Source organism: Hypomesus nipponensis, chromosome 12, assembly GCF_054491055.1.
Source record: "Hypomesus nipponensis isolate SF chromosome 12, ASM5449105v1, whole genome shotgun sequence".
Taxonomy (NCBI): Eukaryota; Metazoa; Chordata; class Actinopteri; order Osmeriformes; family Osmeridae; genus Hypomesus; species Hypomesus nipponensis.
The window spans coordinates 11,238,818-11,299,765 of record NC_140372.1 but is presented as its reverse complement, the minus strand read 5'-3'; the positions used below and the strand labels follow the sequence as shown (position 1 = coordinate 11,299,765).

The 60,948-nt window shown below is 48.0% G+C and overlaps 4 protein-coding genes across 8 annotated transcripts; all 4 read right to left on the bottom strand.

The window, feature by feature from the left end:
* Positions 1-425: 425 nt before the first annotated feature.
* Positions 426-4,347, bottom strand: cyyr1 (cysteine/tyrosine-rich 1). The gene is made up of 4 exons (XM_084668362.1): positions 3,906-4,347; positions 1,958-2,057; positions 880-1,040; positions 426-559 (listed from the first exon to the last, which is right to left on the bottom strand). The coding sequence occupies exons 1-4, from the start codon at positions 3,979-3,981 to the stop codon at positions 426-428; spliced, it is 471 nt and encodes a 156-aa protein (XP_084524488.1). The 5' UTR covers positions 3,982-4,347.
* Positions 4,348-6,564: 2,217 nt separating this feature from the next.
* On the bottom strand, positions 6,565-11,992 carry adamts1 (ADAM metallopeptidase with thrombospondin type 1 motif, 1). Its single transcript, XM_084668270.1, has 8 exons — positions 10,983-11,992; positions 9,754-10,094; positions 9,498-9,630; positions 8,908-9,365; positions 8,596-8,782; positions 8,229-8,407; positions 7,805-7,980; positions 6,565-7,693 (listed from the first exon to the last, which is right to left on the bottom strand). Exons 1-8 carry the CDS (start codon positions 11,602-11,604, stop codon positions 6,961-6,963), a joined length of 2,829 nt encoding a protein of 942 aa, XP_084524396.1. The 5' UTR covers positions 11,605-11,992; the 3' UTR covers positions 6,565-6,960.
* A 2,095-nt stretch (positions 11,993-14,087) lies between these two features.
* adamts5 (ADAM metallopeptidase with thrombospondin type 1 motif, 5 (aggrecanase-2)) lies at positions 14,088-26,235 on the bottom strand. The gene is given in 9 exon segments (XM_084668351.1): positions 14,088-15,965; positions 15,968-16,320; positions 16,441-16,616; positions 16,937-17,112; positions 17,258-17,441; positions 18,804-19,087; positions 19,735-19,902; positions 20,084-20,216; positions 24,918-26,235. Coding segments are annotated over 9 exon segments (2,907 nt in total). The 5' UTR covers positions 26,028-26,235; the 3' UTR covers positions 14,088-15,642.
* A 3,444-nt stretch (positions 26,236-29,679) lies between these two features.
* Positions 29,680-39,009, bottom strand: LOC146261078 (sodium- and chloride-dependent GABA transporter 2-like). Of its 5 annotated transcripts, none has more exons than XM_084667439.1 (16): positions 38,879-39,009; positions 38,526-38,622; positions 37,433-37,677; positions 37,193-37,327; positions 35,777-35,917; positions 35,259-35,349; positions 35,015-35,147; positions 34,654-34,788; positions 34,087-34,190; positions 33,706-33,830; positions 33,337-33,449; positions 33,087-33,224; positions 32,871-32,973; positions 31,582-31,682; positions 30,780-30,950; positions 29,680-30,537 (listed from the first exon to the last, which is right to left on the bottom strand). In XM_084667439.1, exons 3-16 carry the CDS (start codon positions 37,644-37,646, stop codon positions 30,409-30,411), a joined length of 1,833 nt encoding a protein of 610 aa, XP_084523565.1. In that variant the 5' UTR covers positions 37,647-37,677; positions 38,526-38,622; positions 38,879-39,009; the 3' UTR covers positions 29,680-30,408. The 5 variants fall into 5 exon arrangements, 4 of the variants coding, with proteins under 4 accessions (XP_084523565.1, XP_084523567.1, XP_084523564.1 ...); XM_084667441.1 differs by having other exon boundaries at positions 38,874-39,001; XR_014724707.1 differs by lacking the exons at positions 38,526-38,622; positions 38,879-39,009 and having other exon boundaries at positions 29,680-30,014; positions 30,115-30,537; positions 37,433-37,985.
* Between the last annotated feature and the right edge of the window lie 21,939 nt (positions 39,010-60,948).

The window sequence follows — 60,948 nt, the reverse complement described above, 5'->3', positions numbered from 1 at the left end:
AATAAACCATCACACACTTTCCCCTCAGTCTAAATGAAACCTAAACAGGGCTAGGGTGCTGGGCCTGATGGATGGCCCGCCAACAGGCATCTCTACCAGAGAGAACATGTTAAAGAAGGTCCACCCCCCAGAGAGGGTACTTAGCATGCGCCACACACGCGCATAACAGTTCATCCCCAGGGGCCACTGCCCCTAAGACACCAATCAACCCACACCCCCGCATGGATTGGATGATGGAGTGGTCCAGTCTTTGTGAATATGTGACACAGGCAAATCCAAACGGGTTCATTGCAGCTTTGAGGGGGGGCGGGGGGGCTCGTTTGAATGTGCGATGCTCCTGTGTTGTCCACTCTGTAGCCATGTGACAGCCATGCCGCTTGGGGGGGGGGGAGGGGGGGTTCCCTGGCGGTCATGTAGGTCTGGCCTCACTTGCGGTTGGGGATGGAACCTGGGTAGGGAGGGGGCGGGGAGTAGTTGTCCGTCCTGGGTGGGTTCGGGGTGTATGGAGGGGGGCGCAGAGCCGAGGCGTACATCTCATAGTTGTAGGGAGGTGGGGGACCTGGAGGGAAGCAGAGGGACAGAATGGATTGGGAAGGGGGGGGGGGGTAAATGATGCATTATAATAATTGTTATTTACTTAAACAACACACAGTACAGCTATCTGTGACTGAGAAAATAAACTAACAGAGGCCCTGCCACACCTAATCTGCTTAAGCACAAATCTAGCAGCCTCCAGTGTATCTGGTGTCAGAGGTGGCTTTAGGTAGAGCTACATTGCCATCTAGTGGCTACAAGGCGGAACAGCAGGCCGTGGTGAGCGCATTGGGAGACATGGACTGGACAGACTGGCGGTGGAGGCAGAGGGGGTGGCAGTCTTACCCGGGTAACCCTGGGTTACTGTGTTGACACAGGAGGTGCTGAACACGCCCACGCGTGCTCCTCGTCCGTTCTTCACGCACATGCACACGCACAGAAAGAAGGCCGCCACCGCCCCCATCAGGAACACGACGCCAAACACGATCCCAGAGATCGCCGTGCCCCTGGAACACACACACACGCGCGCACACACACCAATACAAATGTGAGCTCGGCATTCACGGATAAATGCTTTAGCTTCGAACCCACAGAACCCGGTGGTCTGTCGACAATAGAGGAAGGTTATTCAGACGCAGGTACACGCGGGTGAGGTGCTTTCAAAAGACACCTGACAAAACATGTCTGTGCAGCTGCAAGGAAGACTGAATGACCAATTATATGACTCAGCCTTTTCCTGTTTGTATATATAAAGGCCCAATAGCAAGACATACACCATAAAGGGGAAAGAAAAGAAAACAGGTACATAAACACATACAAACATACTCTTATTCCTGAGAGTCTTTACCAATGTTTCCACATATATGATTGATATCTGACTGAGCTACACCTGGGACTTGTGAGCGTCATTATAGTACACTCATTGACCCCCCCCCCCACCTTCCCAATCAATTGTCTCCCTCTGCTTCCCTCCAGGTCTCCCACCTCCCTACAACTATGAGATGTACCCCTTGGCTCTACGCCCCCCTCCATACACCCCCAACCCACCGTATTAGTGTGTGTGTGTGTGTGTGTACTTTCACTCAAATCCATGTAGCAATGAAATGCATTCTTCATTCACACCATAAATGAGTATGCAAAATACATAGAAGACTATGTGTGTGAGGGATCAATTCTTCCAAGGTTAAACTGTTTACAATAGCAACAGCCCCAGTGCTATGGTATGCTTCCCCACTCAATGCCTGAATGGAGAGAAGAGATAGTGCTGCAGCTGTCCCGTCAGTAGAGGTCAGGGGTCAGGGTCTCCACAGGGGCCACGCGGGGGGCCGGAGAGGGCAGGTGTGCGCAGTATACCATGCACTTCTGTTGGGGCCAGCTCAGTGTGTGTCAGTGTGTGTGTGTGTGTGTGTGTGTGTAGACTTACGAGAGGACGTCTCCCACATAGGCGTAGTATGAGCAGCAGAAAGGAGGGGTGCCATCACAACAGTACTCTACACAGCCGTCACACTGTGCCTCACCACTTCCTGCAATTCACACACACACATTTACATTTAGTCATTTAGCAGACGCTCTTATCCAGAGCGACTTACAGTAAGTACAGGGACATTCCCCCTGAGGCAAGTAGGGTGAAGTGCCTTGCCCAAGGACACAACGTCAGTTGGCACAGGGGGGAATCGATCCGGCAACCTTCTGATTACTAGCCCGACTCCTTCCACGGCTACCAGACCCTACACAACTTTTATTACTGTGGCATTTTCATGTCATTACCTCACTAATAATAGTGCCAACCTCTTTGTAAGAGACCTTTATCTATTTTTGAGCTGTAATTCAAAGAGCACCCATCAACACATTTGAATTTGAAAATGTCAAGTGTAATAAAAGCCTTTATAGAGTTACTTTAAAGTACCCGGAGGCATTTGGAACCATTCACAAAACCAAACCCATGTTCCCAGCCTATTATCCATTAAACATTTAAAATAATACAGTCTTAAAAAAGAATGATTGACAACTTAAAAGTGCAAAGAATGCATTTGTTTCGAATTTAATATATACTTTTCTGTAACTCTTTAACCCAAATTTCTTCAAACAAAACTAAGGATCAGTCAATCCACTAGCATTATCTGTCATGCATGTAGGCACAGTCTACACTCTGACAATAACCCTGTCCAAAACAGTTCAAATATTTGATATGGCAGACCCAAATCTCTAGATGTGTGTGGTTGACCATCATGCCTGGATTGTAAGATATCCTTGATCGCTGACTAAACCATTCTGTGTGCACTCGACTAGTCTGAACCCGTACAAGCCTGAGCAAAGCTTCCCTTTGTAGGCTGTGGTCATGGGTAGTGTGTGTGTGAGTCAGAGAGAGAGAGTCAAAGAGAGGCAAAACAGGAGCCGTGAAGAACACTGAAAATACTTGAAGGGTCTTTCAGCCCATGTGAATGGGTTTGTACGCACTTGCAATGACAGACAAAACTGTTACATGACGTGTGTGTGTTTCAGAAACTTCCCAGATCTCCACATGGACTGTGCCAGCACATGTAAGCACCTTCAACCCCCACATCCCAGTCCAGACACATATCTGCTTTCTCTCAACGGAATAGTGCTACTAACGACCATCTAGTGATGGATATAATAAACGGACAGCTATGGGGACAAGAAGCAGGGCACACTTTTAAAATATAAATAAACGATTCGGGGGTTTTCTAAATGAAGAAATACATAGATTCCTCTGATCTTCGTTCAGTACACATTCTCGAAATGGACATATCTGCAAGCTACGTGGGTGGTCCCTTGAGGTCTTGCGCTGCTACCTCCAGGTCCTGTCTCTCGACACGCCGGGGACAATGCCACTAGTTGTCCTACCACCTTGGAAGACTCGGCAAGCTCGCCCCACCCCCACTACAGTTCACGGGCCACGTAAATGGAAAACAATGCAGTAAAGACTTACGTGCATGTGTCTGTGTTGCCGATAATTTGATAACTGAGTGTCGCTGTTAATATACAGCTGATGTGCGTTTTTGATGCGCTTAGGGGCCAGTATCGGCCATTAAGAACTCACCAGCATTATTTGTCTTTCTTATGACTGAATCCCCCCCATACACACGCATCACAAATCCGCAGGCATACGAACTTCCATGTATTACTGTTTAGAATAGATACCATTTCAGAGGCTCTCCAGCCTATTTAGCAGTAGGTTTTAATGCATTAAGTTGGCGTTTTCACACTTAATAAAATATGTGGTAGGTAGGCTAGTTCCTTTCATTCGGAGTCAACTTGGAAATAATTAATGAGAACAATGACGCACAGTTAAAGACATTGGGACCATGCTGACAAAACGTAGTTCTTGACGACTTGAAAACTAAGCTTACCGGTGCACAGGCAGAGTATCAGGGAGTCTCTCAAAAATGTCCAGCCAGCCATACTCCTCTTCCCGGGGCCAGCCATCGCCTTTGCGACTAGTTTTTGGATACCCGGCTTCGTTTTATCACCGGGCAGTGAGCTACTCACATTTAAAGTTCTTCATGTGTGATGTACCGTTAAACTGTTGTTATGACGGCAAAAGCACACTATCGGACAACCTAAAGTCGGTAATTTCCAAAGTTTCACTCGGTAGGAAAAAGAGAGAAGAAAAGCGCCTCAAACCCAAAGACCGTCCCTATTCGTTACTTCTGAAATCCTTCCCTCCCGCAAATACCTTGCATTTGGTTTTCGCTACGCGTGTAATTGAGCTCGCTTTCCTGAGTTCCTTCCCTCTCGACTTATTAAACCGTCCCCACAACTACCCTTCTCCCGTGGCCACTATTTTTGCTCTCCCTGTTGCCTTTGGAGCTGGAGGTATGGACTGCAAGCGAGAGCGGAGTTCGAGTCTCCTCGACAAGCACGGTGCCACCGCCCACGCTATCACGACCACTGGAGATGAGAGGCCGAAGCTCTCAAGACACAATAGACCCAAGTAGACCTCACGATTAGGCCGCCAATTAGGATACCCATGAAAAGACAGACCTGTAGCTTATTTGTTACCTACTCGAAATGACCCAGATCATAAATGCGTCTTATTTTTGCCATTGTTATTTGTCTAATAGAGCAGAAGACCCAGGACTTGACCCATGTACTTGCTGTACATGTTCCAGATGCATGCTCTTCAGTGTTCACAGAACAACATCTATTATTTGGGCTGCTTTTTATAATATAGGCAACATTGAAATAACTTATTTCAAAATCCACTGTTCTCATCACAGTGCATAGGTAAAAGGTAATAATTCTTATTCTGGCAGCTACTCAAATTACACAAATTATGAGCATAAAAACGAGATGTATAATTTGCCAGTGGTGAGGTATTTACAAAGTGAGTCGATCTTTTGCCCAAGGCCTTTGCGATAGGCTTTGATAGGGCGGAAAAATATTAGCAGTTCTGGGAGATTTGTAATGGAAGTACCAACCAAACGAAAACTAGAATAAATGTCAATCTTTATTTTAGCCTGTGACATGGTAGTGCAGCGGCGGTGTGGGTTACTTAATAGATAAGCACATCTACAGAGGGGTGCATTCTTTGAAAAAGGTACTTTTTAATCAAGTAATCAAGTTCACCTTCATTATAAACTAATGGGCATTAAACGTTTAATAGAGATGCCACCCACACAGTCCTGAAACCCAAGAGATGATTGCATCCGTATGTTTAGGCGTAAGCGTGTGGCTGTTGGTTGGCCTGCCCCCCCCCCCCAAAAAAAAAAAAAAAAGAAAAAGAAAAAAAGCACGCAGGGCCTTCAAGGGTATTTGAGAGGCTTTCAGAAAAGGAGAAATGAACTTAACAATGTTAAGCTTGCTGCTTATCTGTCAGTGCAACCAATTTGGACATGAGACAGCCATGGTATATAGATTTGAAGACACATTGTGTGGTTTCCCAAATGGGAGCGAATACAACTGTCTTCTATACCCTCTCACAGCTATGGTGATGACGTCCTTTGTGTCTGATGGAAGTGCTTCCAGGGACCTCCATAATGCTGCCACCTAGTGAATAAGTGATGCAAGTTCATTTGATTTTAAAATGCCTTTATTTGGGAAGGATTGCCATTATTTGGCAGATGTAACCATGTAAATATTATTTGTAAGTCTGTGGATTCATATGTGTGTGTGTGTAGGTGTGTGTATTCATTGTGTGTGTATAACTGGTGTACCAAGACACATCACTCTGGAGACATTGCACAGGTCAATGCGATATTTTATTCATGAACCTAGGGACCATATATATAATACTGTATAAATACTCTATAGAATCTACATCCTTCTGTTATTTCAATAATAATAACAAATAAAAATACAATAATATTAAAAAGCCACATGATTATATTTAACAGGCTGTACAAAAATAAATAATGTTCTGGATATTCTGTACAAAAAAAGGAACTCATTAGAAAAACATACCTTCTCAGAAGGCAGGAGAGACTTACTTATGAAGTAGAAGCAGGAGAGAAGTCTCACTATATCTCCACTATATCTCCACCCGCACACACCCAGCATACTTGTCCCTTACACACAAACCCTCTCACACTTCTTTGGTCAATTGACATATTCCCTCACATCGGGTGTTTATACAGGGGCATGATGACAAGAATTTAGCATGTGTGGCTCAAAAAAGGCAAGAATGTTTGAGTAGCAGCGCAAGCCATTATAAGGATGCCGGGTGGTGTGACGTGAACCGATTTGATATGGGATCAGGGAGTTCCATTTGAGCTCAATGTGTGGCTGTAAGGCCATCCATTCATTCCAATCTCCTACATCTCAATCACCAAAACAATTTCATACAACTACATCATCTCCATACGACCTCCTCTCCTCTCAAAACGTCTGTCCAGTCCAGCTAGGACAAACAGCACACACACACACACATACACAAATAATACACTCAGACATAAACAACACACAAGCATGACATTAGCATGTAAAGCAGCATGCTTTTAGACAAAAAAGAAAGAAGTGTCAGTCTATTCTTTCTCCACCTCAGTTATTCCAACTGGGGAGGGAGGGTGGGGGTGTGGGTGGGAGGGAGGGAGGGGGGCACAGTAGGCCAGTGTTGTGCCCCCCCGGGTGCCAGGGTAGGCAGCTGCAACAAGTCTGTGGAGTTGTTGGTTGTGAGGTGGAAGAGCCAAGGCGGACCGAAATAGTTGGTCTGTCCTCTAGGTGGCGGGAGGGAAGGAAGGAGCATCTCTTGGCAGTCTCATTGTGGAGGCATCAGAACCCCAAGGGACCTGCGCAGGACGTAAACATTCTCCCGATAGGCCTGTCGGTCTGTTCAGACCGGCCGCTGCAGAACGGGTCGGCAGCGAGGGACGACGGGAGTCCTGACTTCTTGATAGCTGGGCTTCAGGTGACGGCGAGGAGGGAGGAGGGGGTTGTGAACATGAGTCCCAGCGGTTCCTTCCCGTTTTAGCAGGCTCCCTGGTTGCACAAGTCCAGCAGGGGCCGCGGCCTGTCTTTGGGGTCGCAGCTCTCGTGCGTCAACGTACGACCGTCCGGACCCACGCAGCGCAGCGGGCGCTTGCGGAAGCCGCGACCGCAGCTCTTGGAGCAGGCCGACCACTCGCCCGGCAGCCAGTGAGGGCAGGGGTTGTGGCTGCAGGGGCGAGAGGGCAGGGGCCGGAGCTCCTCGGGACACTCCCCCGAGGAGCGGCCCTTGGGGTCCAGACAGAGCACCTCCCTCTGCTGGCTCCCACCCCCGCAGCTCTGCGAGCAAGGCCCCCACTCCCTCAGGGTCCACTCCGCCCCCACCAGCTCGCGGATGGCGTTGATGGAGTGGCGACGGCCGCCGTTGGTGGGCGAGGCGGGGGCCGGCCGGGGGGCAAAGTAGCTGTATTTGACGCGCGGTCGCGGGGAGTCGCCCACCGACAGCACCTGGATGGTGATTGGCTCGGGCAGTGGCGCGAAGCTCCGCAGGCGCTCCAGCGTGGTGGCCGAGCCGCTGTAGCGCAGGAGCGCCCCCCGCAGGGCGATGTCCGTCTCCAGCGTGGTCAGCTTGTAGTCGCCGTTCAGCAGGTACGTGCCGTCTTGGCGACGCACGGCCAGGTAGCTGTTGTCGTGGCGACCGCCACCGGGGGCGCGTTGCTTCACGTCTAGGTGGGTGGCGCCGGCGGGTATGGTGACAACATCCTGGTAACCAGGCCTGAGGAGATACAAACACTGGAGGGTCAAACTTCTGACAGGAAGTGCGTAGAGTAGGCGGAGTTTATAACCGTGTGTGAGTGGCGGTGAAGGACATAGATGAAGTTCTCACCTGGAGCGCTCCAGAGAACCGGACACCTTCTTGCAGGTGGAGCCGTCCCCTCCACACACACCGCACTTGTCAAAGCGCCGGCTGGAGCCGATGACGCGGTCGCAGCCAGCCTTAACGCACTGGCCCTGCACACACACCGAGGTGGAGTCGGGACTGCAGGGTGTGCCATCGGCCACCTGGGGGCAGAAGAGAGACATGTTCAGAATGTTAATGTCTAACCCAGTTTGAATAGTGAGCGTCTGTTACATCTGCTAACCCTTCCGATCAGCAGCTATTGGGAGAGGGATGAGGTGTCGAGTGAATCAAATTCTGTCTAGGCTTTCAAGTGCCATTCCATTACAGACGATCACGGTTCTGCTCAGTATTGAGACGCCGTGGATGACATTCTCTATCCTGCTGTACTCGGACCTGATCTGAGTCTCACCTTAGGTTTCAGGATGAAGAAGTAGCCTGTGCCCTTGGCCCGGCACATCAGCTTGCAGCGGTCTTTAGGAGAGACACCAGCATATTTGGGCACCCACTCCACCCCGTCTCCGGAACCAAACGACACCTGGGATGAGATGTCGTTGTGGGCCAGACACTGCTCCTCACGGAACGACAGGCCTGCACGGAGAACAAGATAAAGAGAGGTATAAGTTCATGTCGGCTAGTGTGTTAGCATTGGCTAGGCTAGGAGGCAAAACTGCCTGGATAAAAAACGATAAACAACAATTGTTCATGTCATGAATGTATTATAGAAACTGTCTTTGTGTGTGCATTGATGCTCATGTTTCTCAGTTGTTTGTTCTTACCGGTGCTGTCTGGGCAGATCTCTGTGTTGCAAGAGCGGTACTGGATCCTCTTGCCTTCGCAGTATTTGCCGCCATTTTTGGGCAGAGGGTTGTCACAGTCCCTGAAGGAGTACTGCACCCCCCCACCGCAGGTCCTGGAACAGTCTCCCCACGTACCCCACACACCCCAACCTCCGTTCACTGGCGTCTGAAACCCAACAGAACAGAAAGGTCACACACAAGCTAGCTAGGACCTAGCATCGTTCATTAGCTCCAACCAAAACAAACACTTCCCCAAACCAAGGGTGCAAGCGTTGCTTGCATGGTACCCACCTGATGGCGTGCCGCCTGGCTCTTGGTCAGACACTGGCCCGCTAGGCAGAAGCTCTCGTGGCCGCATGGCGTCCCGTCAGCCCAGGGGAAGTTCTTGGTCTGACACACCAGCAGCCCGTTGGAGGTGGTGACCGTGCACCAGAGGGCCGAGCACGTGGTGCTCAGATCCGGGCAGTGCTGCGACTCCTCGCCGAAGGTGAGACGGCACTGGCGGTCGGCATCGTAGACCGTGCCCGGTAGCGCCTGGGGTAGCACCTGGGGCTTGTGGGGCTTGTCCAACAGGCACTGGCCGTGGCCATTGTCCAGGAAGGAGGTGACCATGAGGGCGGAGCATGGGGACCAGGGCTGCTGCTGGTCCAGGTTGGACAGGGTGGACGCCATCATGTGGGAGCCCCAGTGGTCGCCGTTGACGCTGGCACACTGCTTGGCGTCGTCATGGGGCATGTTGAACACATGGCCTAGAGAGAGAGAGAGAGAGAGAGAGGGATGGGAAGAGATTCGTCGGTTAGGTGGAGATTCATACGAGAGGTGGAGAGAAGAGAAGGTGGTTTTTGAGTCCAGAAGGCCGGGGGTAGGGTAGGTTTTCTTACCCAGCTCATGGGCCACGGTGAACGCCGCCTGAAGGCCGTCGTCCTCGATGATGGAACAGCTCCTGTCCGGGTCACACACCGTGCCGACGTCTGCCATGCCCAGAGTGTCACAGGAGTGGGCGCCACACAGATCCTGCAAGAGGCGGTGAAACACGGTCACAAAACTGGCAACCTATACCCCCAACAGACAGACATCTACGGAGTTGATGGCGAGGCGGGACAAGCGGGCGGTGCCGGTGTGGAGTGTCGGACTCACCGTTCTGGTGAAGAGCACGGCCGTGTCGTAGTGCTCCGGGTGGCGGTCGCTGGGCGGGTTGTGCTGCCGCTGCCACTGGCAGAAGTTCCTGAGGGTGAGGGCGGCGTTGGAGGACACCTGGGGTCCGTGCTCCTCCTCGTACACCACCAGCAGCTTCACCACGGCCAGGCTGATGGAGTTGTGGATGGTGGGGTGGCGGTAGAGGCGCGAGGCCACCGCCATGATGGTCAGCAGGTAGGGCTTGAGGCCTGCGCCGTGGAACTCCGCCATGGACTGGTCGGCCACCAGCATGATCTCCAGGAAGCGAGGTGTCGACACGAAACGCCTGGACCTATGGTGGGCTGGGGATAAGAAGAGGGAGATAGGTCAGTATAATTGACATGGTGGAAATGGTTTTGAAGGTCCTTATATTTGGGAGACTGCTCAAATGTATTATCTGTTTTTACTATCTCAATTTCGATGGACTATGCCATTTGGATTGTAACAGTCCATACCACTGAGGGACTGAAAACGATTATTTCCGCTTCTTGTTGGGTTGATTTCGTATTGTATGGTATTGAAGGCAAGGTGGACTGTGTAGAATCAAACGGAGAGGAATTACAGCTCTGTGGGAAGCTTGAGCTCTCCGGAAGTGCCTGGAGCTGCTCGAGCTGCAGTGACTCAGCGTCACACCACCCCGGCCCCACCTACTAAAGACATTCCTAAATTGACCTTTTCTAGAGGAAACTTATGCGAGAGTGGAAAAAAATCCTTCTTATGAAAATGTCTGCCGGCGGTGGTGGCCCGTACAGCGTTCAGTAGGTATCAGGGGGAGAGTTTTACACGTCTCACTAGCCCCGGCCCCGACCAGTACCTCCCTCTTTCGGTCACTCCCCTACTTTCCTCAGCACCTCTCTCCCCCTTCTCCTCCCAGCCCGCCGTACTGTCAGTTCAGAGCCAATTCTCCGTTAACCCTCGCAACGCACCAATGCGCTCGCATTATACAACTAAACTGCTAAAGAACTTTTAACTCATCATGCCTCAAAGATCTCCCCAGGGCATTCTTCAAGACCCTCCGCATTTGATTCATTCGCTTATGACAATGCAAAACAGATATTTACAGTGTTTGGGATCAAATATAGCCTACCCTTTCTAAAAGGCCAGCAAATTGACGTTTGAGATGAGTTTAAACCAAAACTTTGAGCAAGTAGGTAAGGTTTAGTAGCAGGTTCCCCCCAGTTGAGACATACCTTTCTCTTCTGAGGTAGTGGAATCGGGTTTGACTTTCTTCTCGAGGTTCTCTGGCACCCTGTCTTCGTCCTCGTTGACCCCACACTTCGTGCTACCTTCCTCGGCTAAAGATGCCCTGCCCCTCCGGCGGATGGTGTGGAGGTCCTCTTCGGCGGAGAGCGCGTCGCTGAAGTTTTGGGGCTGGATGAAATATTCTTCCCCTTCAAGGTAGAATCCGCCTCTTAGTCCCTGGCACAGGTTAAGTGCAGCGGCAGAATGCGCATCTCCGTTGACTGTACCCGAATAGAAGCACCGAGACTCGGCGGCGTTGTCAGATTCCTGCTGGGTCTCCAGCTCAGGGCTACCCACTACATGGAACACAAACCCCGGGGCGAGGAAGGTCTGGTCCGGCTCAAGCTCCAAAACCATCTGTTTGCCAAATACGTCCAATCGGTAGACCCGCATCTCCGACACTTTTTCTCGTTCTTCTACAGAAAAAGTCCGCCACTGGTCGGTTTTGCCCTCTTGCCCGACTGGGTCGAGTCTAACCGGTATCACTGTGCTTTCTTCCCATGCGCTGTCCGCCGTGCTTACGCACAGAACGGCAATAAAACCAAACGAAACGCACAAAAAGGACATCATATTCCTGTCAGATCCTCAAAAGTTGAAAAGAATATTCAAGTGTCTGCGTGGACGCAAGTAAAATCCGTGCACACTCCCCTCTAAAATCCGTGCACGCAATTTATAGGTACCTCCTGGAAGAATAGACAAAAATTACGCGCAAAGTCTAAAAAGAAAGAAATCCAGTGCAATGCCCATTTAAACGTGCCTGTATATTTTGCCGTGGTACAGTATGTTGCAGTACTAGCCTACTTAATTCTTTATCTTCAAGTATTACAATTTCAGCAGTGATTAAATTCCAAATCCCCCGAGCGTAAGTGAGTCTTTCTGGATCTCTGGAATACTCAATATTTGTTAGTTTCTTAGGTGACTTCAGGGCAGGTTTTTTCTGCTGTCCCGTCAAGTATGCTCTGCTCTTGCCTTGCATTCAGACAGACCCCGGCTCTCTATATATGCTCCTCTTCGGGACCACCCCTTTCCTGAAGAAGCTTTGATCTGTTAGAGGCAAAATCTCGTGCGCAACAAAACGCAGCAGTTGGAGACTTGCCATTATAATCAATCATTGGGAGTAGTAGGCTTCTGGCAGAGAAAACTTTTCTCTTTTAGTAGGCGGGACTTAAATCTTCGTTCTCCTCCATCTCCCTCAAATCTCAATTTACAATAGGCTTATATATACTGTACGAACGTAACCACCTTATAAACTTAGGTTGCTCATTTGTAATGTAGTGATATCATGGCTTATGTGGTGACTGAGAGTGGAGACGGAGAATGGCAGGTCAGACATGGCAACCATGGGCTCCAAGGGTTCGAAAACTATCCGCATCTTGTCATTGCGCCGTGGCGGCTTTCCGTAGCTCTAAATGGGGAAACGGAGCGAATAGAGGCCGGTGGGTTCTTAAGGTGGAACTGCCACTGAACCAAACTCCCTCTCTATACAAACCAATGGGTCCGCAGCAGCTCTCTCCCCTTTCTCTCCCCCTCCCCTCGTTGTCCATTTCCTACACCGTGCATCAACTCTCTGTTCAGCTCCGTGACCCTGGATATTCCCAGGACAATCATTCCCGGATTACACGGCATTTAATGGTGACAGTCACGTCATTTGTGAAAAGTTTGAATATTGGTCCGTGACACCCTCATAAAAATAATTAAAACAACAGTTTTATGGTATGGTCTTGTGAATGTTTAAAAAAAAAACTATAAGTATAGAGAGAAGCGGTAGTAGCCTATTTAGTTTGGGAACACCATGGCATTTCTCAGGGATTATGTGTAAAATCAATGGTTTAGAGATAAAGATCTAAAGACGCGGAACAAGTACGAGGTGGTCTTTCTAGAACTCTACTCAGAATTCGTTGTACTAGACTTTTGTTATTGTTTCACTATAAAGCCAACTTTAAACCAATGTCATGCCTTGATAAACGTGTGACACAAACATCGGGGTTAATAAATCGTGTTTTCTGCACACATTAATTTCATTTCAAAGTCATGAGTAGGCCTACGTCTGGGTGGACCACCTTAAAGTGCAACAGGTCGTAGAAACTTAACAGTTTTGAGAACGTGTTGTCCAGCAGATGTCAGCCACGAGCCACGGAAAGGATTCCATACAACTGTTGCGTTTGCGTTCTGGGTTTAGGTTGCTTTGGGATATACCTGGCCAACAAAGCCAGTAGATGGCGTTACAACATCAAATTTGAGCTATGTAGGCTATTTGACCTGAGTTACTTGACCGTATTTTGTGAGACAGTTGCTTTGAGAGCGGCCTCTGTTTACATAAGTCGCAGAGCTACACATAATGTGAATTAATGTTTGGTCGTGTGCAATTTTGATAAAAGATGATTTAGAAACATCAAATGTTTCTGGACATTTTAGACTGATAATTAACTGTGCTATATGCATTGTGGTCTTTGATTGGCGGGAGATATATTATAACAATTTAATGGATGATTATACAATTGGTAGTAGAATCATGATCATGGTCTTTATAATCATCATCACCATCATCACTTTCATCATAATCATCATAGTCATCACCGTTATATATGTCACTTACATGTATTTCTGTGACTGATGTATTTAGCATATTAAAGAGATCAGGTGGTGGCAAAATTCAAAACTGTTACTGAGTTGCTGTGATGAAGTGGATGACCTAATGATTGGATGAATACACTCCATCTTAGACCTACTGGTTGCTTCTCTGGCTCCACCTGCTGATGGGGATGTCTGACCACAGATGTTCTTCCAGTGTGGGTAATTGCCCCTGCATGGACTTGACCTGTTCATCTTCAGTCTTCACTATTCTAGATGGGACTATGATCGAGAAAGGGTATTCATCCATTGTTACATTTCCCAGATCAGGAACCTGCAACTCTGCTTTGTGTTCTGATATGCAAACGTAGGCTTTCTTTAAATTCAAGATAGATGTGCTAGTCAAAGGTGAGCAAGAGCGGATTTAAATGAGTCAAATCATTGTAAACTTCAACAACCAAGGAATGAGTTGGACACAGACATTTTAAATATATAGATTTTATGTACATATATTCATGTAGATTACTAAAAAACACTATTTTCTTAAAAAGGAATGATTCTGCACAGTCATATTCCTAGTTAAATAGTAATTATGATACAAAATTACCATAATAATAAATAAACTCATCACAAGTTTCCTTTTCACATACCAGTTGTACAAACAATAAATTACAAGTTCAGTGCTGTGTTTCTGTCGTTCAGCGAAAGGGGCTTTTCCCAAGACAGGAGTCAGACAGTGATGTTTACAGACTCATCTAGTATCCTGTGGACTATTAGGACCGTGTATTGTGTGTGGGCTGTGAATGATTGTGCGCTCTTTAATTCCATTTGATTGTGAATATATGTAGTATATCAGGTGTTTTATGCTATATATGTATTTAAAAAATGAAACAGTCCCAAGCTACTTGGACCTGTGTCTACATTATGTATCTGATGTGTGTGTGTGTGTGTGTGTGTGTCTTTTTAAGGGTGAAATGCTACGAGGTATGTTTATGTGGTCAGATGTCCTCTTGCTGTTTGACTATTGGTTTCTCTAGGAATCTTTTGAAAGGGTGATACAGTAGAGAGAGAGAGCGAGAGAGAGAAAAAGACAGAGAGTGAGAGCTGTATCTGGACAGGTATGTCTGGTCTAGTTTCCCTCTTGCTGCTTTTGCGAGTATCCAGGGCACACATTGTCATACTAGCGAGGATAAGCGTTGTTCCTAAACAGACAAACTGACACACAGACAATATAGAGGCTAAGAAACACAGTGACCAAATGGTGACCACCCCCTCGTACCCAGATACTGATACAACTGGATCTGAGGCCAGAGACCCATCAGGATACAGAAGACAAAAACACTATTGGTTCACACCGCATGTAAGGTATAGTCATACACACACACACACACCCACACACACACACACACACACACACGCACACACAACCACACACATACTACTATCAAGTGTCAAGCTTAGCCCCAAACATGTAATCCTATGTCACTGTCCTGGTTAGGCTCAGGACAGTGAGCTCTGTAGTTTCTGTTGTCCATGGTCATCCATGCCTGGCAGTTTGAGAGGAGCAGTCAGTCTCTAAGAGACCTCTGTTGAGTCCCTGTGTCTCTCTCTCTCTGTCCCTGCTCTGACATCATAGCACCGTCCCTGTTCTATCGGTTGAGTGGCAGTACGGTCCAATCCCTGGTCTCCAGTCGTGGCTGTGCTCCCTGTCCACTTCCTGGTCTGTAGATGAATTGACTAATTGAATGCGGTGGAGATAGGAGAGGGCGGAGGGGCAGAGGGGGCTGGGTGGGGTTCAGAGAGCTGGATGAGAGGAGTCCATGTTCAGGAGTTCACCACACACAAGCCAGGCTGTCACAATGAACCACAAAACATGGAACAGAGACACACAAAACATGAAGTGGAAACACACATACAAACTCAAGGTTTATTGGAAGTTGGGAGGGGGGGGGAGGTTGTTGTCTGTGGCTGGTGCCAGGCTCCATATGTCTGTGTGTGCCTGCCGCCTCACCCACACTTTCCGGGGTCCTCGTCACCTCAGCACTTTTTCACCAGGCAGTGTTTGAAGGCGGAGGGGCGTGCGCCTAGCGTGCAGCCCTTGGCCAGCTTTCCCTGTGGGTCCTTACACTGCACCGTGCGGCTCTGCCAGCCCGTGTCACAAGTCCTGGAGCAGCTCATCCAGGGGCCCGTCACCCACTGAGGCCCCGGGCCCGGTGTGGAGGGCCCGGGGCCCGTGGGGCTCACACCCAGCAGGGCACTGGTGGATCTGAGCGCGGCGGTCGTGGTGCTGCTGCTGCTCCTTGGGATGGTCGACACGGTGGCGCTGGTAACTTGGGCCGCGGAGCGGGCGGGCGCCGGCGGGGGGGGGCAGGGGGTGTCCGGCGGGGCATGAAGAAGCTGTAACGTATGTCCAAGGGCTTCTTGGCGTCGGTGGCCAGGATCTGGACCACCAGGGCCTCGCGGAGGGCCCCGGGGCCCATGCTGTGGAGCCACTCGTCCCTCTGGCTCCAGCCGCTGTAGTTGAGGACGGAGCCGTTGAGGGGGATGATAGTCTCGGAGGTGGAGATCATGAACTTGCCGTTGAGGAGGTAGTCTGCCCCGGGTTTGCGCAGGGCCAGGTATGCAGTGTAGCGCTGCTGGTCCTTGGCTTTGTGCTGGCGGACCTTGATGTGGGTGGAACCGGCCGGGATCTTCACCACGTCCGTGTAGCCCTTACTGCAGGGGAGGGAGATGGATGGACAGAGAGAGAAAGAGAGAGGTCATGTCGTTGACCTTCGCGCACAGCTACCTCAAAAGATAACGTCAAACGGTTCCGTCCCGTATGAATCGACCCACCTTTTCTTGGTGAAGTTTCCCACCACCCGGACGCAGCCCAGGCTGTCCCCTCCACAGATGCCGCACTTGTCGAACTGCAGCTTGGAGCCGATGATGCCGTCGCAGCCCGTGCGCACACACTTCCCCTTCACGCACACCGAGCTGCTGGACGGACGGCACTCCGTCCCGTCTGTCACCTGGGGGGGGGGGGGGGGGGGGGCAAATGTCACAAACACGTGTTCAAATGTCGTCACGGACGTCGTCGTCATTCGGGTCATCACTGTCCTCACTGTCATCGTGGTCATCGTTATCGTCGTTGTCGTCGTGGTTGCCCTCGCTATCATCGTCATTCTTGTTGTCATTATCATCAGTATCGTATCCATCAGTATCGCCCTTGTTGTCATTATCATCAGTACCGTATCCGTCATTATCACCATTGTTTTCATTATTATCATCACAGTATCATATTCATCATCATCATCATCGTCAGCATCATCATCATCATCGTCATTCTCACCCTCTGAGAGAACACCACGTAGTAGCCGGTGCCCTTGGCGCGGCAGGTCAGCTTGCACACGTCTTTGGGCAGCACCCCCGCGTACTTGGGACTCCACTCCACGAAGGTCTTCACCCCCTTAGGGTCTGTCTGGGGGCCGTTCCGTACCTCGCACTGCTCCTGACGGAAACTCTTAGCTGCAGGACAGTTCCACAATGATTTTCGGGTTCGGTTTGGGATTAACAGTTGTCGTTCTGCGAATGTGTTGTCAGAGTGTTGTCGCGTGTGTGTGTTTGCGTGTGTGTGTGGGAGCCGGTCCGGTCTGTCAGAAGCAGGACTCACCAGAGACAGGGCAGGGCGTGACGCTGCAGGACTTGTAGATGGCCCTCTTGCCGGTGCAGTAGCGCCCGTTGTTCCTGGGCGGGGGGTTGTTACACAGACGCTGGGCAAACTGCACCCCCCCTCCACAGGACCTCGAGCATGCGCCCCACGACCCCCAAGAACTCCAGCTGCCGTGGTTCGACGCCTGAGGGGCGAGAGGAGCAAAGGAAGGGAGGGAAGATGAAAGAGAGGAAGATATGAGGGCGTGGGGAGAGATCAGAGGGGAGAGGTGGATGAAAAGAGGGGGACGAGTGGGGAGAGGGGGGAGAGAGAAAGGGGGGAAGATAAGGGAGGGCTATTAAAGTTACTTTTCGAGCATGTTAGATGTCGGTTTGGCGGTCTGCCAAGCCACGTGAACGAAGGGAGAAATCAAACAGGGGGGAAATTGACTATGGCCTGGGGAGGGCGGCAGCAGCACTGTGACAACCATCAAAGTCATACGGGTCGTGTTCAGAGGCACATGAGCCTGCTCAGATAGGGAATCCCCTGCAGGCAGCTAGCTGCTAAAGCTAATTCACGTGCTAGCTGCTGATGTTAGCTCACGTTGTAGCCCAGAGCACAGGGAGTCATAGCAGGATACACTGGCCAGGACGAACATCAGTATGCCTAAACAAGTTTTAAACAGTTTTAGTCATCCTTAGAGGCTATTTTTGTTTCTGTCGACAGAGATTCAATTGTTAATCATATGATCCTTCATTAAAGTGTTAATAATAAAAATATAAGACTTTCACACAAAGTTGGTGATAAAAACCCCAAATTAAGTGGAGACAGAGATAAATAGGCTGAATCTGCTGGACGTTGACTTCTGCCAAGAGAAGACTGCTTTACTTTATTATGTCATGTGACACACACACACACACGCGCCACACACACACAGTGACAACATTCTTCTCTCTGTCTGACAAACACAGGTCGTTGAAAACCCGCCAAACCAAAAATAAATCTAGACACACATCATTTCATCAACACATTAACTCTAAATTGAATTCAGCTCAGTTCAGTCAAGGCCAGCAAACCACAACATGAATCAATTCAGTCATGTTACTAAATAAATCCAGAGATTCATTCTCTCTCTTTCTCTCTCTTTCTCTCTCTTTCTCTCTCTTTCTCTCTCTTTCTCTCTCTTTCTCTCACTTTCTCTCTCTCTCTCTCACTTTCTCTCTCTCTCTCTTTCTCTCTCTCTTTCTCTCTGTCTCTGTCTCTCTCTCTCTCTCTCTCTCTCTCTGTCTCTCTCTCTGTCTCTCTCTCTGTCTCTCTCTCTCTCTCAGTCTCTCTCTGTCTCTCTGTCTCTCTCTCTGTCTCTCTCTCAGTCTCTTTCTCTGTCTCTCTCTCTCTGTCTCTCTGACATTGTAGATTCCGGAGGTGTGGACAGAACACTAAAAAGTACTCCCATTGTTTCCAGACAGAAAACATTCTTCCCTGTTCACCCATTCCTTTCCTCCACCTCGGTTTGACCATCTCCATCCACGTCTCCTTACATCCATCTCCCCCCCCCCCCCGAGCTTACCGAATAGTGTTTCTTGCGGGTCTTGTCCACACACTTGCCCTGGAGGCAGATGCGGCCCTTGCCACAAGGGGTGCCCTCCACGGCTGGCAGCTTCTTGGTCAGGCACACCATCTGGCCCTGCCGGATCACGGCGCACCACAGGCGGGCACACACATCCATACCCGGGCACACCGTGTACTCCGGGCCGAAGGCCAGGCGACACTGACGCACGGCGTCGTAGCTCTGGCCCGGCAGCTCCTCCGGGCCCAGCAGAGGCTGGCGAGGAGAGTCCAGTAGACACTCGGCTACGGAGGAGGGAACGAAGGAATGGATGGAGAGAGAGGGAGGGTGGGTGAGTATGGAAGGGTCAGATGAAAGAGAGAGAGAGAGTGAAAGAAAAAGAAAAAAGAAAGAGAGTGGAAGTATGGAAGGGTCAGAGGATTGAGAGAGAGAGAGCGACGGAAAGAAAAGGGGGAATGATGGAGAGATGAAGACAGAAGAGGGATGAGAAGACAGAAGACAGAGATCATCTGTTATTTTCACAGACCAGAGAATATTGTTTACCCTGATAGACAGTGTTGGGTGCTGTCTGGTAGAGTCGTTTATCACGCTCTGTCAGCCTACATTCTCAGTCTGTCACTTAGGTGACAGAGACACAACACTGACAGCTAGCATGGACTTCTGCCAGCGCTACAAAATCAAACCAGTATTCTTCAGTGGATGAAGAAACAGTCATGATGTTAGCAGTCACAGGTAACTTATACACCCTAGATATATGAGGTCTCATTTAAGACTGATATCTACAGTATACTGAACTCGAAAACACTTCACAACAAATCACTCAACCACTCAACATCTCCCCCTCCCCCCTCCACCTTCCAAGCACTCCAAACCACGCCCTCCTCTTCCCTCCTCCTGCAGCCCTCCTTCCATCCCCCTCCTCCCTGCGTACCGTTGCCGTCGTCGAAGAAGTCGGTGATGGTGGAGGACGTGCAGCGGCTCCAGGGCTTGGACGCGTCGATGGACGTCAAGATGGACGACATGAGGCGCTTGTCTCCGCTGGCGCCGAAGCGCTCCTCGCAGAACTTGGAGTCGTCATGGGAGAGGCCCAGCAAGTGACCTGGGGACGGAGGGACAAGCTATGAAGGTGTGTGTCTGAGTGTGTGTGTGTTTGAGAGGTGTTTGTTTTGTGTGGTAAAGTTCAAATGCGTGTATGGCCAGTGTGCAAGCTTGTCTGTATGCGTGTAGGAAGAAAGCGGGAGCATTTGTGTGCGCGAGCGAGGTGTAGGATGTGTGCCCACCGATCTCGTGTGCCACGGTGAAGGCAGCGTGGAGGCCGTCATCCTCTATGACAGCACAGCTCCTCTCTGGGGAGCAGATGGTGCCAACATCCGCCATGCCCAGTGTGTCACACGAGTGGTGCCCACATAGGTCCTGCGGAGGTGTATTCAAACATGAGTTACTTGGGAGGGGGGAGGGCAGGACACACACAAACACGCGTGCACACACCACACACATACAAACACACAAAGCATTCTTTGGCATTCACAAATGTCTTCTCCTCTCATTTCCTCGAATATGCTTTCTCTCTCTCTCTGTCTCTCTCTCTGTCTCGCTCTCTATCTCTCTCTCTGTCTCTCTCTGTCTCTCTCTGTCTCTCTCTCTATGTCTCTCTCTCTGTCTTGCTCACTTTCTATCTCTCTCTCCCCCTCCCCCGTTTTGTCAGGGTTACAGAGGGTTGTGTGTATTGATCCATGCGCCAACTCCCACACAGATCTATACACATGGGCCCCTGGGGGCCCCAACTGGCCGGCTCCACACAGGAATCAATCAGTCAATCACAGGCTGTGTCTCTGCGGGATCACACACACACACACACAAGTGCCCGCTTGGTCTCATACACACGCACATGTGCACACTTAGTCTCCAATACACACACCCTGGGGACAGGATGAATCCTCATGTTAAGTGGTGCTGACAGGCCCGCTGGGCTGTGTGTGTGTCTCTCTTGGGTGTGTGTGAGTCTCTCTGGGGTGTGTGTGAGTCTCTCTGGACTGTGTGTTTTCACTCGTCCCAGTCGGAACACTCTAGGAACAAACCCGTCTCTGTTCTGGGCCTCAAACCCATGACCCAATAGGAGGGAAACCTCTTGCACACTAGACAGCAGAGGAGAGGAAGCCCAGTGCAGGCCAGTTAGTGTGGGGCTGACACCATCAAGACAAAGAGAAAGGCAAATACCAAACTGTCAAATGATTTTTTGGCTGGGTGCATTGTAGAGCCCCTGCTAGTTTCTGCTTGTGCCAATGATGGAGTGAAAAGGCTTCAGGCATTCGGAAACCCTTAACCAAACCACGCACGCCTGGTTGGGTGTTCTTCTCTGTAGGTTTTCATTAGTTGGCTCTTTCCCCCTGTGTCTCACTCTATTCCTGCACCTCTCACTCTTTCAAAGGGGTTGGTCAACGTGTGGTCTCTCCCTCTTCCCTCTCCCTCTCCCTCTCCCTCTCCCTCTCCCTCTCCCTCTCCCTCTCCCTCTCCCTCTCCCTCTCCCTCTCCCTCTCCCTCTCAGCTGGACAGACTTGTTTTCATTCTGAGACCTTTCACAGATGTATGAAAGGGGGAGCCAGAGAGGATGGGAGGGAGGGAGAGAGATGAAGGGATGGCAGGAGGGAGGGAGAAGGAAAGAGAAATAAGTTATGGAATCAGACACCGGGGGAGAGATGGAGGAAATGAAAGGAGTGGAGGAAAGAATGGAGGGAACAGGGAGGTCTAGACATATTGGGAGGAACAACATGAGAACAGGTGGCGAAGTATCTAGGTCAGGGGACGATCAGAGGTGCAGACTGTGTGTGTGTGCGTCTTAGTTTGGGTCAAACATGGGAACACACCTTCAATGAGTAAGAAAAACATGCTGCCACTCTGAGTAAAGTCAAGTGTCAATCACACACTCATACACGTATATACACACACCACACACACAAACACACACACAAACACACACACACTCTCCACATCCCCCTTTGGGAGGTAACCTCTGTGGTTTGACCTCATACAATAATGGAAAACAGCGAGACAGACTCCACACAACAAGCTGCCAATCAAAAGACAGGGTAACTAGATATCAGCCAATGGCGAGCCTGTGTGACATGATTGACAGGTCCACACAGCTAAGAGTGACTCGTGGTCAGGTTGATTCAGTAACTCTACAATGTGTAAACCTCCTGACATCCATGGCAATGACACATTCACAGCCTACACTCAAATCTGCAGACACCCAAACATTCACACGTGAATACTGTCACACGATGTACAGTCACTCTTGTCTTGTGAGCGAGTGAACTTTTGGCGATGGCCAATCACATGCTGTTGCCGAGCAGCAGTGGTAGGTTAGGGGCTGTTTCCAGCCTGTTCCTTGGGCCTCATTGGCCGAAAGTTACATCCGAGAGATATCTGCAGGCTGTCAATGTAGTGGGATGAAATATAGAATGTGTGAAAAGCAGAGGTCTGTCATAACAAACAGAGACAGCCGGAAGAGAGAGGGTAAGGTATTGCACGCACGCACACACACACACACATTTACCACACACGGCAGACAAACAAGAAGACCTAAAACACACATCTCTCTCTCACATACACGCTCTCCTAACAAACATGAGAGCGAGGCAAAGGAGAGGAGCACAGAGACGAGCACGGTAAAGCACATCGGGCACAATCCCGTCTCCCCAAAACACTCTCGCACTCACGTGTTGGCCCCTCCTCCTGTGCCTACACCCCCGACAGTGTCGACGAAGCCCACGAGATGAGGTCTACAGACAAGACGCTTGTTGTAGAGGACAGTGTTCCTTTCGGTCCGAATACTTCAATACAGGAAGAACCTTGTTAGGTACGTTTCACGCCTTTGACCTTGCTAAGTGGAGTTAATGGACTTGTTCCAAACACTCTAACCGAGGGTATAAAGTTATTGACCTCAAAGCCAGCTCATGAGAGACAGGCACTCCCCACAAAATTGCAATTTTGTCCCGGATTTAGAGTAGCCCCGGCGAGGGTTCATCTTTCAGGGAATCGGTTATCTGCGTATTCCATTTAAGAAGCTTTCTCAGTTTGGCTTTGTGAAGGAAAACAAAACTGCCGGTTCTTGATATCCTAATAAAAACTGGGATCATTTGGTTGCCTTCCCTCCGGCGTTCTGTCTGTGTGTGCCATCACCCCACTCCCCCCTCCCCCCCCCCCCCCTCTCTCTCTCTCTCTCTCTCTCTCTCTCTCTCTCTCTCTCTCTCTCTCTCTCTCTGACAGAGGAGAACTCTCTCTCTACAGTAACGCTTTGTCCGCAACACAGAGAGCACCCATGCGTCCGGGCACTCCTGTGACGTAACATCTAATGATCACACACACACACACACACACACTCCCACGCACACACCAACATACGACCATGGGCTCAATGTAGCCGTTGTTCTGCCCCGGTGTGGTATGCACAGAGCCTGGTGACAGCGGCGTACGGGTCATCTCATCCAGGGCCCGGGGGTGTCGGAGATGCCCGCTTAATTGGACCCGACCACAAAGAACCGAGGTCCCCTGAAACTCTGTTGCCCTCTCCCCTCTCAAACAATGGCCGGTCTGACTCTGTGGGAGAAAGTGGCCCACAATGGTCCGCCCGTTCGTTCATGTTGACGGGTCTGGATGAGCGTTCACAAGGCGCTTGTTTTCTGGATGGTACAGGGCAGGACGCTATGGGAGGGGACCTGTGTCATGTCAATGATGGAAGAGACGGGGGAGCTGATAGGAGGGCCTGGCTCCGCACTCCCCGTTCCACCCTGGGGGTGAGGACGGTGGGGGGTTGGGATCGTCGCCGACCTCTCTCCTACCTGGCTGGATACGCTCCATAACGCACTCCGTGGGTGCGGTGAACACTGCGTCACGCCCCCCGGTGGTGCAACTTTGCCGTGCGGGCCGCTGCCAAACTGTGCCCGACCTTACCCCCGCAGGTGGGAAGGAAGGGTCGAGGCTGCCAAGAAGAGGCTCGGCCCGTGGTGAGTTACCGAGACGTTGGCGCGGTTACCGAGACTTTGGCACGGAGGAGCTGTGCCAGTCGGGGTCCTCTGCCCGCCTCAGGCATGCATGAGCGGTGCTAAGCTGACACGCTCGATGCTGAGATGTCAGCAATGCAAGAAGTTTGCCACTCCCACCCACCTACAAACAAGGAATGCCCCCCCCCCACACACACACATACACCAACCTCCGCCTAACCCTGGTATGATGTTGGCCTAATCTCCTTTAAGACAAGACCTTGCATGACTTTCACCCGCTGCAACCCAAGGCAAGACATCTGACACGTCGACCAAGGCTAACCGCCAAAAAAACCACACCAGAGGGAGTGGAGAATGCACGAGGCTTTGTTGCTGCAGTTGTGGCTTTCTGGACGAGGGAAGGGACAAGGCAGGCTGGATGAGTGTGGTCTAGGTAAACCGAGAGCTTTTCACAGGGTGGAGATATTTGTTTTTATGACAGCTCCATCCCAGCTGACATAGGCTGGAAAAGTCATTCGGCAAAAATGTGGAGGAGAGAGGGATAGGGGCGGGGAGGGAAAAGTTCTGGCTCCCTGTACGGCTTCTGGTTGAGAAAATATTCTAAACCAGCAGCTGATTTCGACTACATCCTGCGACCCTGAGAGGAATGTGCGTGCACGGCGCCGGCGCGAGAGAGATCACATTGACTCCAGACTTGGTTGTCAAGGGACTGGGAGGGGGGAGCGAGATAGAGGAGGCTGCCCAGAAAAACACAAGCTCGGGAAATACTGTTTTATGCGTGTTAGGGACACGCGCAAGTATCCACACAAACACAGACGGAGTTTTAGAGGCAGAGAGAAAGATCGAGAGAACGAGAGACAAAAAAGCACAAGGCAACCTCACGGTTTCGAAATTTAAATTGCGCACTTGCACTGGAAAACATCTAATAACCAGGCTCAAACCTGCTCTAAAGAACTAATTATGAACACTGATGTCATACTTGGCATAACACCACAGCGTTATGCACTCATGTCCGGTGCGTGGGAGAAACGGACCCGGTTCCCCCGTGAGTGAGTCTAACAGGTGAGAGATGGAAGGGAACAGAGCTCCGGTCATGGCGTTGTTTGTTTACCTGCCTGGTGAAGAGGATGGCGGCATCGTGGTGCTGCTGGTGGTCGTCATCGAGTGAGTTTTGCTGATTTTGCCACTTGCAGAAGCTCTTGAGCGTGGCGGCCGCGTTCTTGGACACCTCCAGCCCCTTCTCTTTCTCTGTTACCGTGGCCACCTTCACCACGGTAAGCCGGATAGGGTTTTCGATGCTGGCGTGACCGTACAGCTTAGAGGCGATGGAGGCCAATGTTAGTAGATAGTGATGCAGGTCCTTGCCATATTTCTTGGCCATGGATTCGTCCGCGACGAGGAGGAGTTCCACATGTCTGGCGCGGGACACTGACCTCTTGCGCCGGTTACCTAAATTTGGTGTAGCCGGTTTGGCAAACCGCGTCCACCATTTCCGTCCTTGGGCTAAGTTGTGGGCTTCACCTACCATGGCGAGGCCGCTGCGGTCCCGTTTTCCTTTCCCCCGGCCCTTACGTCGCCGTTTCCCAGAAGCATCCCTGTGTTCGCGCCCTTCCCGCGTCCCGCAGCTTTCGCGCACTGGCATGGCTTCAAAGCTGAAGCTCTCCTTCGTGAATAAGTGGAGCGCGCTGTCTGCGTCCTTGTCCTCCATCACACGCACGTCATTTTCATGTCCCTTCGCTCTGATGAGTGGTGTGATGGTGTAACGATCATGTTTTACTGCAAAAAAGCCCTCCAGACCCCCACCACAGAGGCTAAAGACGGCCAGGGATTCGGGGTTGGAGTCCACAGTCCCACGGTAAACACATTCCCGATGTAGAGGCACAGAAGCCTCACCGTCCCCCATCAGTGCTATCACATATTTAGGATTAAAGTGATGCGATAAGACTGACTCATCTCTCTCCATGTCCAATTGAAATCGTCTTCCGTCCATATACACAAGGTAACCAACTTTTCCACCCCCATGGTAAATCCGGTCAATTGTTCGCACTTCACCCTCTTTCCGTCGGGCAGGTGTGAGAAGCGAGTCGTTTGCAGGTGGACCGAGGGCTCCAAAAGAAAAGAGACCGGTGGCAAGTACAGCATTGGCTACGTTCAACTCCAGAACGCACAGAAAAAGAATCCGGACCCCCATCATGACCACAGTGAAAAAGAAGCGGGTCATCTTTAACCCAACACGAGTCGTGCACTGTCAAGCATTTATATTCCGACTAAAACAACCATGGGAAGATAGAGCGAGTTATGAAAACTTTGAGAACAGGTCCTGTTTGACAGCGCATCGTCTCGGCGTCCACACCAAAGTATTAAACCCCACCGGAAAATGCAAGATCTGGAGAAGATAAAGAGCGAGAATTGCAGACAAGAGAACACTATAGGCTAGAGCACTGAGCTGAACTTGGAGAACAAAACACAAAGTTTCCTCTTAATAGCACCAGAGAGAAAAAGTCCGGCCCCTTTGCGCTCACTCGCCACTCCACCCCCTACTCTCTCTCTCTCTCTCTCTCTCTCTCTCTCTCTCTCTCTCTCTCCCTCTCCCTCTCTCTAACTCTCTCTCTTTCTCTTACACTGCGGTCTCTCGTGTCTGCCGAAATCAAAGCCAATAAGTCAAGTGAAGAGATTAGGTTTCCTAATCTCTTCGCCCACTCAACTGAAGTCCATGGTCCTATCCCGGCGCCGAGACGCAAAGAGAAGAGGTAACTTGAGAGGAAACCAGAATTTATCCACTACTTCATCCTACAAAGCTTCTTGGAACCGTCTGTGTTTTGACAGCAAGTGAAGAGGATGCTGTGGCCGCGCGTGCATGCAGCCCGTGAGTGTGTGCGCGCGCACACGGGCTATTCAGTGACATAAAAATACGCTCCTGTTTTGGTGAGACAGAGACGGAAAAAAAGTGTACGGCTCTATTGATACCCAGCGCCATGCAATAGTCCCCGCAGCTACTTGGTTCACAGAAAACCGACCATTGAGTGCCAGAGCTTGGCATTCACTCGGCACTGTGGGACTATTGCAGGTCATGTCATTCAACCGTGACATAATGATCCCAGCCACCACAACATCAACAACAACAAGCACTCACACAGACTCTGCTATATGGCTCGAGTAAGAATCATCCCGACATTTAAATAACGGTTCTATTAAACACGTGTCGCTTATTTTAAGTTGGATAGAAGTTGGATTCAATTATTTAAGACCGAACTATAAAGTGCCCAGAGAGTGTCTGTCTGCAGAGTTCTACAATTGTGGAGAAATTGATAATTTATAGCATTTCCAGAATAGAGCTCACAGTTTCTTGACTGTATGTGAGTGCCAGTGCGGGGGAAAGAAAAAGGGTATGTCACATAACCAGGCATGTTACAGGAAAGGGAGAGGACTGCGGCGCTGGAGGTGTGGGGACAGGTTAAGGGCTGCATCTATGGAAGATGAAGGGGGGGGAACAAGACTCTAGGGCTGCTGTCACTTTTCCCCATTTTTCATGGAAGCGCGCGAGCGCCAGGAAAAGTTATTCTCGTGTTTTAATGGGAGGAAACAGACATGCCAGGCTGACCCCCCCCCCCCCCTCTGTCCCAGCTTCCCCCACCTCCCTCGTCTGTCGTGCCATCTGGGTATTTCATAGCGCATCGATTCCTTCGCGTCCTCGCGATGGGTTTGTTTGCTGATGCTGACTCACTGATGTAAACAACCTCCTGGGGCCCATCAACTGCCAAGAGTCAGCGACGGGCACATAGACGAGCGAGAAACCTCCTCCCCAACTCAGACTCAACGACACACGTAGCATTTGGAGGCAGAGTGGATCCACCTCCACGACGGTGCGGTGCTCGGGACTAATCCAGCTCTACGTGACAGTTTATGTGGCGCACTACGCTGGGAGAGGAAGAGCGGGCAGGACACCGTGTGCCCACAATCATAAGCCTCTTCTCCAACCTCGCGCCCGAAATGGTTTGAGCCACACGCCCGATGCCGACTCCTCCCGTCACACCAAGAATGGAGCGGCCCATTCCGAGAGTGGCCGTTTTGCAGAGCGGGGAAGCACGCTCTCGCTTGTCACCTCGTTGGAAAACAAAGCGTGCAGCTCGAATGGGTAGGTCAATGGCACACACACTTGTTGAGGTAAACCTCTGGGGAGTATATCCGGTAACCAGGCCAAGTGAAGTCCAAAACAACCAGGGTTTTGCAACAGAGGTAGGAGCTCTACCCTGCCCCCCCCCCCCCCCCCCCACCCCTGCACTTCTTTCTCTCACCAAACCGTCAGCTCTTAACTCAGCGAGACACCTCCACTCCACAGCAGCCTGCTCAGTCCACATACAGTATGTTCCGGCAATACGCTGTGCTCTGTGTGCGAGCGGTGTGTGAAATTGACAGTATCTCTGTATGTGTGGACGCACAGTATGTGTGTTTATACAGCGTGTGTGTGTGTTTTGGAGGAAGGGGGGGGGGGGGCGGTGCAGGGGTACTATAGCTGACCCTGGTGTGCAGGGTGTGTGTTCTGGACAGCGTGATGTGAGAGGCTCCAGGATCGAGGCTGTGGAGAGACACTGGTGTTGGGTTCAGTCTGAGGGGAAGCACCGGTGATGAGTGGAACGACCATGGTGGGAGCAGTTAGGAGACACTTACCGCGTGTGTGTGTGTGAGTACAGAAGGGTAATGGTAGGGAGGTTATGCGCTTGTGTCTTGTTCAAAAAATGAAATACATTGATGCACTAGGATAGAAAGACAGAGCCCTCAGAAAGGATACTAGATCAACAGAAATGCCCCCGTACTGTATACTAGAAGTTAGATCATCGGTATTTACAGAAGTAAGCGCAGATTGAAGATGTGGGATAAAGTGCAATGAGATGTAGGTGGGATTTAGAGAACATTCACAAACATGCACGCAAGAATATGAGCATACACACGGACACACACAAGCTCTGGCACATATCCCCCAATGTTTATCTCCCTCCCTCCCTCCCGCTCTCTCGCACACACACAAACACACAACCATTGGATCATCTATAATCCTGATCATCTGAAACAGAAGTATGCCAGGGAACCATATGGGTAAAAACCACCACCCCCTCAACCAACACACACACACACACACACACACACACACACACACACACACACACACACACACACACACACACACACACAAAGCTATGCACAAATGCACAGGGGAAGGTCCCACGTGCAGTCCCATAGTAAGCACGACGGGCGTGCGAAGCCACGTGCTGCTAACCCAACCCAGATCCACGCTCGCTGGCCTCGGGAAACCAATACAGCCAATTGACACAGGAGCCTTTTATATAACCAGTTGGCTAAGTGGTGGTGTCAGTATTGCCCCCCAGCGCTCTCCTCATCTCCGTGACTCACTCTTGTACTGTCTCACGCTGTCCCGTTCTCTCCCTCTCTCCTCAACGTCGCTCTCCCCCTCATGCATAATGAACCACTAACAACCGCAAGGGTGAAAAGCGATCTTTGGATGATACCAGGGAAATCATATGGATGACAATAACGTTTGTTTGTATGGATGGCGGGTTTGGGAACACCCCGTGCAGAACGATCCCCTCCCCCCCGCCGGTCTGCCTGGTGTTTTGTTTTGTCGCCGGTGCACCCTTGTCACCGGTTGCTGCGGTACCCAGCTGCAGACAAGCCCAGGCCAGAGTCTGCTCCCCTGGGTCAAAGGTTACCTACCGACGCCACTGCAACAGGGCTCTCTGTGGGGAACAGGCACATACACACCCACAGTACACACACACACACACACACATATGGTGCGTGTGTTATACTTACACACACACACTGTGTATGATATATGGAAATGCTTAAAGTCAAACTTTGTAGAATTGGATTGAGATGTTTATGAGAAAGTTGAAAAAGGAACATGTTCAAATCTTTACACACCATAATGCTTTGTAAACAGAAACGACTGTAGTCACTTGTCATGAGCCAGTTGATGTCATACTGTATGAATACACACAATTGAAAACATGTGCACAACAGTCTTACATGTACACCCAAGTCAGCATGGCAATGACGAATTCACTTAGATTTATAACTTTTCTTATGTGTTCAATTGTTGCTTCTCTCCCTCTATAAAAAAAACAAGGCAGTCCTTAAAAGAAGAGCACATAATATCTCGGATTCTCCATTCAAGTTCAGTGCCATTTACCTCAAGTAGAAGAGAAAAAAAACATCAGGGGTTAGAAAATACCATTAAAACATACTGTCTGCTGCTATCATTGTCCTGCCTGCATCCCTCGATTCCTCACCTCCCTCCTCATCCCTTCTTCTCTACGGCATTTAGCAGTCCTCTAGTGCTTCAGAACTACAGTTGGAATAGACCCGTGCAGGTATTTAGTGCCAGAGAGCTTGTATGAAGACCATCCCAGTCAAGACCTCCATATCGCCCATCCAGGGATGCCCTGCCCTGAGATCTCCCTGGAAACAACCCCTGAACACCCCCGATGCTGATCCACCGCTCCCATCTGATTGGTGGGTGGCAGCCAGGAGACGGGATCATTGGCTAATCCCCGGCCGGGGGGGGGGGGGGGCGTTGACGGCCTCTAGATGACATCTGGGATTGGCTCCTTGGGTTTGTGTGCGGTGAGCGCGATGCTGGGGTCGAAGGGGAAGGGGAGGTTCCTGTGGGCCAGGGGGGAGTCTTCAGCTGGCTGGCACAGGTGCTTGATGCGCTGCAGGCCCATGGAGAGGTTAAGGTTAGGGTTGAACCACCTGAAGGACAGCAGCTGATGTTGGTTTGCTTTAGGTGGGGCCGAGCGCACAAGATAGGGTACTAGCATCCTCGGAAACATTCGGTTACCCCGATCATGCGGAAAGCGGAGGAAAACAAGGCCACACCCAATCACTCTTCTGAATATACAGCCTCAGACTCCCAGAATGAGAGCGAGGGGGCGGTACTGGTGGGGGCACTGACCTGAGCCAGTGTGCCGGGGGTGGTGGCCAGGGCGTAGAGAGCCCAGAGGGGCAGCAGGGACACGGAGGAGAAGGTGAGGAGCCAGCCCAGCCCTGTGGCCCAGCCGGGGGCGACCAGACCCCTCCCCAGGGTGAGGGGGGACCAGCGCACCAGGGAGAACACAAACGTCCCCTAAAGGCAGCCGGAGAGAGAGAGAGGGTGAGGAAGAGAGAGGGTGAGGAAGAGAGAGTGAGGAAGAGAGAGGGTGAGGAAGAGAGAGTGAGGAAGAGAGAGGGTGAGGAAGAGAGAGTGAGAAAGAGAGAGGATGAGGAAGAGAGGGTGAGGAAGAAAGGGTGAGGAAGAGAGGGTGAGGAAGAGAGAGGGTGAGGAAGAGAGAGAGAGTACGGAAGAGAGCCATAGCGAGTGAGGAAGAGAGAGAGAGAGAGAGAGAGAGAGAGAGAGAGAGAGAGAGAGAGAGAGAGAGAGAGAGAGAGAGAGAGAGAGAGAGAGAGAGAGAGAGAGAGAGAGAGAGAGAGAGAGAGAGAGAGAGAGAGAGAGAAAAAAACAAGAGCACCAAAGAGAGAGCGGGATCAAGCGTGAGTGAGATTGCGAGGGAGACAGGGGGAGTTAACACCAAGTATAACCAACACATATGACATGGGTGTTCTCCTTAGCCTAAACTGCCCTCCGCTGCATACCACATCTTTTACTGAGCTGTCAGTCACCTAGGGGGAAACATCGCTCCACTGAAGTGAAGCGGGTGGGTCACGGCAGGGCGCATCCCCCCACACTGAGCTCAGGAAGGGGGTCAAAGGTCACTCACTGTGCACACAGCAGGGGTCAGGTACCGCCAACACAGCTTGAAGGCGGGCAGGGGCCGGTAACCAATCATGTCCTCGATGTTGTCAGTGAAGCGGTCAGGACCTGAGGAGGAGAGGAGGGTCGTGGTTCAGAGGCTGAGGTTCAGATCGCCCTCCGAAGTACGGTCGGGATTCGAAACGACCGCCTCAGTGCGGGTAAACACAGCAACAGTCATAACCATCAAGGCAACCCGATTCTGGGCTTTGTTTTAAAGACCATTAGGAGAGACCAAAACACTGCCGCTGTCTAGGAGACCAGCTCACGACCCCACAGTCTTAAGAGGCCAGAGAGAGAGACCGCTGGAGACCAGATGGCCGTCTGGAGCGCTGGAAAGGAACCTCCGCAGCCCTCCTGCTCACCACGGGAGAGCTCTGTGACTTATACAGCCAGGCTTCCTTATCGCTCCCTGGGAACACACACACACTTTGGTTCCCTCTCTCATACACACGAGCACACAGTAACGAGCATACACGCACGGCCCCCGCGCTGTTTGGACACTTAAACACACACACTTTCCTCATACACACACGCAAGGAATCAAATCAAATGTATTTGTACAGCCCTTTTTACACGCAAGCATGTCACAGAGGGCTTCACATACGCCCATAGAACTGCCCCCCATAGAACTGCACCTCAGCCAACCTAAACCCTCAAGCATACTGTACACACACACACACACACACACGATTCCAGCTGAGTGGGGATTCAGTTCAAGATCATCTCCCTCCGTGTATCCCCATGGAGGTTCAATGTGCTGTGTTATCTGACAGATAATGACAGCTAAAGTGAAAACAGTCCTTGCTGGGCTACTCTTGGTGTGAGCGATAGCACAATACCGCAGCAGGGCCTCGACATGTACGCCGATCTCTCTATGGGGATGTGCATGGGAGTTGGCGTTAGCATTGGCGTTAGCAGGAGGCTAGGCCCTAGCGGCTGGAGCGATGCCGGGGCCCCTCCTGGGGCCCGCGGCTGAGACTGAGTGGCGACGCGGCTCCGGGCAGATTTAGGGTCTGAGGGGGAGGAAGGGAGAGGGAGGGGGAGGAAGGGGGCCCTGTTAATGGTCTGGCCCTGTCTCCACCACATACAACTCACACGGCTGAACAGCGGTAGCTACAGTCAGATTAATATTCCGACTGCGATAGGAATGTAGGCGCTGGCGGGGGAGGGGAGGAGGCAGGGAGCAGTGGGGATATCCATGCTGAGTGTGTGTGTCTGTGTGTGTGCGTGCGTGCGCGGGCACGCCGCTCTCACCATACACCCAGCCGACGGCCAGCGACTGGAAGATGGAGAGGAGCAGCAGGCTGGCTCCGCTGCAGGAGAAGTGGTCGTAGATCTGGAACACATAGAGGCCCCCCTGCGGAGAGAGACACGGCTCAGGACCCAGCACCGTCACACAGACAATAGGCCAGACGGCCAGCCGGCGAGCCAGCCAGCCAGCCAGACGAGCAGCCGGCCAGACAGACTCACCGGGGTCACCATGACCAGTCCGACCAGGAAGCAGACCACGCAGACCAGCAGCAGCAGCAGCTCTCGCCGTCGCCCCCGCCTGACCACCATGGGGTACAGGTCACTCACAGAGGTCATCAGGGCCTCCAGGCTCACAAACTGCACACAGGAGACACACGCTGGGGCTGTCACGGAGGGCGCGGCGCGGAGGGCGCGCCGATGGGCCGACGTGCGTGTCGTGTTAAAGTGTGCGCGTGTGCGTGCGTTCCACCTGGGTGTCCAGCCCCAGCATGATGATCATGAGGAAGAAACACACGGCCCACAGCTGAGGCACGGGCATCATGGCCACCGCCCGGGGATACACTATGAAGGCTAGACCAGGGCCTGTGGACACACAAACACACACACACACACACACAGAGACACACAGACAGTGTCAGTGCTGGAGTGCAAATCCACACACAGTCAGCTCTAGAGTGCAAACACACACACACACACACACATAGACAGACAGAAACACCCCAGGGACTGCGAAAATTAGCCGGCTGGCTAAAACCGGCACTTTTACTTAAAACGTTGATTAATGTGCAGTGTCCCTGTAAAAATAACCAAAATAAACAAACAAACACACACACAGTACCTGACTGAGCCACTTCAGAGATGCCCACCCCCTGCTCCTGAGCCATGAAGCCGAGCACAGAGAAGATGGCAAAGCCGGCACAGAAGCTGGTGGCGCTGTTCAGCAGGCACAGCCTGAAACAGTCCCTGGAAACCACAAGCAGCACACGGGAGTCACACTCCCAGGGACAAAAACACCAATCGCGCCCCTCCTCAGGCGTCCTGGGGGAGTCTCTCCCTCCCTCCATCTACACCCCTCCCACCCCGACATGTGCCGTGATTCCAGTTGGTCAGTCAGCGGGCCTGAGTTAACCTTTTGTATTCTTCTCTATACCCGGGTTTTAGAACGGCGTGCTGGTGGTGTGGTGGTGTGTGTGTGTGTGTGTGTGTGCGCGAGCCTCACTTATAGCAGTCGTTGTTGTACTTGTTGTAGCTGCCCAGGGCGGTCAGACTCCCCAGACAGATGCCGTAGGAGAAGAAGACCTGGGTTCCAGCGTCCATCCACACCTGAGGAAGACCCACCGGGTCAACGGAGGGAAGGGAGGAGAGAGAGAGACGGAGGAAAGAGGAGGGCGAGGGAGACGGATTAGTGAACGAGACGGAGGAGAGGGGAGTGAGAGAGGCAGGAAGAGAGAGGCAGGGGAGGGGAGCGAGAGAGGCCGGAAGAGAGAGGCAGGGGAGGGGAGCGAGAGAGGCCGGAAGAGAGAGGGAGAAGAGAGGGAGAACGAGAGAGGCCGGAAGAGAGAGGGAGAGGCAGAAAGAGAGAGGGACGAGAGCGAGAGAGGCAGGAAGAGAGAGGGAGAAGAAGGGAGCGAGAGAGAGAGAGAGAGAGAGAGAGAGAGAGAGAGAGAGAGAGAGAGAGAGAGAGAGAGAGAGAGAGAGAGAGAGAGAGAGGGAGCATAAAGGAGAACATGTTCAGTGCACTCTCTCTCTCTCTTTCTCCCCAGGTGTGTGCTGGTGCTGGGGGTACCTGTGGGTCAGCCAGGCGGAGGGGGTCTGGTTTGAGGTAGTAGATGATGCCCTGGGCAGCGCCCGGCAGAGTGATGCCTCTTACCAGCAGGACTGCCAGCATCACATAGGGGAAGGTTGCTGTGAGATAGACCACCTGGACCCCAGCAAACACACACAGCAGCAGCATGTCTGAGAGTGTGTGTGCGTGGGTAAAGATAAGGAATACTGTGTGTATGTTTGTGTAAGTGTGTGTGTGCATGTGGCTGGGAAAGATAAGGAATACTGTGTGTATGTTTGTTTGAGAGAGTGTGTGTGTACATGTGTCTATGGAAATATAAGGAATCCGTGCGTGTGTGTGTGTGTGTGTGTGCGTTGCTAACCTTGCCGGTGGATTTGACCCCCTTCCACACACAGAAGTAGCACACGACCCAGACAAGCAGCAGACACAGAGCCAGTCTCCAGCTGACTGAGCCTAAATCATCCACACCATCGGACAGCTGCAGCACCTCCCGCCTGCACACACACACAGAAACACACAGACAGAGAGAAAACACACCCATGAGCACAGCTCACTGGACTCCCCAAGTGATAAGAACAGTACAGGGCGGTGTGTGGGAGACTCACTCCCAGAACTCTGTAACAGGCGAGGTAGCATTGACAGACAGACAGCTCCTGTAGGTCGTCATATTCTGGCCGTCAAACTGTACACAGGCATCTAAGACAACAAACACGCCAGCATGTCAATACAGAACCCACCCACCAGCACATCATGCTGAAATATCTCCATTCACACAATAAAAGAATACCAAATACCTATCTTGGGAAATCTTAGTACTAAAATGGCTTTCGAAATCCAAGTTTTGCATGAAAAACAACAAATCGTGCCACCAACCAACCACACAGTGGAATACTCGTGCGATGGATAAGATGAAAAGTCACAGAAAAGGGTCGCTTAGATTTAGCTCAGTGGTTCGGGGATTTAAGGAAATCCCTGAGGTAAAGAAAACATGGGTTAACTGACAACATTAAAAGAGAACAAAACCATGACAGGTTCAGGTCCAGGACAGAACAGGCTCGCCCGGTGTGTGGGTAGGGCCCAGGGCCCAGGGCTGCCTTGAGCAGCAGGCCCCTCGTGGTCCTACCTGTGTTCCAGGTGTTGTTACAGTGAGCCCAGGGCAGCACACTCTGGAAACTGTGGACCAGGTAGAACAAAGCCCAGGCCAGGATCACTATGTAGTACACACAACCGTGTAGGATCATCACCTGGCTGGCATAGCCCAGACCTACACACACACACACACACACACACACACACACACACACACACACACACACACTGTTTAGATATACACAAAAATGAAGACCGGTCGTACAGAAATACGCGAAGCAGCAAGGTCCAGCCATCTGCTAACACACAAGCCTTGCTCCCCTACACACAGCTCCCCCCGCCCCGCCCCGTCCCGTTAACAAAACATTTGTAGCTGTTCCGGAGTGCAGTGTGAGCATGTGTGTGGGGTGCAGCTGTGCTCCATATGGAGTGGACTCTGGCTCCCAGCAGCTGTCTGGCAGGGTGCTCAGGGCCTTGACCTGCTGCCTTCCAGCAAGAAGGCCCTGGGCGCCATCCCTGCTGGGAGTCGGCCCATGCTCAGGTGGGCGGGGCTAATCTCTCGGGGCCTTCCTGTGTGGAGATTGGCATGTTCTCCATGTGCCTCACAATAGGATTCCTTCGCAGAGGACCCTGGGTATAAAAACACACGGAGCAGATTGCCTTCCAGGCCTGGTGTCCCTGGCCAGGGCATGGCTGGAGAGCTTGCATGGGTGCAGCTGAGGTGGCTGCTCACTGCTGTTGCCCACCCTGGGAGGACGGATGGTCAGCATGGAGACCCGTTGCTAACCTGTGTGCATGCGTGTGTGTATGGGTACTACAATGCAAGATCAAGAAAATATGTTCTTTATTGTCCATGGAGAGGCAAAGGAGGAGGAAAAGGAGACAAGCTTTTTTTTGGTGGGGGGGGGGGGTCATGGTGTTTTTTAATTTGTAACTTGTATAACTGCATGCTCTTATGGGTCTTCACTTGTTTAGTTTTTCACAATGTATGCTTCATGTCTTGGCTGCTTGCGATGTTTGGGACTACCTCATTGTTATGATCAGTGACCTATGCTCTTTTGTAAAGCTCTCTCTTAGAAGTCGCTTTGGATAAAAGCGTCTGCTAAATGCATAAATGTAAGCCGATTGAAACAATAGTGTAACTTGTATTGTTTTCCCCCAAAAAGGACAGGTTCTAAGGAGTGTTCCTCAGTGGGAATACCCAGAGTTCACTTGTTAAAGACAACTCCCTGAAATTGTTCTCTTATGTTATACAGTGGTTATAACATACAAATACAACCCAAGTAGGTACGTGTTTGAGGGCAAATGACACAAGCTCGTTAGAGAGATTAAAGTTGAAATGAGTCAACTACAAACACGTGCATGTGTTTCAGTATAGAGGTTCCGAGGCGTCGTTCAGCATCCCCATTCATTCTCTTGGCTCTGCGCAAATGTTTGTGTGTGTGCGTACCTCCAAACAGTGGGCAGATGGTCCTCCAGGCACTGACCCCCCCCAGGCTGGTAAACTGACCCAGAGAGGTCTCCAACAGGAAGAGAGGAACACCGCACAGGAAGAGGAACAGCAGGTAGGGCACAAAGAACACCCCTGTAACACACACACACACACACACGTGCCATAAGCGAATACAGAAAGACGGGGAACACATTCGGTCGGCGAAGGAGAACCCTAGAATCCCCCGTGGGTTCTCACCTCCTCCGTTCTTGTAGCAGAGGTAGGGGAACCTCCACACGTTGCCCAGGCCGATGATCTGCCCTGCCACGGCCAGCAGGAACTCAGCCTTGCTGGCCCACTGGCCCCGCTCCAGCAGGCTGTCCTCCTCAGCTTCCAGCCCCATGGAGCTCTTCTCCTTTAGGACCCCGGGCAACAGCCCGGCCCCCTGCTCCAACGCGGGCTGGCGAGACATGGCCACTCCAGGAAGAGGAGCACACAGTCCCCTGCAGGGAGAGAGAGGGGGGAGAGAGAGACAGAGAGAGAGAGACAGAGAGACAGAGACAAAGAAAGAGAGAGAGAGAGGGATTGCGCATGAGGTAGCCATGGAGCCAGACAAAAGAATGGGGTTCACCAGGAGCTTACATTTCCGAGGCCGTTTACGCGGCGCGGAGGAACTTGTTTCCTCGAAGTCCGACTTTAAAGTGACGGTTGCTCATTTGTCTTATCTACGCCACCTTTTCAGCTTGGTGCTGGGTGTTCCTTATCATACCACCACAGGCCGAGCGCGTTCTACTCGGCAACCGTTGCTCAGGGCGGAAAGAGAGGAAAAGGTCCACTCTTTGGGGGATGATTTAAAAAGATCTCTCTCAAAGTACTTCCATGTTGATGGGTCTTTAAGCAACACAGGCATTGTTTGAAGACAGCCCCCCCCCTTCCCACACAGAGGCCCACCAGATCCCTAACCTCCTGTTACATTGCCTTGTCTAGTCAGCTGAAAACTTCCTCTCCTCCTCCGTCATATGACCATATTTTTCCATGTGACTGTTTAGATGAGACAGTAACGTATCCTGGAGCGAGGCAGTGAGAGAATACACACGAACAGAATGGATTTTTGGAGGTGATATAACATCAGATTTGATACATCTGGGAACTTTATGAAGACGTTTTAGCCAGGGAGATTGCTTTATTAAGAAATTGAAGGAATCCGCTTTGTGCAGCGGTTATGATCCCTCACTTGGCTATTTAAGATAGCATTTACATGTAGCTCTGATCTTTCAGTGTAAAGCAATGTCGCTTGATATTTTTTCTAAAATAATTATGCAGCAATGCGAAACCAAACATAATAACCTACCTTCGATGGATTTTGACTAGAGGCGTTGTAGTCTCGGTGTCATTTGTACCCGGGTTATCAGATGCACATGCATTTATACCGGCTTAATCTTGAATTCCTGACGAATGAAAACAAATAGCTACATTTAGAAAGACGATCAAAGATCTACCTATGTAACTGGTTTCTGACTGACGTTGTTGCAATAGTATGAGCTCGCAAACCAAATAGGCTACATTGTAGCCTAGTAATGTAGCCTATTACTGTGACTGATTTCCTTGACAAAGATTACTCACAAAGCACGTGACTAAGCACAGAACAGTGCATGTAACTAACCTATTCACAGTAAATAAAACGCAATTATTAAGTTACCGTACTGTTTTCGTAATACCGGAAATTTCACGTGGTTGAGGAAACTCGATAGTGGCCACAACCACGTGTGCCCTCGGTTTCAACAAGCATCAAGCAGCTACCGCACAGAGCAGTGGTGAAGTAACGACTTATTCTAAAATATAGTTATCTTTCCATACTTGTATTATGGAAACTCCATCTTTGAATTAAATACATTTGAATGGATAAAACACAAGACGGGCGAAAAAGCTGTTGTTAGACCACGCCCAGTGGAGAACCCCTCCAATGAAATTGCCCTAGAATCAGCACCGCTACGATAGTGCGCATCATCTCATGTTGCTATTATGTGATGCAAAGGGTAGGCCAATATGTGCGAAGGAGAGAGACACCCATGGATGGAAACATATCCCTTAAAGTTTGACTGCTGTTGTTATTCTCATGTCAGTTGCTCTTATTTTGGAAACGTTGTTTAAGCCTCATATTTTCCGACCATGAATTTGGTTGTTCCGCAAGAGTGGGTGAGCCATACACACACGCACACACACGCGCGCGCGCGCACACACATACATTTACCTTCCACTTCATCCAGCCTCAAACCATCCACTGTAATGTATCAGCCTCTCATTGGTCTTTCCAAACACTGACTAATAATTGGTTCCTCGGAATAAGCCTTTTATTATACCTTAAATAATCGTCACCATCCATAGTCCATCAGACTACATCATAGAGCTGCATGAACTGCCCTCAAAGGGTTGAACACATTACACTTTAACCAAAAGTATTCTAGTTCACCCAGTCTTCCAATTAGTACAGACCTACTGCTGTTCCATGTTGAAGAATGGGAGTTTAATAATCCTCTCTCTGATTGATCCTTTCAGGAAGTGAGAGTACTTAGGAGTGTCCCAACTATGGAGTGAATGTGGGTTTCAAATATCGTAGAACTCCAAGACAACAGTGATACTACACGTGAAATATCTAGTAAAATTAACTCCACGGTGGAACAATTAAGCTACCTGTATTTTGTGAAATTCAAGACTCCCCCAATGTTTTTGTCTGTTGTCGTTTTATTAAAGGAAATGGCGTCTTAGCCATTTATTTTACCCAAGGCAGTTTTCAACAATCTTGTATCACTGGTTGGAATGGTTTAGTTTATTCTTTATGAGCACTGTAAAAGCATGTGTGCACTCTGCTCTGAAGTCTCCATTGAGAAAACTGCATTCCTCTACATGGATGGGTTATCTTACACTTGTGGTTGAATCAATTCGGAACAAACTAGAAAGGAGATCACACTTGGAGTTGGTTACACATGCACACATACACACACACACACACACACACACACGAGCACTCAAACACACCTACACCCAAACAACAAGCTCAAACACACTAATCTTTAAGTCTTGTTGTGTCTTTGAAGTCACACACAGTCAAGCTGATAAACCCTTTAGTCCAACTTTGACACAGTGAACCTCAGTTTGCTGATTGTCCAGAATGTGCTGCTCACAGGAGCGGAACACCGGAGTCAAGAATGACACACACACGCACGCTCACACACATACACTCACGCACACATCCTGATTCTAAAAACGGAGTCTACTCATTTATTTTTATTATGGGACAAATTATGGGACAAATGAAAATGCCAGGACAAGGGGCCTGACACAGTGGCCATTGTTCTGCCAGGACAGACCTGGAGACTCCTGGAACGAGCGCCAAGGCAGGTAATTCAGGCCAGGCCTAGCGTGCACCTCAGCAGCATGTTTTATGGTGTCTTTAATGGGTGTCTGGCATTCAGGGCACTGGGTCAGTGATCCCCCCTCGCTTCAAACCCCCTTCTGGGACTTCACTCAACCCTGAGACCATCTCCTTGTTACACACTGCCTCACTATCAGGTCCGACTGGGTGATTTAACATTCTTTGAGGCAGAATAGTCATTTTTTGGTTTGTATTGTTTCTCATGGTAAGATTCATTTTGGCTTGTACTTTCAGGCAGTTCTTAGACAAATCTTAGCACCAAACTGCATAGTCGCACCCAGATCATTCACATGCCGCACACACACGGGACATGGGACCAAAGGCGTGAAGCCTGATCAACCAGATACCAAAGGTTTACCCCCGGCCCCGCCCCTGCCCTCCCGCCTTCCCGCCCCCCCTTGCCCCATGCCTCTCCCAGCCCCCGTTTCCCCTGTCTCTGACCCCTGGCACGCATCCTCTTGTTCGCATGTGGTCAGCAGGGTTTGGTGTCGCCTCTCATTCTCAAACAGTCCGAACCCCCACCCGCCCCACTCCCCAAAACAAACGGCATACATTCCTGTGGTGTGCCCCCCTCATTTCCCTCTGTGGCCCATGGTGTCAAACGAGCCAGGGGGTGAGGGTCAAGGGGGGAACGGGGACGTGCACGCTAATGGGACATTCCCCCGGCGTGCAGGTATGCGCAGGGTTCCCCAGGGGGTGAGGGAGGGAACCCCGTTAAATGTCCGATTTAATTAACTCTAATAAGCCTTCCTGGGGATTGCATGTGTGTGTGTGGAGATGGGGGGGTGGGGGTTTCAAAACGAGTCCCGGCCACCCTCCGTGCCGGCTTGACGTGTTTTGAAGAGGGAGATAGAGGCCAGGCGGTGGAGAGGTCATCCGAAGGTCCTTGTCAGTTAGGTGCCAGTCACCTCTCTATGAGAGGGGCCACGCGCCTCTTCGAGGAAGTTGCAGCAATCAGTCTGCACGCTTTCCTGTCAACAACCACTTGACTGTGCAGACCGCTTCTTTCAGCGCGGCCATGAGTCACGCGCCAAGCAGAACCTCTGCCGGTCGACGGGCCTGTGAAAGACATGGCCGTGGAGGATGATGATGGTAAACGTGTGTTTGTGGAAATGTGTTCAATTGGGTTTGGACATGAACTCCTCGTGCTGCTCTGAAAAGCTGGATGAGGAGAGGCAGAGGAGGGCAGCAGCATCCCAGGGTGGGGTGGGTGTAGAGGACAGGAGAACATGGTTAGACATCCCTTCAATTGAGTTGGCAGACGTGCCTAACCCACCGTCGAGAGAGCCGGCCTCAGAAACACGGAGCAAGCCTAGCTCGACAAACACAGATTCTTGCTGTTCGCTGACCCAGTAGGCCAAAGCAACATGGTCTGAACATGAAAACAGTAAAGCGCCTTGATACGATGTTGAGCAACAGTCCATCGTCAACAACAATACAAGCCCCAGCCGCGTACGCAACCAGGAAATTGATGAAATGGATGAACTAACTTCCTCTACACAGAAGCAGAAACTAGGCTACATACATTATTTCTATGCCATGCACTGCGCAACCATCCCATTTAACGAACGATTCTCTCTGTCACACATACACACATGCACACGCCCCATAAACACAAATGCAGACCTGTGAGTGATCTTCTTGGTGATCTGGACAAATCCGGGTGAAAGTGGAGGAAGAAGAAGAAGAAAAGGGGGAAGGGAGGGGAGGGAGGAGGAGGAGGAGGAGAGAGACTGTGAGAAAGTCCCACAATCCCAGCCGTAGTGCCCCAAGCAGGAATGCAGGGGTGTGGTTAGATTATCTCAAGAAAATTAAACAGCACTTTCCGACACCAACACTGCAGGCACAGAGACAGAATGTGTTTTTATCCCCCAGCTCGATGTGGGAGAAAACAATAAACCAGCGGGAAACAGACACTGTGGGAATCTGATTAACTTAGCATTAGAATCCGCTGCGTGAACACTGAAAACACAAAAGTCTACATCATCAGACAAATCAATAAACAGATGAGAGAGGTTCGTCCCAGCGTTCATGTTGCGTAACCCACAGTAGCTTGACGGAACCCAGGGCACACTGACTTTGTTACAGCCACTTGCTCTGAACGCAGCATTGTTTGAATGAGACAGCTTCAGTAGCACGAGCAGGCCTACAGCAGTTTGCATTCCAGTCACAGCCTGATCAGAAGTCTAAAGGCCAAAGTCCCTAATTGAGGTTAAGCGCCTTGACTGAGAGGGCTCTGCAGGATATCCCCGTGGGGGTAGGGGAGAGCCCCATGACTTGACTGACCAGGGCTGCAACAATAACATTCTTTCATCACGGCACATATCGTTAGCGGTGCTCTGACTCGTTAAACAGCTCAAGTCTCCCCCCCCCCCTCCCCCCCGGTCCAATGAGGGTGAGGTAGGGGTCATGGGTGGGATGGCGTGTGGGGGTTGGAGGTTGGGGCGGAAGGGCCAAGGATTACACCAATAATACCAATCATGGCTTCATTGAAGACACCGTTTGCGAGAAGGAGGGATTCGAAGTCACGTTGTCCGTGAGCGTCGCCCCTTTGTCAGTAACAACAATGCGAGGTGTGCGTTGCATTGTGTGCAGCGCGGAACTTGTATGGAGAGATGACCCGTGCTGGGAAGCGGAGGTGAGAAGACCCTGAAAGCCAGGCTGCAGGCCTGGGATGGGAAGCGGGAGGTGAGGGGGAGATTCGAGGAACAGCCTTTTGGTCTGAAATCCCAAACGTCTTGGAAAACTTCGAGGGCTGGTCAAAAGATATTCCTAATAGGGCTACAATAACACGTCTTTTGGCTGCTGGACAAATATAAACAGTTCCAGAGTGAAAGCAGAGACGGCTTCAGAGAGGAGCTGGGTCTGGTCCAACACTGAAATGAGACCAGCATGTCCCCTTGTGTTGTGAGGGGATCCACTGTGAATCACTGTGTTGATTGCTGAGTGAAAAGGACTGAGTGATAAACAGAGGCATGGATGAGCAAAGATTAATTGCACCGAGAAAGCATTCACCGGAGACCTCCAAGCGAGATTCTCAGACAAAGCTCATTCTAACAAGCATCTCGAGAGGAGATCCACCATCGACCTCCATCCACTTCCACTTTCTACCCACATCCACCATCCATCTCTCTGAACCATATCATGGGTCTCCCCCTCAAAGCCATCATTAGTTCATATTCTCTCAGCTCCAGTTCCTCTGCCAGGGACCCATCCAGCACAGGCTCTCAAGCCCACAGCTGGCCCAGCTTCTGTGGCACGGCAACGGTTAAAAAAATGCGGTGAGCGTTTTGACGACGAAGGCCAAGGAACCGCCTCGGCAATGTGGTTGGGCCCGAGAGCCGAGGAAAGCGCTGGAAAGTCACTGGGGCCCGAACAGCCCTGGCTAATCCTGGATCATCTGACTGAAGTCCCTGAAATAGGAGTCTAAACAGGGACAAACACACATGCTATAACCCCGATGACATCACCCCGTGGTAGCGGGTAGAAAGGTGAAGACCTTTCGCTGAGTCCGCACTGCTCATTACGTTTGTGTGACACTTACAGGCATCTCGTAACCAGTGAAGCATCGAAATGGAGAAAGGAGCCTGGGGCTGTTATTCAGATTGCACGCTGGCTGCTATGCATTCTGTTGAGCTTGGTTATTCGATTTTGCCCCGATGACTTCAACCTGGGCTGGAATGTATTGTTCCAAACCCCTCTGTGGCTTAGATTACTAACATGATATCCCCAAAAGTCTTCCTGGAGAGAATTTGTAAACACCGGTAATCTAACAAGTTTATCCATTCCCAACCGATGACTTCATCTTACGTGAGAATGATGAGATGATTTCCTTTAACTAAGATGACTCCTCACCTTTGACTCAGTCGTCAGCGTCTTGTGTCCACTCTGTGTTCAAACTAAGGGCCAGTGCAGCCGTGTTGCAAAAAAAAAATCACATTTCTCTCTCCGACACCAAGACCCCTTTCCAGCCCTGGCCACAGGTAGGCAGAGATGGCGCTTGTGACAACGAAGGTCGATTAGGTAGAAGAAAGAAGTTCGACAAAAAGTCTGTTTTTAAGGGAAAGCAACACTTTCAACTCTGCTGGCGAACGTCCCCTTCATGAAAGGAGAAGCTGCACAGACGTGTCAGAGTCAGCAGAGTGATGGACATTGTTGTCCTGAACTTCAGTTGCCCCGAGGGGAAGACCATGACTCAGCAAGTTGATGTGTGTGCAGCAAGTTTGACAAGATCCAAGGCAGATAAGATTGCAATTAAACCTCTCACCTAAAGATCAAGGTCCTTGTTGATTTTAACAGTGGCACATCCATACATGTATTTGCCTGTGCTTTCACCTGCCTGTTCATTAACTGTCTACTCTACAGCAGCAGCATTTCAATTATTTCGGAAGTGACTGTATATCAGTTAGGTCAAGCCGCATCCATGTACAGTATTAGGAATCCCCTGAGATCTGTCTATCTCAGCTCAGCACATTAAGAATAGAGTGATGTTTCCAACAGATGCACGCTGAACGCTTCCAACTGACTTTTTTTCGAGGCGTTACACTGGGTCAGGTCTTCAGGGAAGTGAACACACACACACACATACACGCTCAAACACATGCACACGCACAAACGCAGACGCACACACTGATGTCACCGAGATGACATGTTTTTCTGGGCTGTTCGCCGGGACGTTTGTGAATCATCTCCTGACTGTGGCAGGAGTGGTTGGACAAACCATAACTGGTTCCAGAGTGGCTGAACATGTCGTTGACCGTGGGGAGACCATGATAGACCTGGAAAACACCTTCAGAAAAGTGACCTAAGTGTTGATTCTCAAGACCTACTGCTTCATATCCAAGTCCTTGTTGATTGTTTCTGGAAAGCCACATCATAATCTGGTTATAACTTCAATGAGTGCTAAGGCCAAACCTCCCGGAAAAAAAACAAACATATTCAGCCAGATCAAACAATAACCATGACGCTCTTGTATATCAATGCCCATCTTCAGATAAGGAGAGAATATTGAGTTATCTCATGAAGCCTTGTCTCAACAGTGGCCCGTGTTTTCAGAGTTTCACAACTCCAAAATAATCTTGTTAAAGTCTTTAAAGTCAAACAATAGGCGAGGTCATCTCTAAAACACGTTGGGATGTTGGCTCCGTGACGGATCAATATGGTGCACCAACAGCTGAGGCTGTTATTTCCCATCACAAACACACAACTTCTCTCCAGCACTGACGTTCTGGGGCTTCTTGTTTTTTGGGTGGTTTCTGGTCAAACTTGGCAGAAGCCCCCCTGTGCTGTGTCTTTTACAACCATGTCACAAGACAAAGGGAACAGGTGTCCTTGGTAGTCATAACAGATCATTTATGTTTAAGAATCACATGACCTACCGCTTTTGCCAGGCCAAAGTCCAATTGCTTGTGAAATGGATGCGGGGCCGGATCCGGGGGGGGGGCTGGGGTGGGCTGTGCCCCCCCAGATTTCTGCCGCGCCCCCCCAGATTTCTGTCGCGCGCCCCCCCCCAAGCTCCTTCTGACTTCAGCCAAAATGGTTACATGTTGAAGCTATGAAAAAGTCTGTTAGTGCTTTCAGTAATATGCTTTTTTTTTACCAGTGATTGTCTGGTTTATAATGGGCAACGTATGTTAGAGCTCCGCATCCACGTTTACCGATAAAAGTTAAATCAACCTCGAATCTCTTGCCACTCACTTCTCGAAGTTATTGTTTATCGGTCTTTTGAGGAGGGCTTTTGACGAATAGTAAAGTGTAGCATTGGTGTTTAATGTTAGACCCTGGAATGTCATACTTCTGTTTAAGTTGTAATCTTTATTTGAGATACACGGATTAAAGACGTTAACAGTGGTCGCTTCTTTTAGCTTCGTTAGCCATTGATTCTTGCGTGCGTGTTTGTACCTACAAAAAAAAACTTTTATCATGCATCGATTTCTGATCCCAAACCATCTACTACTGCCCCAGCAACAAGGGATATTAAACTCATACTCCAGAGCAGGCAGAGCGTGCTGGTCCGAGTGGAATCACTTCCCTGTCTTTCGGTACCAACGTTACCGCTGCTGGGTGAAGGCGAGCATGGTTTGAATCCAATGCGGCCTGTTCTGCGATGCTGACCCCATGCGCATTTTCATCCAAGGTCCTAGGCATCGCTCTCAAACTTGGTTAGAATACTCAGTCAAGCTACATGCATGTTTCTGCTTCCCCTGTCGACAATTTGGAGCCAGAAATGATAAAGACATCACCTTCATTGACAAAGTTTTTACCAATTGGAAAACAGCAGCGGTTTATTTTACATAGAGCTCAAAAAACTATTTCGGGCTCAAATGAATGCCGAAAAATAGTCGTCAGAATGCGTGACCCACCAAAACAAAAACGACTTTTTAAGAATGTGTTTTCCCACAGTAACTGCTTCCCAAAGGTATTAAACTTAGGTCACCATTTCTGACGGCCGTCAGAATGTGTGACCCACAAAAAAATATATCGTTTTTTTTTTTAATGTGTGTTCCCACCCTTACTGCTTCCCAAATGTATTAACACTTCTAAAGATGGTTTGGGGTAGTTATTTTACCATTTCACACTAATCTGGAGCATTTTTTTCGGGATTTAGAGTCATCATAGAGCCAATACCACATAGGTCACCATTTCTGACGGCCGTCAGAATGTGTGACCCACAAACAAAAGGATTTAAGCATGTGTGTTCCCACCCAAACTGCTTCCCATATGTATTTAAACTTCGAAAGATGCTTTGGGGTAGTTATTTCACACTAATATGGAGCAATTTTTTCGGGATTTAGAGTCATCATATAGCCTGTACCACATAGGTCACCATTTCTGACAGCCGTCAGAATGTGTGACCCACGAAAAATAATTCGTTTTTTTAAGAATGTGTGTTCCCACCCTAACTGCTTCCCACATGTATTAAAACTTCGAAAGATGGTTGGGGTAGTTATTTCATGAATTCAAACTAATCTGGAGCCATGTTTTCGGAATTAGAGTCATCATAAAGCAATTACCACATAGGTCACCATTTCTGACGGCTGTCAGAATGTGTGACCCATGGAAAATAATTCGTTTTTTAAGAATGTTTGTTCCCACCCTAACTGCTTCACAAATATATTAACACTTCGAAAGATGGTTTGGGGTAGTTATTTCACACTAATCTGGAGCATTTTTTTCGGGATTAGAGTCATCATAGAGCCAATGCCTATAGGTCACACATTCTGACAGCCGTCAGAATGTGTGACCCACAAACAAAATGATTTAAGCATGTGTGTTCCCACCCAAACTGCTTCCCAAATGTATTAACACTTCTAAAGATGCTTTGGGGTCGTTATTTCACACTAATATGGAGCATTTTTTTCGGTATTTAGAGTCATCATAGAGCCAATACCACATAGGTCACCATTTCTGACGGCCGTCAGAATGTGTGACCCACAAACAAAAGGATTTAAGCATGTGTGTTCCCACCCAACTGCTTCCCAAATGTATTAAAACTTCAAAAGATGGTTTGAGGTAGTTATTTTATCATTTCACACTAATTTGGAGCATTTTTTTCGGGATTTAGAGTCATCTAAGAACCATCATCACATAGGTCACCATTTCTGACGGCCGTCAGAATGTGTGACCCACAAAAAATATATCGTTTTATTTTATTTTATGTGTGTTCCCAACCTAACTGCTTCCCAAATGTATTAAAACTTCGAAATATGGTTGGGGTAGTTATTTCATCAATTCACACTAATTTGGGGCCATTTTTTCGGATTAATAGTAACCATAGAGCCAATACCACATAGGTCACCATTTCTGACGGCCGTCAGAATGTGTGACCACGGAAAATAATTCGTTTTTTAAGAATGTGTGTTCCCACCCTATCTGCTTCCCAAATGTATTAAAACTTCGAAAGATGGTTGCGGTAGTTATTTCATCATTTCACACTAATCTGGAGCCATGTTCTCGGACTTAGAGTCATCATAGAGCCAATACCACATAGGTCACCATTTCTGACGGCCGTCAGAATGTGTGACCACGGAAAATAATTCGTTTTTTAAGAATGTGTGTTCCCACCCTTACTGCTTCCCAAATGTATTAACACTTCTAAAGATGCTTTGGGGTAGTTATTTCACACTAATCAGGAGCATTTTGGGGGGGATTTAGAGTCATCATAGAGCCAATACCACATAGGTCACCAATTCTGACGGCAGTCAGAATGTGTGACCCACAAACAAAAGTATTTAAGCATGTGTGTTCCCACCCAAACTGCTTCCCATATGTATTTAAACTTCGAAAGATGCTTTGGGGTAGTTATTTCACAATAATCTGGAGCAATTTTTTCGGGATTTAGAGTCATCATAGAGCCTGTACCACATAGGTCACCATTTCTGACGGCCGTCAGAATGTGTGACCCACAAAAAAATATATCGTTTTTTTAAGAATGTGTGTTCCCACCCTTACTGCTTCCCAAATGTATTAACACTTCTAAAGATGCTTTGGGGTCGTTATTTCACACTAATCTGGAGAGGTTTTTGGGGGATTTAGAGTCATCATAGAGCCAATACCACATAGGTCACCATTTCTGACGGCCGTCAGAATGTGTGACCCATAAAAATAAATAGTTTTTTTAATGTTTGTTCCCACCCTAACTGCTTCCCAAATGTATTAAAACTTCGAAAGATTGTTGGAGTAGTTATTTCATCAATTCACACCAATCTGGAGCCAAGTTTTCGGAATTAGTGTCATAATAGAGCCATTACCACATAGATCACCTTTTCTGACGGCCGTCAGAATGTGTGACCCACGGAAAATAATTCGTTTTTTAAGAATGTGTGTTCCCACCCCCAACTGCTTCCCAAATGTATTAACACTTCGAAAGATGGTTTGGGGTAGTTATTTCACACTAATCTGGAGCATTTTTTTCGGGATTTAGAGTCATCATAGAGTCAATACCACATAGGTCACCATTTCTGACGGCCGTCAGAATGTGTGACCCATAAAAATAAATAGTTTTTTTTATCTTTGTTCCCACCCTAACTGCTTCCCAAATGTATTAAAACTTCGAAAGATTGTTGGAGTAGTTATTTCATCAATTCACACTAATCTGGAGCCAAGTTTTCGGAATTAGTGTCATCATAGAGCCATTACCACATATATCACCTTTTCTGACGGCCGTCAGAATGTGTGACCCACGGAAAATAATTCGTTTTTTAAGAATGTGTGTTTCCACCCTAACTGCTTCCCAAATGTATTAAGACTTCGAAAGATGGTTTGGGGTAGTTATTTCACACTAATCTGGAGCATTTTTTTCGGGATTTAGAGTCATCAAAGAGCCAATACCACATGGGTCACCATTTCTGACGGCCGTCAGAATGTGTGACCCACACAAAAATATATCGTTTTTTTAAGAATGTGTGTTCCCACCCTTACTGCTTCCCAAATGTATTAACTCTTCTAAAGATGGTTTGGGGTAGTTATTTCACACTAATCTGGAGCATTTTTTTCGGGATTTAGAGTCATCATAGAGTCAATACCACGTAGGTCACCATTTCTGACGGCCGTCAGAATGTGTGACCCACGAAAAATAATTCGTTTTTTAAGAATGTGTGTTCCCACCCTAACTGCTTCCCACATGTATTAAAACTTCGAAAGATGGTTGGGGTAGTTATTTCATGAATTCACACTAATCTGGAGACATGTTTTCGGAATTAGAGTCATCATAGAGCCATTACCACATAGGTCACCATTTCTGACGGCCGTCAGAATGTGTGACCCACAAAAAAATATATCGTTTTTTTAAGAATGTGTGTTCCCACCCTTACTGCTTCCCAAATGTATTAACACTTCTAAAGATGGTTTGGGGTAGTTATTTTACCATTTCACACTAATCTGGAGCAATTTTTTCGGGATTTAGAGTCATCATAGAGCCTGTACCACATAGGTCACCATTTCTGACAGCCGTCAGAATGTGTGACCCACAAACAAAGGGATTTATGCATGTGTGTTCCCACCCTAACTGCTTCCCAAATGTATTAAAACTTCGAAAGATGGTTTGAGGTAGTCATTTTATCATTTCACACTAATTTGGAGCATTTTTTTCGGGATTTAGAGTAATCTTAGAACCATCACCACATAGGTCACCATTTCTGACGGCCGTCAGAATGTGTGACCACGGAAAATAATTTGTTTTTTAAGAATGTGTGTTCCCACCCTATCTGCTTCACACTAATCTGGAGCCATGTTCTCGGATTTAGAGTCATCATAGAGCCAATACCACATAGGTCACCATTTCTGACGGCCGTCAGAATGTGTGACCCACAAAAAAATATATCGTTTTTTAAGAATGTGTCTTCCCAACCTTACTGCTTCCCAAATGTATTAACACTTCTAAAGATGGTTTGGGGTAGTTATTTTACCATTTCACACTAATTTGGAGCATTTTTTTCGGGATTTAGAGTCATCTTAGAACCATCATCACATAGGTCACCATTTCTGACGGCCGTCAGAATGTGTGACCCACAAAAAATATATCGTTTTATTTTATTTTATGTGTGTTCCCACCCTAACTGCTTCCCAAATGTATTAAAACTTCGAAATATGGTTGGGGTAGTTATTTCATCAATTCCCACTAATTTCGGGCCATTTTTTCGGATTAATAGTAACCATAGAGCCAATACCACGTAGGTCACCATTTCTGACGGCCGTCAGAATGTGTGACCACGGAAAATAATTCGTTTTTTAAGAATGTGTGTTCCCACCCTATCTGCTTCCCAAATGTATTAAAACTTCGAAAGATGGTTGCGGTAGTTATTTCATCATTTCACACTAATCTGGAGCCATGTTCTCGGACTTAGAGTCATCATAGAGCCAATACCACATAGGTCACCATTTCTGACGGCCGTCAGAATGTGTGACCACGGAAAATAATTCGTTTTTTAAGAATGTGTGTTCCCACCCTTACTGCTTCCCAAATGTATTAACACTTCTAAAGATGCTTTGGGGTAGTTATTTCACACTAATCAGGAGCATTTTGGGGGGGATTTAGAGTCATCATAGAGCCAATACCACATAGGTCACCATTTCTGACGGCCGTCAGAATGTGTGACCCATAAACAAAATGATTTAAGCATGTGTGTTCCCACCCAAACTGCTTCCCATATGTATTTAAACTTCGAAAGATGCTTTGGGGTAGTTATTTCATGAATTCACACTAATCTGGAGCCATGTTTTCGGAATTAGAGTCATCATAGAGCCATTACCACATAGGTCACCATTTCTGACGGCCGTCAGAATGTGTGACCCACACAAAAATATATCGTTTTTTTAAGAATGTGTGTTCCCACCCTTACTGCTTTCCAAATGTATTAACACTTCTAAAGATGCTTTGGGGTAGTTATTTCACACTAATCTGGAGAGGTTTTTGGGGGATTTAGAGTCATCATAGAGCCAATACCACATAGGTCACCATTTCTGACGGCCGTCAGAATGTGTGACCCATAAAAATAAATAGTTTTTTTAATGTTTGTTCCCACCCTAACTGCTTCCCAAATGTATTAAAACTTCGAAAGATTGTTGGATTAGTTATTTCATCAATTCACACCAATCTGGAGCCAAGTTTTCGGAATTAGTGTCATAATAGAGCCATTACCACATAGATCACCTTTTCTGACGGCCGTCAGAATGTGTGACCCACGGAAAATAATTCGTTTTTTAAGAATGTGTGTTCCCACCCTAACTGCTTCCCAAATGTATTAACACTTCGAAAGATGGTTTGGGGTAGTTATTTCACACTAATCTGGAGCATTTTTTTCGGGATTTAGAATCATCATAGAGCCAATACCACATAGGTCACCATTTCTGACGGCCGTCAGAATGTGTGACCACGGAAAATAATTCGTTTTTTAAGAATGTGTGTTCCCACCCTATCTGCTTCCCAAATGTATCAAAACTTCGAAAGATGGTTGGGGTAGTGATTTCATCAATTCACACTAATCTGGAGCCATGTTCTCTGAATTAGAGTCATCATAGAGCCATTACCACATAGGTCACCATTTCTGACGGCCATCAGAATGTGTGACCCACAAAAAAATATATCGTTTTTTTATGAATGTGTGTTCCCACCCTTACTGCTTCCCAAATGTATTAACACTTCTAAAGATGCTTTGGGGTAGTTATTTCACACTAATCTGGAGCATTTTTCGGGGGATTTAGAGTCATCATAGAGCCAATACCACATAGGTCACCATTTCTGACGGCCGTCAGAATGTGTGACCCACGGAAAATAATTCGTTTTTTAAGAATGTGTGTTCCCACCCTAACTGCTTCCCAAATGTATTAACACTTCGAAAGATAGTTTGGGGTCGTCATTTCACACTAATCTGGAGCATTTCTTTCGGGATTTAGAGTCATCATAGAGCCAATACCACATAGGTCACCATTTCTGACGGCCGTCAGAATGTGTGACCCACGGAAAATAGTTCGTTTTTTAAGAATGTTTGTTCCCACCCAAACTGCTTCCCAAATGTATTAAAACTTTACAAGATGGTTTGGGGTAGTTATTTTATCATTTCACACTAATCTGGAGCATTTTTTTCGGGACTTAGTCATCTTAGAACCATGACCACATAGGTCACCATTTCTGACGGCCGTCAGAATGTGTGACCCATAAAAAAATATATCGTTTTTTAAAGAATGTGTGTTCCCACCCTTACTGCTTCCCATATGTATTAACACTTCTAAAGATGGTTTGGGGTAGTTATTTTACCATTTCACACTAATCTGGAGCCATGTTCTCTGAATTAGAGTCATCATAGAGCCATTACCACATAGGTCACCATTTCTGACGGCCGTCAGAATGTGTGACCACGGAAAATAATTCGTTTTTTAAGAATGTGTGTTCCCACCCTTACTGCTTCCCAAATGTATTAAAACTTCAAAAGATGGTTGGGGTAGTGATTTCATCAATTCACACTAATCTGGAGCCATGTTCTCTGAATTAGAGTCATCATAGAGCCATTACCACATAGGTCACCATTTCTGACGGCCGTCAGAATGTGTGACCCACAAAAAAATATATCGTTTTTTTATGAATGTGTGTTCCCACCCTTACTGCTTCCCAAATGTATTAACACTTCTAAAGATGCTTTGGGGTAGTTATTTCACACTAATCTGGAGCATTTTTCGGGGGATTTAGAGTCATCATAGAGCCAATACCACATAGGTCACCATTTCTGACGGCCGTCAGAATGTGTGACCCACGGAAAATAATTCGTTTTTTAAGAATGTGTGTTCCCACCCTAACTGCTTCCCAAATGTATTAACACTTCGAAAGATAGTTTGGGGTCGTCATTTCACACTAATCTGGAGCATTTCTTTCGGGATTTAGAGTCATCATAGAGCCAATACCACATAGGTCACCATTTCTGACGGCCGTCAGAATGTGTGACCCACGGAAAATAGTTCGTTTTTTAAGAATGTTTGTTCCCACCCAAACTGCTTCCCAAATGTATTAAAACTTTACAAGATGGTTTGGGGTAGTTATTTTATCATTTCACACTAATCTGGAGCATTTTTTTCGGGATTTAGTCATCTTAGAACCATGACCACATAGGTCACCATTTCTGACGGCCGTCAGAATGTGTGACCCATAAAAAAATATATCGTTTTTTAAAGAATGTGTGTTCCCACCCTTACTGCTTCCCATATGTATTAACACTTCTAAAGATGGTTTGGGGTAGTTATTTTACCATTTCACACTAATCTGGAGCCATGTTCTCTGAATTAGAGTCATCATAGAGCCATTACCACATAGGTCACCATTTCTGACGGCCGTCAGAATGTGTGACCACGGAAAATAATTCGTTTTTTAAGAATGTGTGTTCCCACCCTAACTGCTTCCCAAATGTATTAAAACTTCGAAAGATTGTTGGGGAAATTATTTCATAATTTCACACTAATCTGGAGCCAAGTTTTCGGAATTAGTGTCATCATAGAGCCATTACCACATAGATCACCTTTTCTGACGGCCGTCAGAATGTGTGACCCATGGAAAATAATTCGTTTTTTAAGAATGTGTGTTCCCACCCTAACTGCTTCCCAAATGTATTAACACTTCGAAAGATAGTTTGGGGTCGTTATTTCACACTAATCTGGAGCATTTCTTTCGGGATTTAGAGTCATCATAGAGCCAATACCACATAGGTCACCATTTCTGACGGCCGTCAGAATGTGTGACCCACGGAAAATAGTTCGTTTTTTAAGAATGTTTGTTCCCACCCAAACTGCTTCCCAAATGTATTAAAACTTTACAAGATGGTTTGGGGTAGTTATTTTATCATTTCACACTAATCTGGAGCATTTTTTTCGGGACTTAGTCATCTTAGAACCATGACCACATAGGTCACCATTTCTGACGGCCGTCAGAATGTGTGACCCATAAAAAAATATATCGTTTTTTAAAGAATGTGTGTTCCCACCCTTACTGCTTCCCATATGTATTAACACTTCTAAAGATGGTTTGGGGTAGTTATTTTACCATTTCACACTAATCTGGGGCCATTTTTTCGGGATTTAGAATCATCATAGAGCCAATACCACATAGGTCACCATTTCTGACGGCCGTCAGAATGTGTGACCACGAAAAATAATTCGTTTTTTAAGAATGTGTGTTCCCACCCTTACTGCTTCCCAAATGTATTAAAACTTCAAAAGATGGTTGGGGTAGTGATTTCATCAATTCACACTAATCTGGAGCCATGTTCTCTGAATTAGAGTCATCATAGAGCCATTACCACATAGGTCACCATTTCTGACGGCCGTCAGAATGTGTGACCCACAAAAAAATATATCGTTTTTTTATGAATGTGTGTTCCCACCCTTACTGCTTCCCAAATGTATTAACACTTCTAAAGATGCTTTGGGGTAGTTATTTCACACTAATCTGGAGCATTTTTCGGGGGATTTAGAGTCATCATAGAGCCAATACCACATAGGTCACCATTTCTGACGGCCGTCAGAATGTGTGACCCATAAAAAAAAGTATTTAAGCATGTGTGTTGCCACCCAAACTGCTTCCCATATGTATTTAAACTTCGAAAGATGCTTTGGGGTAGTTATTTCACAATAATCTGGAGCAATTTGTTCGGGATTTAGAGTCATCATAGAGCCTGTACCACATAGGTCACCATTTCCGACAGCCGTCAGAATGTTTGACCCACAAACAAAAGGATTTAAGCATGTTTGTTCCCACCCTTACTGCTTCCCAAATGTATTAACACTTCTAAAGATGGTTTGGGGTAGTTATTTGACCATTTCACACTAATCTGGGGCCATTTTTTCGGGATTTAGAATCATCATAGAGCCAATACCACATAGGTCACCATTTCTGACGGCCGTCAGAATGTGTGACCACGGAAAATAATTCGTTTTTTAAGAATATGTGTTCCCCCCCTATCTGCTTCCCAAATGTATTAAAACTTCGAATGATGGTTGGGGTAGTTATTTCATCAATTCACACTAATCTGGAGCCATGTTCTCTGAATTAGAGTCATCATAGAGCCATTACCACATAGGTCACCATTTCTGACGGCCGTCAGAATGTGTGACCCACAAAAAAATATATCGTTTTTTTAAGAATGTGTGTTCCCACCCTTACTGCTTCCCAAATGTATTAACACTTCTAAAGATGCTTTGGGGTAGTTATTTCACACTAATCTGGAGCATTTTTCGGGGGATTTAGAGTCATCATAGAGCCAATACCACATAGGTCACCATTTCTGACGGCCGTCAGAATGTGTGACCCATAAAAAAAAGTATTTAAGCATGTGTGTTCCCACCCAAACTGCTTCCCATATGTATTTAATCTTCGAAAGATACTTTGGGGTAGTTATTTCACAATAATCTGGAGCAATTTGTTCGGGATTTAGAGTCATCATAGAGCCTGTACCACATAGGTCACCATTTCCGACAGCCGTCAGAATGTTTGACCCACAAACAAAAGGATTTAAGCATGTTTGTTCCCACCCTAACTGCTTCCCAAATGTATTAACACTTCTAAAGATGGTTTGGGGTAGTTATTTTACCATCTCACACTAATCTGGGGCCATTTTTTCGGGATTTAGAATCATCATAGAGCCAATACCACATAGGTCACCATTTCTGACGGCCGTCAGAATGTGTGACCCACAAAAAAATATATCGTTTTTTTATGAATGTTTGTTCCCACCCTTACTGCTTCCCAAATGTATTAACACTTCTAAAGATGCTTTGGGGTAGTTATTTCATCAATTCACACTAATCTGGAGCCATGTTCTCTGAATTAGAGTCATCATAGAGCCATTACCACATAGGTCACCATTTCTGACGGCCGTCAGAATGTGTGACCCACAAAAAAATATATCGTTTTTTTAAGAATGTGTGTTCCCACCCTTACTGCTTCCCAAATGTATTAACACTTCTAAAGATGCTTTGGGGTAGTTATTTCACACTAATCTGGAGCATTTTTCGGGGGATTTAGAGTCATCATAGAGCCAATACCACATAGGTCACCATTTCTGACGGCCGTCAGAATGTGTGACCCATAAAAAAAAGTATTTAAGCATGTGTGTTCCCACCCAAACTGCTTCCCATATGTATTTAATCTTCGAAAGATACTTTGGGGTAGTTATTTCACAATAATCTGGAGCAATTTGTTCGGGATTTAGAGTCATCATAGAGCCTGTACCACATAGGTCACCATTTCCGACAGCCGTCAGAATGTTTGACCCACAAACAAAAGGATTTAAGCATGTTTGTTCCCACCCTAACTGCTTCCCAAATGTATTAACACTTCTAAAGATGGTTTGGGGTAGTTATTTTACCATTTCACACTAATCTGGGGCCATTTTTTCGGGATTTAGAATCATCATAGAGCCAATACCACATAGGTCACCATTTCTGACGGCCGTCAGAATGTGTGACCACGGAAAATAATTCGTTTTTTAAGAATATGTGTTCCCCCCCTATCTGCTTCCCAAATGTATTAAAACTTCGAATGATGGTTGGGGTAGTTATTTCATCAATTCACACTAATCTGGAGCCATGTTCTCTGAATTAGAGTCATCATAGAGCCATTACCACATAGGTCACCATTTCTGACGGCCGTCAGAATGTGTGACCCACAAAAAAATATATCGTTTTTTTAAGAATGTGTGTTCCCACCCTTACTGCTTCCCAAATGTATTAACACTTCTAAAGATGCTTTGGGGTAGTTATTTCACACTAATCTGGAGCATTTTTCGGGGGATTTAGAGTCATCATAGAGCCAATACCACATAGGTCACCATTTCTGACGGCCGTCAGAATGTGTGACCCACGGAAAATAGTTCGTTTTTTAAGAATGTTTGTTCCCACCCAAACTGCTTCCCAAATGTATTAAAACTTTACAAGATGGTTTGGGGTAGTTATTTTATCATTTCACACTAATCTGGAGCATTTTTTTCGGGACTTAGTCATCTTAGAACCATGACCACATAGGTCACCATTTCTGACGGCCGTCAGAATGTGTGACCCATAAAAAAATATATCGTTTTTTAAAGAATGTGTGTTCCCACCCTTACTGCTTCCCATATGTATTAACACTTCTAAAGATGGTTTGGGGTAGTTATTTTACCATTTCACACTAATCTGGAGCCATGTTCTCTGAATTAGAGTCATCATAGAGCCATTACCACATAGGTCACCATTTCTGACGGCCGTCAGAATGTGTGACCACGGAAAAAAAATCGTTTTTTAAGAATGTGTGTTCCCACCCTATCTGCTTCCCAAATGTATTAAAACTTCGAAAGATTGTTGGGGTAGTTATTTCATAATTTCACACTAATCTGGAGCCAAGTTTTCGGAATTAGTGTCATCATAGAGCCATTACCACATAGATCACCTTTTCTGACGGCCGTCAGAATGTGTGACCCACGGAAAATAATTCGTTTTTTAAGAATGTGTGTTCCCACCCTAACTGCTTCCCAAATGTATTAACACTTCGAAAGATAGTTTGGGGTCGTTATTTCACACTAATCTGGAGCATTTCTTTCGGGATTTAGAGTCATCATAGAGCCAATACCACATAGGTCACCATTTCTGACGGCCGTCAGAATGTGTGACCCACGGAAAATAGTTCGTTTTTTAAGAATGTTTGTTCCCACCCAAACTGCTTCCCAAATGTATTAAAACTTTACAAGATGGTTTGGGGTAGTTATTTTATCATTTCACACTAATCTGGAGCATTTTTTTCGGGACTTAGTCATCTTAGAACCATGACCACATAGGTCACCATTTCTGACGGCCGTCAGAATGTGTGACCCATAAAAAAATATATCGTTTTTTAAAGAATGTGTGTTCCCACCCTTACTGCTTCCCATATGTATTAACACTTCTAAAGATGGGTTGGGGTAGTTATTTTACCATTTCACACTAATCTGGGGCCATTTTTTCGGGATTTAGAATCATCATAGAGCCAATACCACATAGGTCACCATTTCTGACGGCCGTCAGAATGTGTGACCACGGAAAATAATTCGTTTTTTAAGAATGTGTGTTCCCACCCTTACTGCTTCCCAAATGTATTAAAACTTCAAAAGATGGTTGGGGTAGTGATTTCATCAATTCACACTAATCTGGAGCCAAGTTTTCGGAATTAGTGTCATCATAGAGCCATTACCACATAGATCACCTTTTCTGACGGCCGTCAGAATGTGTGACCCACGGAAAATAATTCGTTTATTAAGAATGTGTGTTCCCACCCTAACTGCTTCCCAAATGTATTAACACTTCGAAAGATAGTTTGGGGTCGTTATTTCACACTAATCTGGAGCATTTCTTTCGGGATTTAGAGTCATCATATAGCCAATACCACATAGGTCACCATTTCTGACGGCCGTCAGAATGTGTGACCCACGGAAAATAGTTCGTTTTTTAAGAATGTTTGTTCCCACCCAAACTGCTTCCCAAATGTATTAAAACTTTACAAGATGGTTTGGGGTAGTTATTTTATCATTTCACACTAATCTGGAGCATTTTTTTCGGGACTTAGTCATCTTAGAACCATGACCACATAGGTCACCATTTCTGACGGCCGTCAGAATGTGTGACCCATAAAAAAATATATCGTTTTTTAATGAATGTGTGTTCCCACCCTTACTGCTTCCCATATGTATTAACACTTCTAAAGATGGTTTGGGGTAGTTATTTTACCATTTCACACTAATCTGGAGCCATGTTCTCTGAATTAGAGTCATCATAGAGCCATTACCACATAGGTCACCATTTCTGACGGCCGTCAGAATGTGTGACCCACAAAAAAATATATCGTTTTTTTAAGAATGTGTGTTCCCACCCTTACTGCTTCCCAAATGTATTAAAACTTCAAAAGATGGTTGGGGTAGTGATTTCATCAATTCACACTAATCTGGAGCCAAGTTTTCGGAATTAGTGTCATCATAGAGCCATTACCACATAGATCACCTTTTCTGACGGCCGTCAGAATGTGTGACCCACGGAAAATAATTCGTTTATTAAGAATGTGTGTTCCCACCCTAACTGCTTCCCAAATGTATTAACACTTCGAAAGATAGTTTGGGGTCGTTATTTCACACTAATCTGGAGCATTTCTTTCGGGATTTAGAGTCATCATATAGCCAATACCACATAGGTCACCATTTCTGACGGCCGTCAGAATGTGTGACCCACGGAAAATAGTTCGTTTTTTAAGAATGTTTGTTCCCACCCAAACTGCTTCCCAAATGTATTAAAACTTTACAAGATGGTTTGGGGTAGTTATTTTATCATTTCACACTAATCTGGAGCATTTTTTTCGGGACTTAGTCATCTTAGAACCATGACCACATAGGTCACCATTTCTGACGGCCGTCAGAATGTGTGACCCATAAAAAAATATATCGTTTTTTAATGAATGTGTGTTCCCACCCTTACTGCTTCCCATATGTATTAACACTTCTAAAGATGGTTTGGGGTAGTTATTTTACCATTTCACACTAATCTGGAGCCATGTTCTCTGAATTAGAGTCATCATAGAGCCATTACCACATAGGTCACCATTTCTGACGGCCGTCAGAATGTGTGACCCACGGAAAATAATTCGTTTTTTAAGAATGTGTGTTCCCACCCTAACTGCTTCCCAAATGTATTAACACTTCGAAAGATAGTTTGGGGTCGTTATTTCACACTAATCTGGAGCATTTCTTTCGGGATTTAGAGTCATCATAGAGCCAATACCACATAGGTCACCATTTCTGACGGCCGTCAGAATGTGTGACCCACGGAAAATAGTTCGTTTTTTAAGAATGTTTGTTCCCACCCA

What these genes read in the sequence shown, in the direction of transcription:
- adamts1 (XM_084668270.1), bottom strand. Translation starts at nt 11,604, where the DNA reads ATGATGTCCTTTTTGTGCGTTTCGTTTGGTTTTATTGCCGTTCTGTGC. An exon ending in CCGTGCTCTTCACCAGAACG is followed by an intron (nt 9,631 to 9,753) that starts GTGAGTCCGACA and finishes CGCCTCTTGCAG; the next exon opens with GATCTGTGTGGCGCCCACTC. An exon ending in TCTTCATCCTGAAACCTAAG is followed by an intron (nt 7,981 to 8,228) that starts GTGAGACTCAGA and finishes TTCTGCCCCCAG; the next exon opens with GTGGCCGATGGCACACCCTG.
- LOC146261078 (XM_084667437.1), bottom strand. Translation starts at nt 37,778, where the DNA reads ATGGCTACCTCATGCGCAATCCCTCTCTCTCTCTCTTTCTTTGTCTCT. An exon ending in CTGCTACAAGAACGGAGGAG is followed by an intron (nt 37,328 to 37,432) that starts GTGAGAACCCAC and finishes TGTGTGTTACAG; the next exon opens with GGGTGTTCTTTGTGCCCTAC. An exon ending in GACTGGTCATGGTGACCCCG is followed by an intron (nt 32,974 to 33,086) that starts GTGAGTCTGTCT and finishes CTCTCTCCGCAG; the next exon opens with GGGGGCCTCTATGTGTTCCA.
- cyyr1 (XM_084668362.1), bottom strand. Translation starts at nt 3,981, where the DNA reads ATGGCTGGCCCCGGGAAGAGGAGTATGGCTGGCTGGACATTTTTGAGA. An exon ending in GATACTCTGCCTGTGCACCG is followed by an intron (nt 2,058 to 3,905) that starts GTAAGCTTAGTT and finishes TGTGAATTGCAG; the next exon opens with GAAGTGGTGAGGCACAGTGT. An exon ending in AGTAACCCAGGGTTACCCGG is followed by an intron (nt 560 to 879) that starts GTAAGACTGCCA and finishes GCTTCCCTCCAG; the next exon opens with GTCCCCCACCTCCCTACAAC.